The 72,089-nt window shown below is 36.6% G+C and overlaps 2 protein-coding genes and 1 non-coding gene across 3 annotated transcripts; 2 read left to right on the top strand and 1 right to left on the bottom strand.

Annotated features, from left to right (window-relative positions):
* Nucleotides 1-10,279: 10,279 nt before the first annotated feature.
* On the top strand, nt 10,280-11,703 carry LOC142173456 (uncharacterized). The gene is made up of 2 exons (XM_075239050.1): nt 10,280-11,024; nt 11,297-11,703. The coding sequence occupies exons 1-2, from the start codon at nt 10,280-10,282 to the stop codon at nt 11,701-11,703; spliced, it is 1,152 nt and encodes a 383-aa protein (XP_075095151.1).
* A 32,684-nt stretch (nt 11,704-44,387) lies between these two features.
* On the bottom strand, nt 44,388-44,601 carry LOC142174036 (small nucleolar RNA U3). The gene has a single exon (XR_012703394.1). It is a non-coding gene; the product is annotated as a small nucleolar RNA U3 (small nucleolar RNA).
* Nucleotides 44,602-45,128: 527 nt separating this feature from the next.
* On the top strand, nt 45,129-52,642 carry LOC107808929 (transcriptional corepressor LEUNIG_HOMOLOG). Its single transcript, XM_016633489.2, has 19 exons — nt 45,129-45,517; nt 45,627-45,670; nt 45,785-45,866; nt 46,486-46,583; nt 46,785-46,894; nt 46,991-47,292; nt 47,437-47,512; nt 47,622-47,730; nt 49,105-49,154; nt 49,243-49,497; nt 49,691-49,771; nt 50,055-50,249; nt 50,464-50,605; nt 50,691-50,797; nt 50,985-51,134; nt 51,306-51,461; nt 51,561-51,680; nt 51,801-51,998; nt 52,203-52,642. Exons 3-19 carry the CDS (start codon nt 45,835-45,837, stop codon nt 52,344-52,346), a joined length of 2,325 nt encoding a protein of 774 aa, XP_016488975.1. The 5' UTR covers nt 45,129-45,517; nt 45,627-45,670; nt 45,785-45,834; the 3' UTR covers nt 52,347-52,642.
* Nucleotides 52,643-72,089: the final 19,447 nt, after the last annotated feature.

The following is a 72,089-nucleotide window of genomic DNA, read 5'->3' as shown; positions in this document are numbered from 1 at the left end:
TATAATTACACTTTTTCCTTATTTTCAACTATAAATACCCCCTCATTCTTTCATTTTTCTTACAAAATCAATATCAATCTATCATAATCTCCCTGTAATTTTCTTATATACTTGCTACTATTGCTTATTTTATTGTTACAATTTGTGAAAAAATTGTGAAGGTGGTGAATTGAAGTCTTCAAGTCTTCAACGATAATCAATTTTCAACAAGTTGTTCGTCAATTCGGTAAACTCGTTCCAATTCTTAAGTTTTAATATTATAGTTTTGTTTGTTTTATTTATTTGCTATTACTTGATTAATTAAGATGGCTTCCTTAAAAAAAAACTTTTTGGTAAAAATAAGAGAAAATCAAAGAGTGGCGAATCTAGTGGTCATGATGTTCCTCCTCCCCTGCCCCCGGCTCCCCGAACCAAACCCCATATCCGTCCTACACCTGCTATTTTTGATACCGATAATAGTTTATTACAATTTACCGAGATTGAATTTTGTCATAATATTGCACCCGGTGAACATTTAGACCATGAATTAATGAATGCTCTTTATTCTAATAATTATAATACTATTGATGAAAATAATGATGAGGAAATTGATCTTGATGAAACTCAACCGGATGATGATACACCCACTAGTCTTGCTCTTGATGTTAACCTAACTAGTGATAAACCTGCTAATCCAAATGATGTCCCATATGATACTCATGTTACTGCCTCTACTTTTTCTAGACAACCTACCAAACGGACGGAAATATCTCATGTTTGGCCTTTCTTTACTCAACTAGTTCCAAAAAATAAGGCTAAGTGTAAAACTTGTGGTAATGGGTTATCTTTTAAATATTTTGGATCGGGGGAGGGGAGGAGAACTTTGGCTAGACACATAAAAAAAATACCCTCAAGATAGAATCAGATATGAACGTTTGAAAGCTTTGGCCGAGGGGGAAAATGTACCTAGTCCTATTCAGGCTGACCCTAGTACCGGTTCAAATCAATTTCAACCGGGAATTAATACTGTTACCAGTGGTATTTTATATTATGATCCAAAAAAAGATCGGAAAGAATTGTCAAAAATGGTAACTGTTATGTGCTTACCTTATAGTTTTCCTTTTGATCCTAACTTTGTGCATTATATTAGAAAAAATTTTAATCCTACTTATAAAGGTTTTTCTCGAACAACCGTAAAGAGCGATATTTATAAATATAAGCATGAATATGAACAATATTTGCGTTATTTATTTACTCATATAAATTGTCATGTTGCTATTACAACTGATATGGGTAGAAGTGGCAATGACTGTGATTACCTTACTGTTACCAGTCATTGGATTGATGAGGATTGGATAATGCAAAAACGCATAATTGCGTATAGAATAATTAATTCACGTCACACATGGTAGTTTATTGCTAGCACATTTACGGATATTTATAGATATTTTTGCATTAATGATGAAATAATGTCAGTTTCAATGGATAATGCTACTAGTAACACAAATGTTATAGCCTTGCTTACCACTACGTTAAATCCTGCATTTAGTAATATTTTTCATGTTAGATGTATTTGCCATATTTACCATTTAATTGTGGGTGATGGTATGAGAATTTTAAATATTAAAATTGAAAAGGTTAAAATGGCTCTTAACTGGCTTTTTTATTCAAATCGTAAAAGTAGACTTAGAGAATATTTTAAAAGATGCGATGAATTTGGCCTAAGAGAAAGAAAGGTTCCTAAACCTTGTCCAACTAGATGGAATTGCATGTATGAAAGTTTGGTTGTTGCATATGAATATAAAAACCCCATAAACTCAACGTTTAATGCACATGTAAGTGATGATGAGCACCTTACGAATGAGGATTGGGCTAATGTTAAAATGCTTGTTGATTTTTAAAAAAAATTCATATTGCTACAAATGAATTTTTTGGGCAATATTATCCTACAATTTCTAATTGTTTAGTTTATATTGTAGAACTTGCAAATTTGTTTGCTAATTTTTTAAAGGATGAGGAAAATTTTAATTTGCTATTGATTCTATGAGAAAAAAGTTTTAAAAATATTTGTTCCCTATTCCCCTTATTTATGGTGTTGCTGCTTTGTTAAATCCTTGTATGAAATTAGGAGGTCCTCAATTTTGGTACGAAACTGTTTATAATGGTTTAGCACTTGAAAATGATGAGTTGTCTCAACTTTCAGAAGCAATAGTCTCAATTAGAATAAATGCTCAAACTATTTATAATGCTTATCAAGTTGCATTAAATCATGCTAGACCAAATGTTCCAACTCCTTCTTCTTCTGATTCTCAATCATCTAAAAGACTACGGGAGTAAGAGCACTTAGTGCTTGGGCGGGGTTTAGGGGTTCTCAAGGTTCTAGTAGTAGTGATTTTTCACAACTAAATGAGCTTGAAGTTTATTTTTCGCGGGAAATTGAGGAAGTGAATCCCGACGGCTCCTTTAATCTTTTGCAATGGTGGAAGGACAAAGAAAAATACTTTCCAATACTTTCAAGGATGGCCCGAGACATTTTAATTATTCAAGTTTCAACAATGGCGTCGGAGAGCGCTTTTAGTCAAGCAAGACTTCAACTCGGTGATTATAGAGCATCTATGAGGGAGAGCTTGGAAAAGTCAGTACTTTTCAGAGATTGGATCCATTCGAAAAGAAGAAATTTTGGACTTGCTGAATCACAACCAGAGGAAGACGAAACTTACAAAGAACTGCTAGCTGAACTTGCGGAGGATGTTGCTTCGTCCAACAATGGAAGCGGCAATGATCAAGCTACTTTTCCGCCACCACCAACGGAAATTTCTCTGAACCTTGAAGGATTTATGAAGTTTGTAAGAGATACCATATAACTTGTATAAACAAAAATTAGTATGTATTATGTAACTTGTATTTTTTCACATCTTGAGTAGTTTCTTTTTCTTTTCAATGGTGGTATTAGCACCTTGTTCTGCTCATTCCATAGGGGGAGGAAGACTAAGGAAGATATTGTCATATTTTTTAATGCTATAATAAAATTACAAGGCATTGCTTTGAATATCTCTTTACAATATTTTTGACTTTAAATTTGAATTAAATAATTTAGGTCACAATTCTATAATAAAATTTACAAGGCATTGCCTTAGAGATTTTTTTTTAACATCTTTTTGTCTCTAATTTCTATTTAATTTTTTTTAAAAATCTGTTGGGCCCATTTAGCCCGCGAGCTGGGACCATGAGTTCGTGGGCCCAGTCCCGGACCGGTTCCTACAAAAAGACCATTTGGCCCGGGACCGTTTGGTCCGTTTAATTTGGGACCGGCCCGAGACTGTTTGGACCGACCCGCTTGGCCCGTTTAGTTAGGGACCAGACCGGGACCGTTTGGATCGACCCACTTGGCCCGTTTATGGCTCGAACAGGCCCACATGCTACCCCTACCTTAACTTATATCCCGTTTGGCCAAACTGCAAAAATCAGCTTATTATGAGAAATACTTTTTCTCAAAAGTGCTTTTTTCAAAAGTACTTTTGGCAATGAGCAGTTTGTGTTTGGCTAATTTATTCGAAAAGCACTTCTGAGAAGTAATTAGTGTTTGATCAAGCTTTTAAAAAGTGCTTTTAAGTGTATTTTTCTCAAAAGTATTTTTGGAGAGAAATTACTTTTTTCTACTTCTCCAAAACTGCTTATGTTTCTGCTTCTACTCAAAAGTACTTTTTTTCTCTCTAATAGTTTGGCCAAACACTTCAACTTTAGAACAAAAGCACTAAAAAATATTTTTGGTTTGGAAAAGTTTGGCCAAATAGGCTAATAGTCATGTTTCATTTAAACACACCTATTACATTTCAGCTGTTTCACTTAAACATAATTTTTACAATTCTAAACAAGCTTAAGTGCGTAAATGTTACTTACCACTGACGTGACAATTAACACCACTAACAAAAAGACAAGTGAGCAAAGGGAAAAAAATGGAAGAAGAATGTTTTCTTTTTTCTATTTATTCATTTTCTTTCTCGTTTTCCATTTTTTTGACTTAAGCTGTCAATCATATTATCAGAAATTTTTATGGCCTGCTACAAAATTCCATCACTAATTGCAAAACCCATTTCTCACTTCTCCCCAAGAATGCCACCACCTAAACACTTAGAGAAAACAAAACCAGATCTGAATTGAAATTTAAGAACAGAACTTCCCGTGGAATCTCCAATAACCACATCAACCATCTATAGGTCAAAATCAACCAATTCACATCTATGAAATTCAAGAATAAAATTAAATGGGAATGAAAGCAGAATAAGATAACCTCCAAATTCTAAATTCGAAATTTAAGGTTTCGAACTCAAGTGGGTGTGTTCATAGAGCTTTTAAGTTTCAGCTTTAATCTTTAACTAATATTATCAATAACAATATGCAATTTCTAGTTCGTGACGACCTTCCAATTGTTCGTGACACACCACAAATCTGAAATCCTTCAAGTTCAAGATCAAGCTCTTGAATCATCATTTGTGAGGAGAAGAATCAAAGGACTACAGCTCTTTAGATTTGAGATATTCTAGAGATTGTAACCTCATCACTTGAAATCGAATATAAAATTTGTCGTTATATTTCTTGTCTTGGTTATTATTTTTCAGAAACGAAATTTAGTTGTTACAAATTTTGGCACGCCCGGTGGGAAGATCTCTACCTCTCATCTCTTGTCAACTCTCAACATTCGGCATCATTAAGATGGTTCCAAAGAAGATCAACCCAAAAGTTGTTGACTCTAAGTTTTCTTCTAACGTTGAAAGTATCCTGAGCGCTACTATAGGGAGTCTTGGGCCAGTCACACAAAGCAAGGCAAGCATTTTGGGACAACAAGCACTCAATGTCGTCTACTCCAATGCATGTTTTGAGATCTTCATCATCCGGAGAACAAAGCTCATTTGCTAGCCAATCAGAAGGAGGAGATAATATCACAGTAGTTGTGGAGAAGGTTTTTTCTCAATTTACTTTATACAATACCAAGAGTCCACTTACCCAACCTGATGATGAAGTTTTAAGTGTTGAATCTACGCCAATATCACTACATGACATGTTCCAAATTGAGTTCAATCTATGGGAAGATCCTAATTACTCTTCATCATCTGCAATAATAATGGAGACAATGATGACTATCACTTCGACAATGGAGGAGCAACTCGCAAATCTGACAAAGGCGATTGAGGGCTTAACAAAGTATGCTCAAGATCAAGATGTATGCATCGCAAAATTGACAGGCATAGTTGAAAGCATGATGGATGGAGAATCAAGACATGCACCTAGAAAGCTCCTCGAAGTCCATGAGAAGGTTGATCCTCCAACAAATCAAGTTTCATATGCCAAAGAACTTCATGTCTCCTTCAAAGGATCAATTCCCATCGAACAATTAAAAGAATTCATCATGGGAGCTATCAAGGATAATTATGAGGTCGCCGTAAAGTCTTCTCTCACATACGCAAAGCCATATATTGCAAGAATCGATAGCTTGAAGATGTCTGACGGTTATCAACCTCCCAAGTTTCAGCAGTTCGACGGCAAGGAAAATGCAAAGCAATATATGGTGCACTTTGTTGAGACATGCAACAATGCAGGGGATTATGGAGATTACCTTGTCAAGTTGTTCATCCACTCACTAAAGAGGAATGCTTTTAATTGGTACATCGACCTCGAGGCTAGATCCATTGATAGTTGGGATCAACTGGAGCAAGAATTTCTCAACCGCTTTTATAGCACAAGGCGTACTATGACCATAGTGGAACTTACTCAACGCTCGCCAACGAAAAAAAGATGAACCAGTTATCGATTTTATCAGTCGATGGAGGAATGCAAGCCTCAACCGCAAAGATAGGCTAAGTAAAGCTTCCGGCATAGAGATGTGCATCCAAGGTGGGGACTTCGTTACATCTTGAAAGGAATTAAGCCTTGGACATTTGAAGAACTTGCCACCCGCGCTCATGATATGGAGTTGAGCATAGCCTATACGGGAAATGAAGGGTTGCCTATCTACGAACCTCGCAAAGGAAGGGACATAGAAGAAGTCAAGAAATGGAGCAAGTTTGTACCAAAAAATGAAAGCAAAGAATCCACACTACGAAGGTGAGCAAGAAGCAGAGTATGAAAACAACTTCCTCTCAAGACAATGCAAATCAAAAGTTGACTTTCAAGGAGATTTTAGAAAAGGAGTACCCATTTCTATAGACTCTGACGTGCCTGCAATATTTGAAGAACTCTTCGAGCTAAAGCTTATTGAGCTGCAAGAGACGAAGCAGTCAGATGAAGCTGAAAAAATCAATGACCTGAATTACTACAAATACCATCGGCTTGTAGGTCACCCTCTTGATAAGTGCTTTGTCTTTAAGGACAAAGTTATGGATTTAGCCCGTCAAAAGAAAATCGAGCTTGAAGATGAAAAGGCTAGCACAAACCATGTGTCTATTGCCTTTGGATCATTCGATCCAACTGAGATATGCACATGTGAAGGAATAAAGATGAAGAATTGTTAGAGGATGACAAAGTCCAAGTCGATCAACCTGATAAAGAAGGTTGGACCCTGATGACTCGTCGAAGACGTCGTAAATTGAGTCCGCAAAAAGATCCACTAAGCAACCTATAAGGAATAAGATGGTAAGAATACCGAAGAAGCAACAAATGGTTAAGCACCCAAAGAAGGTAAGGATAGAGACACACCATCACCAAAAGCCACGCCACCCGATGACTTTGGTAGAATTTTTGCCGAGTTGGTTTCGCATGAGGATTTCTGATGACAATAGCAAGGCCTTGTGTTGTAATGCTGATAAAGAAGAAGAGGAAAAGAATGAATTCATATCAACAACGTCTCCATCACCGTATAAAAGTCTTATTGCGTCCCCATTCCAAGAAACAGATGTCTATAATGCAAAAATCACATTCACTGAAGACGATCTCCTACTTGGTGAGATAAAACACAATAACCCTTTGTTTATGGTAGGTTATGTGCTCGAGCGAAGGATAAATAGAATTTTGATAGATGACGGATCTGGATTTAATATTCTTCCTATTCTCACAATGAAAGAACTTGGCATCTCAACTAAAGAAAATTTTGAAATCCGTATGATGATTCAAGGATTCAATCAAGGAGGCCAAAGGGCCATTGGTGCTATCAAATTAGAAATCACCATGGGAGATATGCATTCAAGTGCATGGATGCATGTGATTGACGCAAAGACTTCATACAATTTGTCGCTTGGTAGGCCGTGGATACAAGAGAACAATGTTGTCCCATCAACTTACTATCAGTTTTTGAAGTATAATAAAGATGGAGTCGAAAAAAATCTAGTTGCTAACGATAATCCGTTCGCTGAAGCCGTGACATATGTCGCTGATGCAAAGTTCTACTTGAAAAACTACATTGTGAAGAGAGTAAAAGTTGATGACATCACGAAGGTCAAAGGTGATAATATCACGTCCAAAAGGGTTGAAGTAGCTTCTGGTGAAGATAAAGTTATAATAGGAGCATACCAAGTTCTGAAAGCTCACAAAAAGAATGTTGCAACTTTAGGCTAGAATATAGTTCCTTTATTTCGCTACATCCCAAAAATGAAGAAAGATGAAGGAGAATCATCAAGCCTCCAAAAAGATGCGCTAAAAGAATTAACCCTTCCTATCAAGCATATTGATACCATAAAGTTGTCTTCAAAGCTACTCGAAAAGCTTGTGGCCCTAACATGCCTCAAAATAAGGCACTCCCCATAATGTGCACAAGTGAAGGTTTTGATCTGAATATTTATAAGTCATTCGCAAAGGTTGGATATGATCCCAAAGAACCATCTAAGCTAGGGAAGCTCCCACATGAAGCTACTAGGAAATAAAACATGATGAAAGATAAGGAGTACGTGGTGAATCAATCACGTGAAGGACTGGGTTACAAACAACCCCCACTAGTAAGCATCTTCATAAGAAGAGCAAGTAGTAACTATATCATGATGGAAGATGAACCTGTTGATCCTAATAAAATACCTCCTGTCTTTGATCGACTTGAAGAACCAACTACAAGAACTTCCATATTCGAGAGGTTGGGGCCGTTGAAAAGGAAGAAGAACAAGTCCCAAAGAAATTATAGAAAAATAGGAAGATATGTGTCATCTAGAGTCCAAGTATCTCAAAGAGTGTCAAAGTCTGGTCACTTCTAAAATAAGGCAACAATCAAAACTTTTAATTTCATGTGGAGAGGTACTCAAAGCGAAGACTCACACAGTGGTCCACACTAGAGAGCGTGACGATGATGAAAAAAGTGTAAGATCTCCATATCACATTACTACAAATGAGGAGCAATACTCTTCATTAAGAAGGTCGACAGAAATTTGGGAGACATCTCTTGGAGTGGCTATATATCTTTCAATTATGGTGATCCCCAAGAAGACGAAGATGCCAAGGATGGTCCTCTGGAACTAAAAAAATGAATTAAAATGACAGTTGATGCATTAAAAGAAAGCAACCTTAACATCGAGGAAGACTCCAGGCCCACCTATGTAAGTGCTCTACTAACCGCAGATGAAGAAAGCACTTATGTGAAGCTACTCAAAGAATATAGAGATGTCTTTGCTTGAAGCTACAAATAGATGCCTGTTTTAGATCCTAAAGTAGCAGTTCACCGTCTCGCGATCAAGAAAGGATCTCGTCCTATTAAGCAAGCCCAAAGACGCTTCAGGCCAGAATTGATCCCATCAATCAAAGTCGGTGTCAATAAACTCATTGTTGATGGTTTTATTCGGGAGGTTAAATATCCTACATGGATTTTAAGCATTGAAGAAGAATAAAGGCCAAATTCGAGTTTGTGTCAATTTTAAAGACCACAATAATGCATGCCCTAAGGACGAATTTCTGCTCCCCATCCTAGAGCTTATGATTGATGTAACCATCGTATACGATGTGATGTCTTTCATGGGCGAATCATCTGGCTACAATCAAATACGTATGGCACCGAAAGATGAAGAGCTTATTGCATTTCGCACTCTTAAAGGCATTTACTACTATAAAGTAATGCCTTTCGGCTTGAAGAATGCTGGTGCCACATATCAAAGGGAAATGCAGAATATCTTTGACGACATCCTCCCCAAGAATATGGAATGTTATGTGGATGATTTAGTGCTGAAATCAAGAAAAGAAGGAGACCACTTGCAAAATTTAAGAATGGTGTTCGAACGACTCCAGAGATATCAACTTAGAATGAACCCGTTGATATGTGCATTTAGAGTTACTTCTGGGAAATTCCTTGGCTTCATTGTTCGACATCGAGGGATTAAGATAGATCAAGACAAAGTTGATGCAATCTTGAAGATGCTCGAGCCCAGAAATATACATGAATTGAAAAGTCTACAAGGAAAATTGGCGTATCTTAGAAGATTCATCTCAAATCTAGTGGGGAAGTGCCAAACTTTTAGCCGTCTCATGAAGAAGGGTGTACCTTTTGAATGGGACCAAGCTTGTAACAATGCATCCCAAAGCATCAAATCCTACTTGATGAAACCTCCGGTTCTGGCAACCCCTATATCTGAAAAGCCATTGATTATATATATTGCGGTTCAAGAAAGGTCAGTTGGAGCCCTTTTGGCCCAAGAAAATGGTGAAAGTAAAGAAAATTCCCTCTACTACTTGAGTAGGATGATGACCCCCAAATGAGCTGAAGTATTCTCCGATTGAAAAGTTGTGTCTGGCATTGGTTTTCGTAATTCAAAAGTTGAAGCACTACTTTCAAGCTCATGTCATTGTCTCGTCTCAAAGGCAAACCCGATCAAGTTTGTTATGTCAAAACCCATCCTCAATGATCGATTTATCAAGGTAGTACCTCCAATTTCAACAATTTGAGATTGTGTACATCCCACAAAAAACTCTGAAGGGCCAGGCTTTGGCAGATCATCCAGTACCTGATGATTGGGAGTTGACTGATGAACTATCTGATGAGGATGTAATGGTCATCGAAGTGCAACCACCTTGGAAAATGTATTTTGATGGTGTCGCTCATCATGAAGGAGCTGGCGCAAGTGTCGTGATTGTTATTTCTCAAGGAGAGGTCTTGCCATATTCCTTCACCTTAACACAATATTGCTCCAATAATGTTGTGAAATATCAAGCACTCATACTTGGGCTTGAAATGGACGTTGATATGAGGCAACTCCAATTATATATTTTTGGAGACTCCGAGTTAGTTATCAATCAATTTCTAGGTAGCTACAAGGTTAAAAATCCAGAACTGCATCATTATCATGATTATGCGCAGAAATTGATAGGATGGCTTGGCAATGTAACTCTTTAGCATATGCCATGGAAGGAAAACAAGAAAACTGACGCCTTAGATACTCTAACTTCGACATTGACTATACCCGGCCAGACGCAATTTACTATCTGCCAAAAATGGATAATACTGCCAGATGAGAACGAGGATGAAGAAAGCAAGCTCGAGCGTTCGGTAGCCATATCTGAAGATGAGAAGGTTGATTGGAGACAAAATATGATTGACTACTTATGTTATGGGATACTTCCAGAATATCCAAGAAGAAAGACCAAAATTCGTCATCGTGTCGCTCACTTCCTTTACTACAAAGATACTTTTTATCGAAGATTATTTGAGGGAGTTCTCTTGCGTTGTTTAGGGGAAGATAAAGAAACTCAAGTTATGAAAGAGGCACACTCTAGAGTTTGTGGATCATATCAATCTGGGTCGAAGCTCCACTTTCACATTAAGAGGATGGGTTATTACTGGCCGACAATAGTGAAAGATTGCTTAGATTACACCCGAAGATGCAAGGCTTGGCAGTTTCACGCTAATTTTATACACCAACCACCTGAAATGTTACACCTTACTATTGCATCTTGGCCATTTGACGCTTTGGGATTGGATATTCTTGGACCACTTCTAAAATTTTCTAAAGGGAAACTATACATCTTGGCTACAACTGATTACTTCTCAAACTGGGTTGAGGTCGTCGCTCTCAAGGAAGTAAAGAAGGAGAATGTTGCAAACTTCATTCGAGTGAATATCATCTATCATTTCAGCATTCCTAGTTATATAATAACAGATAATAGAAAGTCGTTCAATAATAAATTGATGACCAAGATCTGTGACCTTTTTGGCTTCAAATAACGCAATTCATCAATGTATTATGCTGCTGCAAATGGACTAGCTAGAGCATTTAACAAGACACTTTGCAACTTGTTAAATAAGGTCGTCTCCAAGTCTGAAAGAGATTGGCATGACATTATGAAAGAAGCTTTGTGGGCATATCAGACGACTCATCGCATGCCGACACAAGCAACTCCTTATCTCTTATTTAAGGAGTCGAAGCAGTTCTTCCTCTTGAGCGTCAAATACCATCCTTACGACTTGCTATCAAAGAAGATCTTACTGAAGAAGAAAATACTTTGTTGCACCTTGAAGAACTGGAGGCCCTTGATGAGAAAAGACTCAAAGCTCAACAAAGTCTTGAATGTTATCAAGCTCATCTTTCTCGTACTTTCAACATAAAGGTTTTCTTGATGACCTTCCAAGTTGGTGATCAAGTTCTTGCAGTAAGAAGACCCATTATCACCTCTCGCAAATCTGGGGCCAAATTTACTTCAAAATGGGATGGTCCATATGTTGTGCAAGAAGATTATTCAAGTGGAGCTTACAAGCTAGTTGATATAGATGACATGAGAATTGGCTCCATTAATGGGAAATTTTTAAAGAGGTATTATCCTTGAAGAAGAGACGCTCCTTAATGCACGAACCTAAATTGCTTGTTGCTATGCTCCTGGCCCGCACAAACCTAAACTGTGAACAACACCCAAAAAAAAAGGAGTTTGCTAAGTTGAAAACCTCGAAAGAGGCGACCTAGGCAAAAGTTAGAACATTAAAAAAATTCGCTCGGTTAAAAACCTTGAAAGAGGCGGCCTAGGCAAAAAAGAAAGTTTTCTAGGTTGAAAACCTCGAAAAAGGCGGTCTAGGCAAAAGTTAGGACATAAAAATATTTTAAAAATCTCACATTATTTTGAACTACGTTACGACTTGATCATCTTCACTGAGGTACGTAGGCAGCTTAAATTTCATTATAAGTTCAGTCACATGAGTAAAATAATTTATTTATTTTGAACTATGTTATGACTTGATCCTCTTCACTGAGGTACATAGGCAACTTAGAGTTTCATTCTAAGTTCAGTCGCATAAGCTTAAAAAATGTGTTTCAACGTGACATGATCATCAAAATTCGAGTTGAGGCATCACGTTGATTACTCCAAATAGGTGTACATTGCAGAAAGAAAAAGGGCAATTTGTGTCGAGCCAAAATGGACATTTTATTGCTTCAATACTACAAGGATCTGATATATCATTGTCAAGAAAATAAAAGAATAAAAATATTTATACTTCTTCCTATATGAATAATCTAAGTCATAAAAGCAATTGACGCAAAAGGTTGTCGCTGACTTGTCTTGAATGCCTTACTAAGTTCGCTTCATTTTTTCGAAATATGATGCTACCACAAAAGCTTTGCGTAATTGAATCCAATGTGAATTATTCCCCCGTCATATGGCCTAGATGTGGAATTTCTAATTTGGGTTATGAAGGGTCAAGCAATACATGATCTAGAGCTTTGACTAATCCAAAAGATCTTATGCCTCAAAAACTTCTATATGAATGCGAAGTTGAAAGTTTACTGCAGTTAGGTCGAGTTTGAGAATTTTCTATTGATAGTACAAAAGGATTTCTGAAATGAAATTTATATGCATTTTAGGTCTCCGAGTACTTTCTAATGGCGCAAACTGATTGGAATTCTGACATTCCAAGCTCAAGATACAATTGTTTTCGGCAAGAAGGTAGGCGATCTGAAAGTTTACTGCAGTTAGGTGGAGTTCAAAAAAAAATCACTGTCCTAAAGGAGTTCTGCCATAAAATTTATATGATTTTAGGTCTACAAGTTTACTTTCTAACGGCGCAAACATATTGCAATTCTGACAGTCCAAGCTCAAGATACGAACTTATTCGCCGAAAGTACGCGAATCTAAAAGTTTACTGCAGTTAGGTCAAGTTTGGGAATTCTATATTGATAGTATGAAAGGAGTTCCGCTATGAATTTTATATGTGCTTTCGGTCTCCGAGTCTACTTTCTGACAGTGTAAACGGATTGTAATTCTGACACTTCTAGCTTGAGATACGATCTTTTTCGAGATCACTGCACGAATCAAAACATTCACTGCAGTTAAGTCGATTTCGCGAATTTTCTATAGTCTAAAAAGAGTTTTGCCATGAAATTTATAGGTATTGCAGTCTCTAAGTTTTATTTCTAACGGTGCAAATAGATTACAATTCCTTCACTCCTAACTCAATATATGACTTTCTTTAACAAAAGTGCACGGAGCAGCAAGGCCAACTCACAAGACACCTGCTGAAATTTAAGAGAGAAATAATTGGGAGTAACAGAGGGAATCCAAGTCTCAAAGGTAGATATCACATACTAAAAATAAAGATACTTTTATTACTCCAAGAATAAGTACTCTATTACATGATGTTAGTTTTTCAAAAAATCGTAAGTAGAGAATCCTAAGCAAAAACAAAACTCAATAATCATGGAAAAGGTGTGAAGCTAAGGATTTGTTGTCGACTTGTCTCAACTGCCTCTTTCAGGAGATAATTTCTCTGCTTCATCATCAGACAATGGATGATTCTCTATGGATGATTGGCTTCAATAGTATAAATCTCCCCTTCGGTAATGACAACATTCTCTTGATTTTTAGCCAACTTCACTTGTTATTTATCTAAGAGCGCGATGATTTTCTTCTTTTTTGGAGTCCAAGGCAGCTAGTTGTTGTTCGACACTCGCAAGTTGGCTTGAAGCTTCTTTACAGACTCGTTCACTTTTTCATATTCCCGTTTTGCATCATCGAGGCGTCATCGTGCATCAGAAAATGACTCTTGGTGAGATTCTTTAGTCATCTTGGATGATCTTAAAGTATCGTAATCCGCATACGTCTTAAAGAAAGCCTCAACAAGAGCCTCTAAAGTAGAAGTATCAATAATATTCTCTTTATTAATTTCCTCAAGAGTCAACGCGATACTTTCCTCCAACTTTGTGAAGCTATCCAGAGAATCAAGAGAGAACTCTTTGATCCATTCACACAAGGTAGGCCACATTCGTATTATAAGTTTAATGCGGGAGATAGCTTCTTGTGGTTTAAAGTTTGGAGCATCTAGATACAAAGGCCATGGAGTAGGCTCGAAGACTTTTTGACATTTTGCTTGACTTTCGGCTACCTCCATCTTACTCGTCATGGATGGCTTGGAAAGCATAACATTTTCTGAGGTGCGACTCTTTGGGCAGGCTCAAATGTGTGAGGACTTTTTGCGGCCACAGTGAGGGAATTTGGGCTTGTAACACAGTCTTCCACCATGTTGCCACCAATTACATCATCATACAACTCATCGACGCCCAACTGCAATTAAAAAAATAATAACTTTGGTGTTCAAAAAAAAGAAAAAAAAGGAAAAGGAGTAAATTTGAAGGAAATAATATTTACTCGTTTCTCCAGTTCAGACAATGGCACCGTTGAGCTAGGGTCACCCTCTACGAATAATCCAATATCGATACTAAGAGTGTCCAAGCCAATGAACTCATTATGGCTCGTGTCCTTAGCCTTTTTCTTTGAACGATTCCAATGTGTGTCGTGACAAACGTCACACTCGTTCGAACTGGAAGTTGCACTAACATTCACAACCTCATTGGGTAAAGCATAAGGTTGAGTCCTTTCCTCGCTTGTTGGCACGACGTTGGTTGTCTTCGTAACATCTTTATTTTGTGAAGTAGGAGGCACTTTTATTTTGCAAGGATTGTCCGTCACCTTGACAGTGGCAACAGTTGTTATAAAAGTCAACAAAACATGTTTATCTCCTCTGTTCACACGGGTATCCCCACCCGTTGAAGGGGTAGACTTGGATAAGACCTTGGTGCTTTGCGAAGGATCTTTCGATCTTAACTTGGACTTGGAAGAATTGGAAGACCTTTATGGGCGTTCTTTTGATGTTGATCACATTTGGACGATAAAGGAATATCATCTTTCCTTGGAACTTTCAAATGATGTGAGTACTTTGTCGGGAAGAGTGCACTTGACGAGCTGACCACCAATTTGCATGCTCACGAGTCATTAGAGGCCCCTCTTCTGATGGACGCATAGGGACGATAACCTTTGACGAGCCTCCAAGATGAACGGAGGAGTCCCAGAATTGCACTAACATTTTCAGTGAGCCGTCATAAGGTCGCTCTATGAGGTTTCCAGGAACATCCACAAGATTCCAAAATATGACAGTCATCATGCCTAAGGGTGATGAAGCTTGAGTGAAGACTTATAAAAATGTCACTCCAAGAATTCGATTGTTCGTCACGATCGGTCAAAATGCTTGGCCATCTTTTCGCGAGAAACCTTGCAACATTTGCGTATCTCGTTGTAGATGCTTAACACGATAGTAGATGTTAAAATATGCTTCTATTTATCCATATACATAATGAATAGGAAAGAGTTCTTTGCAGGCACCCAAATCTTAAGAAGTGGAGATCTCCTTCAAGCCATGGTAGATACTTGCAAGGAGTGGAACCGCTAAGGAACACTTCTCTCTATGAGCCATCAAACTCGCGATTTTGAAGACACTAGCACTAATGTAGTCAATCTTTACATTGGGGAACACCAATTTACAAAGACAACATGTAAGGAAAGCCACCAAATAAGTCTCATCTCTAAGTGACTCCTCCACACCTAGCTCAACAAAGGGGGCATTCTCCTCGTCGTCGTGGCAGGAAGCTTGTGTCGATATTCCCAGAAGGATTATGGTTCAACGTTGGCCTTGTAGTCCGATTCCTTGATGACTTTTACGGAGGCTTGGCATACCTACTCGGACCTCGAAACCAAAACTCCACCCAATCACGAATGGAGACCTCGTGGATATCATCCTTCATGAGTTTGTAGAACGCCGAGAACAGGTTTAGGCAACTTCTTGGGAGGAAAGGTTTTCCTTGATCGTCTGCTTGTGTCAACTCCTTAGTTGAGGGGATAACTTCACCATAGAAGTATCCATGCAATGGAAGGCCTCCGATTGGTTGCAAGTCCAACAAAGAGATGGAGAGTTCACCAATAGAGGTAAAAACTGTGTTGGTAGACAGATGCCAAAGCTCGCAAAAGGCACAAAGGGCATTCCCATTGTAGTCATACGTGAACAACGAAGCAAAGATGGCGTCATAGACCTTGATGCCATCTAGAGTCAACTTGTTGTGGGAAAGAATATCTTCTACCCACTCCCAATATTTGGACGTATAGCGAACTTCACGAAATCCGGAAGGAGGAACACTCCAAGTTGCAAGACGTCCATCGTGATCATGATGAAGAGGACTAGCAGACGCGACCTTCTAATGGGTGGAAGACTTCAAAAGTATGACCTTCATGTTGGTTTCTTTGACCGAAAATCTATCTAATGTATCCTTCGTCTCTCTATTCGACCATTCTGCAAGATCAAAGGAGGCGTCAAGCGGCTTTCTAGCGAGCGCGAAAGCACCTATCACCAGAGGATAAACTTTTAAAGCGAGAACTTGGGCACGTGAATTCTGCTTATTGCTAATAATCTCAAGGTGTGGATATGGTGTATCATGGTTAATAAAATGCATCCTTGTTGATGGAATTTACAGTCCGATGTGCTGCTTCGAGAGTCTGCAAAATAAAAAGACAAAATCCATGAAAATCGGCAAAACTGAAGGGGCAACACATCACAATATATTGTCTAAATTCAAGAAAATATATGGGAAGATATAGGGACATTCTGATTTTGATTTTTACCTATGTTGTAGATCCGGAAGTCTAGTTTCTGGAGCCATAAACCGCTCCTGATTTTGATATTCCTACACCTAGATATAAATTTTTCGGTGAAGAAGTGCAAAGCTGAAATGTCGAGCGCGACCGAATTTGAACCAAGTTTAAGAAGTTCACCTGGGGCGATACAATGCGAATTTAAATTCAAATTTTTGATATGTTGCAACACTCTGAGTCTAGTTTCAAAAGAATCAAGAGTCTTGTATTCTCGATACTCCTACGAGGAGATATGAAGGTTTTTCGGCAGACGAGACAGTTTCTGCAACAAAAGAGGAAATCGTCAATTATGGACATTGCTTTGAACCATGGAAACTATAAGTTTTGATAGCAAAGAATAAAAAAGAGACCATCTCAGACTTACGAAAAGAAAGAAATTGATGAACAACCTTCTCAACGAAATTATGTTTGGCTTGTCCATGACAAAGGAGAACCAAGCTTTGTTGTAGAATTCTAGAGAAACACCTCTATTTATAGTTTTTCTCCTCGTTGGTTTTTCCTTGACATACAAGAACTTTCCTTTCAAGGAAAGGGTGGTTCCTTATTTGATTAGGATTTGGGAAGCATAACATGGTAATAAAAATAAATTTTGAAGCAATTGTGATATCAGGAAAGCTAAAAGGAAAATATTACTACCAAATTTGCTAAGTCTCTATTTGGTCCTATGTAAATTGGGTTTGACTTATTTATTTTAAGTCCATACATGTTCTTTCCATAAAAGGAATGATGACCAAGTGGTATGGAACGAAAAATACTCCTCCGATCGACAGGCCAAGTTATTTTAGAAATTTGGTAATACTACTGCTTAGTTCCGCATTGATGGTTATTAATTCATATTGCGAGCTAACATTTAAGCTGCAACACGATGATCATGGTATTTGCCAAAGGCAATTGATGCAACTAAATTCTTCTCTAACATGGTAGAAAAAAAAGAAACAAGATGGTTAACTTTGGTACATCGGACCAGTGGCGAAGCTAGGAATTTTCCTAAGGGTATTCAAATTTATCAGAACTGGAAAAAAATTCCCGACAAAGGGTGTTCAATATGTATTATATACCTCTAAGACGTAATATTTTACCTATATACACAGTGCAATTTTTCGAAGAAGTGTGACCATGTGGTCTCGCCACTACATCGGACCATTTGGTTAAATGATTCATGAAGGGACGTTATCTTCATGGGTACTTCAAGTCTCTTCTTGATTTCGGCAAGCCTACATCTCGACAAGCCTTGAAGCAGGGGTCATTTGTAGACAACTAAAATTTTATTAAATTTAAATTCACAAGTAATTTAGATTTTAATCATATATTAAATAAATATTAGTCCAATAATACTATGGGCTAGTATATTCGGGTCCATTATTTAAATATAAAATAAATTAATTTAAATAAAAGGATTTTTACCTTCCTATACATTATTTGAAACTTTACTACCCTCCCTACTCAAGTTTCAATTTAATTACATAAGCATATACAATTTACCAATTATATACACTTTAGGAATTAAATGAGTATCCCTTTATATTAGGAACTGAATAAGGAATCAATTATTTTCCATCCTTATTCTCTCTCCCCCCAAATCTCTCTCTGTCTCTCAATCTCTCATTCTCTGTTCTTTCCCCAATTTTTCTTCCTATGATGTCCTGTATTTTTTATCCTTTCATGTTGTATATATTTTTAATGGAATTCATCAATGGATTTCAATCGTTTTACTATAGAGTTTTAACTTAGCAATTTCCTTTCATGTTGCACAATTGGTGTTCAAATTGAAACTTTCAATCAATATATTTTGAAGGTGTTTGACTCTCCACCATTGACAACCATTAAAAAGTTTTGAAGCTTTGAATTCGAATTTGGGTTTCAAAAACCATTATTTGTTTGGATTGGGTATTGTTGCAAACAATTGGGAATATTGTTTGGAGTTTATATCTCAAAATTTTGAGGGTGTTTGGTGAAAGATTAGACTTGATTTTGGCTGAATTTCAGATTGAAAGAAGAAGAAGAAGAAGAAGAAGAAGAAGAAGAAGAAGAAGAAGAAGAAGAAGAAGAAGAAGAAAAAGAACACATGATATACAATATACTTACAAAATTGTAGTATAATTTTATGTAAATTGTATTCTCTTGTAATTATATATTTGTTTTTATTTAAATGTTGTATGAAAGTTGAAAAATAGTTGTATAATATATGGATCATTTGTATAAAATTTGTATTTAAGTTATCAATACAATCTTTTTATATAAAGTTATTGATATGTATCAAAATTGTATTAAGAGAGAAAGTTTTGATTGGAATTTTAGAGAGGAAGAAACACACACCACATACAAATATATACAAATCAGATACAAAATATACAAAAGACATATTGTATAAAATTTGTATGAAAATTGTATTTAAGTTGTATGGATGTTGTAGATGTATTTTACCTGTGTAAAAATAATGTATGAAAGTTGTAGATAAGTTGTAAATAAGTGTATACTATATAATTAGTCGTATGAAATTTATTTTTAGTATATATGTTGTTGTAGATATATCAATTTGTATTAAATTTGTACGAAATTTCTTTTTAAATTGTTATGTTGTTGTACCATCAAATTGTATAATATTAATTATAAGTACGATGTATCTATTTTAGTGTTGGTTTAAATAGGTTTCGTTAATTTGTGATATATTAGTGTATTGGGTAAGTTAACCAATCAAGTGAAGCAGATTACTTTACTAGCCCCGCATAATAGTTATTAACCTTGTAAAATCTTTGGACAAATTTTGCTACATATCAACAACTCTATGTAAAAAGATAGTATTGATAACTTAAATACAAATTTTATACAACGATTCGTACATTATACAACTATTTTTCAAGTTTCATACAACATTCAAATAAATATATATATATAACTATAACAGAATACAATTATACTACAACTTTACTACAATTTTGTAAGTATATTATATGTCATGTGTTCTTCTTCTTCTTATTCGAGTTTCAATCTAAAATTCAGTCAAAATCAAGTCTAATCTTCAACCCTCAAAATTGAAATATAAACTCCAAACAATATTCCCAATTGTTTGCAACAATACCCAATCCAAACAAATAATGGTTTTTGAAAACCCAAATTCGAATTCAAAGCTTCAAAGCTTTTTAATGGCTGTCAATGGTGGAGAGTCAAACACCTTCAAAATTTATTGAGTCGACATCTATACAAGTCCTTGTTGTCCCACTATGACATAGTGCAAAAGGCTTCAATTTCTATATAACGTATGACAATGCAACTTATCTAGAACCTCTTATATTGAAGTTGGGGCAGTCTGGGTAAGAATTCAAAAATGGTTAAAATGACGTAATGGAGCCTTAAATATGTTTGCTCTTTTTTTGTTGGTACGCTTTAATTTTCTGAAATTCTATGAATTTCGGAACGTTAGTAATTAGCATATCCCCAGCTACGTGTAATGTGAAAATATGATAGGGAAAGAGGAGATGAGAGAAAAAAGAAAAAAAAGATGTAACTGAATCCCTCAAATTAAGGCACTAATAATGGATTTGTATATAAATTGTAAGAAAAACTTGTTTAGATCTAGTAATATACAAAACTGGGATAATTTTGATAAATAAGTTTCAAATATTGTATAGGAACGAAACCATTCCTTAAATAAAAATCCAATATATTATTGGGCTAGCCCGTCAATTGGTCTTCTATCAAATGGGTCGGCCCATAAGCCTCAACCTTTGTCACGTCCCAAAACCACGTGACCCGTACCCGACACACTACCCGACACAACCGAACCAAACCATGTGATGCACCCAAATCATATGCATTAAAACCAATTTAAATGCGGAAGCTCCTTGAAAATCATATACATTTTCAAGTTAAATGATAAAATATTTTTCAATTCAAAATATCACATGACGTCTTTCATGATAATAAAAATGAGACTAAGTAAAATAAATATAATTTCATGTATGTCGTGTATAACTCCGTTATTATAACTGTTCACAACTATCTGTGGAGCCTCTATACCAAGAATAGAACCAACGGTTGGAGTAATTCCAACAAAATAAAATAAGAAAGAACATGATAGCTACCACGAGATAAAAGTGGTGCTTTATAATACCTCAGAAAGAGAGTCATCCTAGCCTGACTGCATGCCACGTATCATATCATCCTGAAAGATGTAAAGTAAGCAGGACCCTGGAGGGGGGCCCTAAGGGCTGAGTACACCACATCGGTACTCAATAAGTGTCATAGACTCTCTCTAACTCAAGTTCTTGGGACAAACTTTATAAAAATAATGCACCAATATTTGATATAAAACGATAAATTTTTTTATCAATTCACGACCCTTGTTATTTTAAATAACAACTAAGTGAAATATAACCCACAATATAAACTTTTAAAGCATTTACATCAATCCAAGATTTTGGATAAAATCATACAAAATTATTACTTTGCTTTAAGTCATCGGAATCAATTTCGGCTCCTTAGGCCTAAACAAAAGAAACTCATCATTAACTTTCACTGGGAGTACTATACCATCACCGACATAAGAAGGTCAACTAGGTTATGTTCCTAGCGGCAAGTATCATATACCCTACTTGCTCAGGTCGTCTCATCGTAGTGCCATACGAATCGACTCAGCCATGCTAATAATAGTATAAAATAGTACCCTCTCGAGGGAGAGAACTCTGTCGTAGTCTATACCACAAAGTGGCCATCTACGCCTACACCGACACATGTAGTTTCATGACAACGAACACGATATATCCGAAGTCAATCTCGGTGAATACAAGTAACTCCCAAAATATTTGATACTTCAAAAATAGATTCATAGCATAGTAGCTTCAAATGATCTATTTTTATCAACTCGTAGCATTTATAGAAAATCTAAATCATTTGAACAAAAATTAAATAAATAATCTTTTACATGCTACAACCTTTAGCAATTTAACGTCAATCTTTAAAAGATACCACAAGTGCTATTCTGTTCGTCAATTTCCAAAAGAAGTACTTTTCCTGAAAACTTATCTTTAGCACTCAAATATGTATACTCTTGTCAATATGTAAGTTTTGATAAAAACTTATAATATTTACCTTGAGTGTCACTTTGCCAATAAGATTTAAAATAAAATTTTATAAAACGGCATGACACTACGTATGCAACATAATATTCTAGTACATGGAGACATCGTGTCACGACCCAAAATTTAACCTATCGTGATGTCGCCTATCTCAATACTAGGCAGGCCGATAAAATCAATTACCCCTGATTTCCTTTAAGATTGAAAAACAAAACATAATATTTAAATACAATACAAAATCCCACAACTACCGATACGAACACTCCCCAAAATATGGTGTCATTGAGTACATGAGCATCTACTATGAATACAAGTCTGGAAAATACGGTCTATAATAGTCTAAGACCAAATATATTAAACAAGGAGATAGGAAAAGAGAGACAAGGTCTGCGAAATACGACAGCTACCTCTGAATCTCTGGAAAATCAACCGTGCTAGAGAATCAACACCCGTTATGTCCGAAAATACCTGGATCTGCACACGAAGTGCATGGTGTAGTATGAGTACAACCAACTCAGTAAATAATAATAATAAATAAGGAACTGAAGATAGTGACGAGCTACACAATTATAGTTCATTTCCTGTAATTCCAGCAAAGAATAGACATGCTTTCAAATCCGACAGTTTAAGTCAAATTAATTTTATACAGTTCAAGTTCATGTAATCCGGATATAAAATCTTTCAGAAAATTTCACAACAATGACAGATAACAACTAAGTGCAACAACAAATAAAAAAGCAAGTACAACCTCTTAGGGCAACAATTACTCAACTCGTCACAACAACTCAACCACTCGGCTCTCAGCCATCAGCACTCACACTCAATGGGTACCCGCGCTTACAAGGGGTGTGCAGACTCCGGAGGGGCTCCTACAGACCAAGCGCTATAATCCGCACGGACAACTCATGTGCTGCACAGATAACTCACGTGCTATAGTATCAATATCTGGATCCGCACGGACAACTCACGTGCTATGGTATAATATCTGGATCCGCACGGATAACTCACGTACTGCACGGACAACTCACGTGCTATAGTATAATATGTCACAATTAGGCCCTCGGCCTTACTCAATCATAAATCTCTACAGTCTCTCGGGCTCTCAAAAATCATGAAATCAGCCCAAACAATAGAGACTGAGATAAAATAACAAGTAAACTGTGACTGAGTACAAAACAATAATTTAGCAGATAATTCATCATGTACACAATATTTATGGGTCCCTACAGTGCTAACACATAATCTAAACATGATTTCTAATATGATTTACAGCAAATTTCTACAACACATAGAGAGCATATAGCTAACAACAAGTTATTCAACTTTATAGTTTCACGGGATAGACCAAGTCACAATCCCCTCAGTGCACGCCCACACGCCCGTCACCTAGCATTTGCGCCACCTCCAAAATAATCACATGATACCAAAATTCGGGGTTCCATACCCTCAGGACCAGATTTATAACTGTTACTTACCTTAAAGCGTGAAATTCTTTACTCTGCTATGCCTTTGCCTCGCAAATCGGCCTCTGAATGTCTCGAATCTAATCATTGATAATTTTTTCCAATCAATAAAATTTATTGGAATTAATTCCATAAGAAAATATTAATTTTCCATAAAAATCCAAAATTTAGCTTAAAAATCGCCCATGGGGCCCACATCTCGGAACCCGAAAAAAGTTTCAAAGTATGAACGCACACTCAACCACGAGTCTAACCATACCAACATTACTAAATTCCGATAACAATTCGGCCCTCAGATCCTCAAATGTATCCAAGAGGGTTTTCAAACTTTTCCAACTTAATTCACAAATTAAATGATAAAAACAACTGTGGATTCGGGTAATTTAACCAATATTGAGTTAAGAACACTTACCCCGATTTTCTTCTGAAAATCTTCGAAAAATTGCCTCAATCCGAGCTCCAAATCGTTAAAAATGGAAAATTGTATGAAGTCCCATTTTCTGAACATAAACTTTTAGTCCAGACCTCTATTCTTCGCGAACGCGACAGGTCCCTCGCGTTCGCGAAGCACAACTCGACTGCCCAGAAGTTAACCCTTCGCGAATGCGACCATGGCTTCGCGAACGCGAAGCTTTACCAGCTCAGACCTTCGTGAACGCGACCACAACCTCGTGAACGCGACCACAACCTCGTGAACGCGTAGAACAAGGACCTGGGGTCTCCAATTGCCTCCCTCATCTTCGCGAACGCGACACCACTCATGCGTTCGCGATGCACACACAGACCATACCTTCACATTCGTGTCCTCCCCTTTGCGAATGCGAAGAACAAAAATCTCACCACTCCGAAAACACTCTTCGCGAACGCGAGGGCCTACTCGCGAACGCGAATGAGGAAATCAGAAAAATGCAGCGGCAGATATCAGCAATCTCACCAAAGCCAAAAATGATCTGTTACCCCCTCCCCCCCCCGAAACTCACCCGAGCCCCCTAAGGCCCCAATCAAACATACCATCAAGTCCTAAAACATCATACGAATTTAGTCGAACCCTCAAATCACCTCAAACAACGCTAAAACCACGAATCATACCCCAATTCAAGCCTAATGAACTTTGAAATTTCAAGTTTTCACAAACGACGCCAAAACCTATCAAATCAAGTCTGATTGACCTCAAATTTTGCACACAAGTCATAAATGACATAACAGAGGTATTTCAATTTTCAGAATCGGATTCCGACCCCGATATCAAATAGTCAACCCCCGGTCAAACTTTCCAAACTTTCGTCATTTCAAGCCTAATTCCACTACAGATCTCCAAATAATTTTTCGGACATGCTCCTAAGTCCAAAATCACCATATGGAGCTATTGGAATCATCAAAATTCAAATCCGAGGTCATTTACATATAAGTCCACATCTGGTCACTTTTCTAATTTAAAATTTTCAATTATGAGGCTAAGTGTCTCATTTCACTCCGAATTCTTTCTGGACCCGAACCAACTAACCTGAAGTCATAAATCAAATGTAAGGAATAAATTGAGCAGTAAATGGGAAAACGGGGCTGTGATACTCAAAACGACCGGCTGGGTCGTTACATTCTCCCCCACTTATAATACGTTCGTCCTCGAACATGCCAAGAGTTGTCCAAGCCATCAAATCACTATTCCATCTTACCACTCGCGTACCCGGGGGTGATCCCACGACACCCTATTTCACATAGGCCTGGCAACATAATACAACTGGAAATTCTTAATTTAGCCTTAGCCCAAAAACCTTGGAATTCAATTCCCAACCTTTAAAATTTCTTTTCAAGACACAAATCTTACATTTACACATTGTATGAGTCTAAACAAGATGCATCGAGCTATAACTATAATCACTGATATAATCACCCAACATATTACACAACTCGCCCGCTCGTAGCACCATTCCTGATCACAGTAACTATTCCAAACCAACCAAATACTAGTATAAAACCCCGCAGTCAACAGAACCTCATTCCATAACCTTCGTACACTGCCAATGATGAAAGAAACAATCAAAAACTCATAACCACTCATCAGATCAACTAGACATTGAGCTCTCTCGCCCCAACCAAAACCACAACCCTCTTGAATATACCATAATCAAGCCCGATAGTACCCATTATAGGTCCAATGACCTTATATTATTCAACATAACTATCCCACAGACACGCCACATCAATATAACTCCAGCCACCACTGCGCAATCCGTGTACCTAAATATGGGAGATGTATCAAGGAAGAGAACCATATTGCAAGTTCAACAAGCACCACCACAACCACAATGTTACAACCAACTCCTCAAATTTCATGAAGAAGATAACTGTAGATGCATGTACATAATTCCTCAAATACGCTGCTCATGTAATTTTTATCGTAGAGGAACGGAAAGCAATGAAATCCGATAAATTATCAAAGAGATAAAATTCTCACACACGGCACGGACAACTCACGTGCAAATAATATGAATCGCCTGGCATGGTCACAGGCCTCCAGTCCCAGCATATCATACAAGAGCAATTAAACAAGTACAATTGTATATGATAATGAAATAAGATTCTCATGCTCCTGGACTGGTATAAATAACACGCCATATTGTAAGCATGTGTAAAGTCTGCTATCACACTTCAAATCGGCAATTTTACGCAGAATTAGTAACTACCCCATTTATTTAGGGAATCATCTTCTTTATAACCTCAAGTATAGCCCAGATAGTTCTCAACGAAGGCACGAATATGGTAAACGTTATAACTTTACACTTAACAGCCAACTCTAGGCATATTATAACCTAAGCATCCTTTCGATTATGAATACTTGCTCTAATGCCCGCACAATGTCTCAAACCTCACATATATGCACACTTATAACGTGCAATTATCATAAATAATTAACGCAACTAGTGCCTCCACTGAGTTAAAAATAAAATACTCACCTCAAACAGCCCTCAACTCGAAACAAATATACTTCTGAGAACTCCCGGTTTCTAAATTCATCAAACACATGAATCATCGTAACTGATCCCAACTCCAGTACTAGAATGACTAACACATCTTCCATTCACGATCTTCCCATACGGAATACTTTCATAATTCTTCCGTGTCACATAACAATAATTTAAATATCGGCAGTTTATCAACCAGGTGAGTACCGCAATACCAATGAACATTCGTAAGTCAAAACACAATGCGTTTTTTTTAAAATGCGCACCCTTCTCAGGGATTATCGAGCAGTTATAACATTCATCTAAATATCTAAAACTGACCATTCTGTCCAAAATTCGTGATCTTTCTTTCAAGAATGAACTGCCATCTTGTACATCTATATCTTAATCTCGCACAACACACCACATCTATCATGTGAAAGGCACAAGAATCTCATTATAAACTCTAAGTCACTAGCAAATTACATACCTTATTAGTTGGAAACCTCTTTCTTGCTTCTTTCCAGGCGGAAATCACAATACACAACACGTTCCATACACCGGTAGAAAATATCTGGTTCAAACCATGGTAGAAACATCATAAACACTTTGAAATACATTTGCACATAACCAAGCTATCAGAACTAAATTCCTCTAACTCGACCAAGCTACACAGGTTGCCAAATCCGAGAGTATTGCCACAAAACACCCGTAAAGCCACACCTCATCATAAGAACTAAAAGAACCGAGCATACCATTACTATACTGATCCATCATGTTACCCATTTGTCTTATTTTCTCCAAGTTTCTTCTGAATTACCCTTAAGTTGACATTTCTCCTTGTCAGAACACTTCTATCCTTACCCAAAGCTCACCGCAAGACATCTTAACATAAAACCACATCGCCCTAAGGCCCATAAGCCACTGTATTCTTCTTAAGCACCTCCATAAATACCCCAACTGTAACACTTACTCTAAAAATACCTTATGCGAATTTAAAATTGTTCCTCTTTTCTTTCTTACACTGAAATGTATAATCCATAGTCAAACAGAATTACCGCACGTCCTGATACCATCCAATGTAAGTAACTGATTCTAGTGATATACAAATTCGAAAAAATTTCAATTTCTACATATACATTTTGAATCCATTAGAACCCTCTCGAGAGTCATCCACTCTGTTCAAATCTAATTTATTCCGCCCCAAACGGGCCGAAAGACATGTGCTCTTTTAGCACCATCAACACTCAAATAAGCAACCATGTCTTATCATGACCAATCAAATTCATACTTCGTGTGCACTACATCCTTCAAAATAACAACTTAATCATTCCATAATTTTCATGTTTTCATAAAGTGCAATGTAACCCGTATCCAGGAATTTCTTTACTCGAGTCATCCTCGATCTCAACCTCTGCAAGTCATAGCTAATCCACAAGTATGCCTCGTACCAAAAATAAAATTTAGCACATAACTATGAAATCAAATTGTCAATAGTATGTTCCCCTACTTAGCCTTAAGTTGCAATTATATAAAACTAGAACCCGCAAGGATTTATCCTTCTCAATTACCAAGATCTCGCACTGTTAACCTTCCAAATTTCTCAACCACGTAATCAGTAAATTCTCCTGAGCTCATGCTTGCCCACCATTTGTATAAGTCTGCACTTTCCCTTTTGACATCAACTGAAGGTTCGACAATACCTTCTGAACTCAAAACATATTGCGCCTGAAACGATAATCAGATCTTCACATCCCTCTTCATTTCAAACAAACTCCTTTCTGCCAAATTCAATCTTTCTTCGTACAATAACCATCACTCCAAATAAAGACTGTAGGCCAGATCACATTCTATCACGATTCCAAACCGTTCTACACTTTCTCAAGGTGCGCGACTACCCTACCACATAATCCATATGCTAATCTGCCACTCTTACTTCGGTTAAACTATCTCTTTTAAGCAACTTCTCAACCTCTACTTCTCCTACTTGACCTGCTAGTACTTGAACCACCGCGAAACACTTCCCGTTATGTCTTCCCTCATACTTTGTTGCCCGACTGTTGCATCAAATCAAAATGCATCTCTGCCACACCTGAACCAATAAAATGTTACCGACTCTAAGCCTCTTCGAAGATCATCCTTCTTGAGCCATCAATATTAGAAATGCCCATTCGCAACCACAATTACTACACAATCACTTACTATTTTTGAGTCCAAACTCATTGACAAGGCATGAGAATTTAATTTGTTCCACAATTTAACAACGTGAAAGATCCTTCAATACACTCACAACTAGAGACTATACGTCGAATTAAGACAGAAATCAAGTACCCAATAGCAAACTCTTAAGTCATAAGCAAACTTTATTCGTCACATTCCACCCATATGAACACTTCCCACAGTCACATCATACTTATCATATAGCCATTCAATCGCTCATCGAGCCACAAATTCCACTCGTAGGGACCTTACCGGACATATGAGTCCAAATATACAGGTTACAACTGAAGCTACCGAGTCTAAGCTGCAGTCTAAAACTGGCCTCAAGTCCTCCAGACTGGCCCATCATCAAAACACAGAATACACATCTTGAACCTCGTTCATAGAATCACAAGCCGGCGATGCACAGCTGATACCGAGCGCTTATATGCGCATACGAAATGCGTGGAAGGAATTCAAAGAGTTATGTTTCAAGTTGAATCAATTTTGCATGATAGAATACAAGAAAGTGAAATTTTTCTAAGGGTTCGACGGCCTCTCGAAGATAAGTACAGACGTCTCCGTACCGATCCGCAAGACTCTACTAAACCTGCTCATGACTTGTGAGACCTATGTTACCTAGAGCTCTGATACCAACTTGTCACGACCCAAAATCTGACCTGTCGTGATGGTGCCTATCTCAATACTAGGCAAGACAATAACATCAATAACCCCCGATTTTCTTTAAGTTTGAAAAAAAATATAATATTTAAATATAATACAAAATCCCATAAATACTGATACGAACACTCCCCAAAACCCTGGTGTCACTGAGTACATGAGCATTTAGTATGAATAAAAGTCTGGAAAATACGGTCTATAACAGTCTAAGACCAAATACATTAAACATGGAGATAGGGAAAGAGAGACAAGGTCTGCGAAACATGGCAACTACCTCTGAATCTCCGAAAAATCAACCATGCGAGAGAATCAACACCCGCTAAGCCCGAGAACACCTGAATCTGCATACGAAGAGTAGGGTGTAGTATGAGTACAACCAACTCAGTAAGTAACAATAATAAATAAGAATTTGAAGATAGTGACGAGCTACACAATTATAGTTCATTTCCAGTAATTCCAGCAAAGAATAGGCATGCTTTCAAATCTGACAGCTTAAGTCAAATCAATTTTATACAGTTCAAGTTCATGTAATCCGGATATAAAATCTTTCAGAGAATTTCACAACAATGACAGATAGCAACTAAGTGCAACAACAAATGAAAAGGAAAGTACAGCCTCTCAGGGCAACAATTACTCAACTCGTCACACCAGCTCAACCACTCGGCTCTCAGCCCTCAGCACTCACACTCAATGGGTACCCGCACTTACTGGGGGTGTGCAGACTCCGGAGGGGCTCCTGCAGCCCAAGAGCTATATTCCGCACGGATAACTCACGTGCTGCACGGACAACTCATGTGTTATAGTATCAATATTTGGATCCGCACGGACAACTCACGTGATGCACGGACAACTCACGTGCTATAGTATAATATCTAGATTCGCACGGACAACTCACGTGCTATAGTGTAATATCTCACAATTAGGCCCTCAACCTTACTCAGTCATAAATCTCTCCAGTCTCTCGTTCTCTCAAAAATCATGAAATCAGCCCAAACAACAATGATATGTTGCATCAATAATGAACAACAGAGATTGAGATAAAATAACAAGTAAACTGTGACTGAGTATAAAACAATAATTTAGCAGATAATTCAATATGTACACGACTTCTCTGTGGGTCCCTACATTGCCAACACATAATCTAAACATGATTTCTAATAAGATTTACAGTCAAATTTCTACAACACATAGAGAGCATATAGCTAACAACAAGTTATTCAACTTTACAGTTTCAAGGGATGGACCAAGTCACAATCCCCTCGGTGGACGCCCACACGCCCGTCACCTAGCATGTGTGTCACCTCCAAAATAATCACATGATACCAAAATCTGGGGTTTCATACCCTCAGGACCAGATTTATAACTGTTACTTATCTCAAAACGTGAAATTATTTACTTTGCTATGTCTTTGCCTCGCAAATCGGCCTCCGAATGCCTCGAATCTAGTCACAAATAATTTTTTTCAGTCAATAAAATTTATTGGAATTAATTCCATAAGAAAATACTAATTTTCCATAACAATTCGAAATTTAACTCAAAAATCGCTCGTAGGGCCCACGTCTCTAAACCCGACAAAAGTTACAAAATATGAACGCCCATTCAACCAAGTCTAACCATACCAAAATTACTAAATTCCGATAACAATTCGGCCCTCAAATCCTCAAATTTATCCCAGAGGGTTTTCAAACTTGTCCAACTTAATTCACCAATTAAATGATAAAAACAACCATGGATTCGGGTAATTTAACCAATATTGAGTTAAGAATGCTTAACCCGTTATTTCCTCTGAAAAATCTCCTAAATATCGCCTCAATTCGAGCTCCAAATCGATAAAAATGGAAAATGGGACTTAACTTAAACTTTTTGTCCAAACCTCTCTTCTTCGCGAACGCGACAAGTCCCTCGCGTTCGCAAAGCACAACTCGACTGCCCCGAATTTAACCCTTCACGAACACGAAGCTTTACCAGCTCAGACCTTCGCGAAAATGACCACAACCTCGCGAACGCGTAGAACAAGGACATGGGGTCTCCAATTTCCTCTCTCCTCTTTGCGAACGCGACACCACTCCCGCGTTCGCGATGCACACACAGACCATACCTTCACGTTCGCGTTCGCGTCCTCCCCTTCGTGAACGCGAAGAACAAATATCTCACCACTCCGAAAACACTCTTCGCGAATAAGAGGGCCCACTCGCGAACACGAAAGAGGAAATCATAAAAATGCAGCAACAGATATCAACAATCTCACCAAGGCCAAAAATGATCTGTTAACCCCCCGGAACTCACCTGAGCCCCCCGGGGCCCTAACCAAACATACCATCAAGTCATAAAACAACATACGAACTTAGTCAAACTCTCAAATCACCTCAAACAACGCTAAAACCACAAATCATACCCCAATTCAAGCCTAATGAACTTTGAAATTTCAAGTTTCCAAAAACGACGCCGGAACCTAACAAATCAAGTCTGATTGACCTCACATTTTGCACACAAGTCATAAATGACATAACGGAGTTATTTCAATTTTCAGAATCGGATTCCGACCCCGATATCAAAAAGTCAACCCCGGGTCAAACTTCCCCGAAATTTAACTTTCGCCATTTCAAGCCCAATTCCACTACAAACCTCCAAATAATTTTTCGAACATGTTCCTAAGTCCAAAATCACCATACAGGGCTATTGGAATTATCAAAATTCAAATCCGAAGTTGTTTACATATAAGTCCACATCCGGTCACTTTTCTAACTTAAAATTTTCAATTATGAGGCTAAGTGTCTCATTTCACTCCAAATTCTTTCCGAACCCGAACCAACTAACCCGATAGGTCATAAATCAACTGTAAGGCATAAATTGAGCAGTAAATGGAGGAACAGGGCTGTAATACTCAAAACGAGCGGCCGGGTCATTACACATCCGTACTTGTTTGTCCCCACAAACACGAAAGCGCATTTGCAAACAACTTAAGTATTAACTTGAAACATGCTTTTAGAGAAAGTCCCTCAAGAAGAGTAAGTTTTAATCAACTACCTCGCTTTCGCTTTATTAACATTCACAAGCTTTCAATCCTCTTCCATCATTCCAATGTTGATTAAAATGCTCAACATCACCAACAAGTTGATATCTACAATTAGATATCCTAATTACATCAGAATATGACCTAAGATATTGATCAACTTTCATATATGGCTCATAAGTTGGCTACAAGCCTCCAACAACTCAAATCGCCAAATAGTTTTACATGCTAGACCATTCAACTTCATTCTTATGTTTTAATACCCATTCGAAGTCATTAATGATACTACATCAATTGTCCATTGCCACCAAGTTACTATTTATCGTCTTCCATAATCAGCACTTGTAAAATATACAATTCGGGTGATTACTTATTTGATCACTTCCATCTTTTGCTAACAATTATTTCCATACATTCATTGTATTCATAAGTTTCATCGTCAAGATTACCATTCATCTTCTCTCTTATTTTCTCAAAAGTACTATCCATGCCATGAACTAGAGTTTTATAATCCAATCTTTCAATCATTAAAACTTGTAACAAATGCTTCAAATACTTTTAACTACTCATAATAAACGAGTTTGAAGCATTGGAATTACCTCTAGCAGATCAATCTTGAAAAATCACAACTTTGGTGATTTTTGTGTTCTTGAGGATTTGATAAAGAAATCTAGTATTTGGATGTAAGAATGATATTAGAACTCATGTATATTGAGTAACAACCAACCCAAAATATCATTAACAACTTACCTTGGTTGATTGGACTTGATTTGAGCTCAAAATCGCACCTTCACCTCAAGAACCCTAACCCCCAAATACTCAAAATACTCCCCTCCCCCGACCTTGTATTTATAGTCCCAGATTTTTGGGTTTCAAATGCGGCTATGGATGCTTCGCATCCCCACTTCACTCCTCTTTGAAGCTCGGATGCAGACCTGGACACTATGGCAGCACTTCACTGTCGGCCTCTCTTTCGGACGCGGCCTCAGATGTTTCGCATTCGCAGTCTTCTCTGCCAACCTTTGGTAATTTGTTCATAACTTCTTGTAGGAATGTCCAAATGACAAACGGTTTAAAGCGTTAGAAACTAGACTCGAAGATATTTTATTTTATAGGTTGTGCATCAAATAAATCCTTATATAAATGTAAATATGCTCGTCCAAAATTTGGTTTTGTGCGTACTTATTTGGAACTTTGGTCTATAATGTAATTTCTAACCTGACTTAGACTTAGGGCTCTCCTTATATCCCACATCACTTATAATATGCCTCTTACACTTATTATCACATCCAATTTATATCCATCATATTAATAGTCCTCGTCTGCACATAAAATAATATAATTAGCGCACGTCAACTTTTTTAATAGCGCTTAAGTACTTCAAAATTTTTCGGGGTGCTATATTCTTCCCCACTTAAGAACATTCGTCCTCGAATGTTTTACTAGTCACTTCTAAGAATAGAGTTACCCTCCTTTTACCTCCAACCATTATGCATATGCACTTATGACTACATGCGTCTTATACTTTCTTTCCAAAATCTCAACTTACTTATGACCCTCAAGAATTGGCTATCTTTACAAATTCTTAAAAATTTCGGCAGAGTTTCCCCTATAACTAGGACTATCCATTAACTTTAACCTGTCCTAAATAAGCCCCCACACGGGCACCAATAACAATATCGCTCAACAACCAACAATACACAATATAATGTACCATCTTGACCTCACTCGGCCGTACATATACCATAAGCGCATCAAATGTATATCTTTAAAATTTTTAACTTGTAACATATATGAATACCATTCAATATCAATAATTGCTACTATACATAGCTCCCATATCACTATTATACATGCCTACATTTTCTTTAGTCATACATACGTCAAGTTGTACCTGAAAAGTATCATCAAATAAATCAAAAATCTCTCTGTGATTGGACTTCCTTAATGAATAATAACTTATTTTCATGCCCCCTTAATTTCTTAGCTTGCTCAAGGCAATATCTCATAGTTTATGAGATTGAAGTTATATTGCCACTTGGTATCTGCAAAACTTGTTCATTACGACTCGTAGTCTCAAAATTTTCTTATAACGAATCCTTTCAAATAAATTTGTTGCCTTTCACGATTCTTGTTTCCATACATGATGTTTGTTTTCAACTTAGGACTCTTGATGTCCTATAATTGTTAAAATTATTCTGAAATATTCTTTTGTGCCTTCCAAAGACTAATAAGATATTTGTCTCAGATTTATCCATCATATGACAATTTCATACCCCCACTTTCGCTCATACTTTTAGAGCCCATGTTAAATCCATAACTTGATAACTATTGTTACCAATAAGGTTGCTCTAAAAATAATTCAACTCACTTCATTTGAGTTCATGACACTAATTTGCCACCTACTCGACATCCGTATTCTAGTTTTATTTCTTAACTTTTACCAATTTCTTGACATCATTGAGTATCTTGTGATATTTTTCTACCAAAAATTTTGGATTATATTTATTTTCATGCGTACCATAGACATGCTACGTAGCCTGTAAACTTTCAACAGTCAAGAGTCATTGTTACCACGATGGTACTTGCACCCTTTTAATATTCATGCTCTTCTTTGAACCCATGCTTTTTACTGACATACTTTATTTTTGTATAGAACTCTCTTCTCATTTAAGAATAAGCATTGCATTACCCCTTTCTATTTTATTCCGTTCAAGGTGAGCACATATTAAAATATCCTCTTATTCCACTTAATCCCACGTACAATTCAAAGTACTTCCTTGTTCTCCGCCAACACTTGAATTTAATTCAAATCGCACATGTCCCCAAAGTTGTAGGAATACATTCGAGTTTCCTATTAAATCCTTGACTATCAGACGTAACTTTCAACATCTTTGATGCAGAACATCATAACTATTGCTCGCAATGAGTTTGTAACTATCGTACAAGCACTTCATAAAAATTGTACCCTTCTGATCATAAAGGTTACTTATAATACCTTATTCATCTTGTTATTAGTAACTATAACCCTTCCTACTTTTTTTGTTTTTAATAAATCATCACTTTAAATGTGACATCTGCTTACTCAGATGCTCTCTCACTTAGGAGCAAATAAAATTTGAAACTCTTACCTACCACTCAAAGAGTTAACTAAAATTTCGGATAAATTTTTTCAAACCATTTACATGCTCCCCTGCTTAAGAGTAAACCCAATTCAAACTCTTATTTGCCACTCGAAGTCATTATTAAACTTCTACCTCACATAAAACTTTTCATTGACAATCAATTTGTTCACCCAATTAAAAATCTATGTTTTACCGCTTCAATCTTTCATCGTACATTGACTTTTATTTCATCATTATGTCGAAATGCTCATTATCCTGATAATAGGATAGATTGGTTATACTCATAGGAACTTTCTTTGTTCATTTTCATATCCAAGTATCATGTCGCTACTAGTTGCAACATATATTGCTAAGGGCCATTATTTTCCGCTCTTACGACATCTTTATAGTTAGCACTTCACTCTACCGTTGAAATCTCTTCTAATATTTCACCCTTCAATCCATGCTCTAATACAGTTCTAGCAAGTACGGCTACCTTGCGCTTCTCATCTCATGTTTAAATATGTTGAACAAGTGTGACTCCCTTAGGCTAAATCCACATATCATTATATAACTTTTTACAACATATACCATCTTCATAATGCTACATATTAGAATTACACATCCTATCTTTATGCCACCATCATGTTCTCATATATATATATATATATATATATATATATATATATATCTGAAATTATATTTCTTGCTCTTAAGTCCTTTCATGAAACTTTATTTTGATGGTATCCCACCAAGTAGGCTAATACTTATGATAAAGATGGACATGCATGTAGGGTCTTATTATCTCATGTCTTCATCACAATGTGAACTCTTTTGGTCGTAGCTAATAACACGTATTTATATCAACATGTTTCATATGATAAATATATACTTGCTTATTTTCCCATTCTTTATGGTATTGTTGACCCCGTCCATACACATTCATGTAGGGATTTATGAAACATTATCATGCAGTCTTAGAATTCTTGTAACTTCTCAATCTCCAAATCCGTACCATAACCGTTTTCAATCATTATTTTGAGACTTACGTCGTACACCTTATACGTATAACTTTCCAACAACTTTAACTTAGCCCATGAGCCATTTCTATATTTATTCTTCTTGAATCATAAGGATTCGTTCACTCACAAGTTAACTGCTCTTTCAATATCGGGCACATATAGAGTTGCTTTGGGATAATTCTTGGAAATTCTCAAAGTTTCATCATTTCAACAGAATAAAATAAGATATACATCGACTAGAAAAACTCAAGATTATTATTCCACATCATTTTTTTCTCCTTCTCTAACAACTTATATTGCTTCTTATAACCTCTAAGATTATGCCTTTTGTGCATCTCGTGCCTTAATATTTTCATGCTTACCCATTTAAGTTCACATACTTTATCCCTGCATACCTTGGTATGCATAATTAGAGATTGACTTTTATTTGTATCACATTCATCATCTGGAGGAACTCAAGGTTGTCATGCCCATCTTTTACATATGGCATGCTTCATCTATCCTCAACTCGTACTTACATGTGGCACTTTATTTCTTATGTGTCACTTATATTACATATGACACAATCATGGCGATAGCATATCATGCTCAGAGGAAACCTGGTGTCTAGTATAATTAAGGTTCATGGCCCTCATCCTGTAACATTCCCTTTTCGAATGATCAAGAAAGTCTTTTTCTTTTTCTTTTGGGAATGTGTCTTTGGTCATTATTGACATTCTCTTAACTATGACAAGCTTCTTATGAGTCATACTATGTTTACCACAAACTTGAATAATTCACATTCACTTATCAAGTAGATCCATATCACCTCTCTATATCTAGTCATGATGATTTAAGATGCAACATCTTCACTTATAATATTTTTTTTGTACCTTTGCTAAACTCGTTAATGGTGATTACCATAGTAAACAGTCCCTCCAGCATCTTGACCAACGACCTTGAATTGAAATCTAGGGCCTAACATATGTGCCCTTTAGTAAAATTCTTTATAAGTCAGGACACCATCCTGACAATGCTAGCTGATATCATCACCTTAGTTTCTTCCATGATTTCTCAGTATTCGACTGATAATTCTTATTCACCAAAGTCATACGTGCTGACTGTATCAATCCCAATCTATTCTCAACTTATCTTTCCATTTTGAATAAATCTGAAACTTTCTTGCTATTAGCCCAAACATCTCGTATTATAACTTGAAAATTGCGCTTTATTCTCGTAACTTCAATATCTTCCTCAACAGGAAATCAATACGATCGAGAATCCGTACTCTCATTTCAGGAACAAACGCACGATATAGAGTATGAAAAAAAATAAAACTCCCTAGATGTCATTGTAGCCTCCCCGATATAAGTGTAGCCGACAACACACCGATAAGAGGGACTCAACTTGACACGGCTCCATAGACTTCCTATGACTCGACTTAGAACCTAGTGCTCTGATACCAAGTTTGTCACGACCCAAAACCACGTGACCGGCACACTACCCGACCCGAGCGAACCAAATCACGTGATGCACCCAAATCATAAGCATTAAAACCAATTTAACTGCGGAAGCTCCTTGAAAATCATATACATTTTCAACTTAAATGATAAAATATTTTCCAATTCAAAATCATACCTGACGTCTTTCATGATAATAAAAATGAGACCAAGTAAAATAAATATACTTTCATATATGTCGTGTACAATCCCGTTATAACAATCTTTCACAACTATCTATGGAGCCTCTATACCAAGAATAGAACCAACAGTTGGAGTAATTTCAAAAAAATAAAATAAGAAAGAACATGATAGCTACCTCGAGATAAAAGTGGTGCTTCATAATACCTCAGAAAGAGAGTCATCCTAGCTTGACCGCATGCCACATATCATATCATCCTGAAACATGTAAAGTAAGCAGGGCCCTGGAGGGGCCCCCTAAGGGCTGAGTACACCACATCGGTACTCAATAAGTATCATAGACTCTCTCTAATTCAAGTTCTTGGGACAAACTTTATAAAACTAATACACAAATATTTGATATAAAACGATAAGAAATTTTATCAGTTCACGACCCTTGTTATTTTAAATAACAACTAAGTGAAATATAACCCATAATATAAAATTTTAAAGCATTTACATCAATCCAAAATTTTGGATAAAATCATACAAAATCATTACATTTGCTTTAAGTCGTCGGAATCACTTTCGGCTCCTTAGGCCTAAATATTAGAAAAGCATCCTTACCTTTCACCGGGAGTACTATACCATCACCGACATAAGAAGGCCAACTAGGTTATGTACCTAGCGGCAAGTAACATATACCCTACTTGCTCAGATCATCTCATCGTAGTGTCGTACGAATCGACTCAGTCATGCTAATAATAGCACAAAATAATACTCTCTCAAGGGAGAGAAATCTGCTGTAGTCTATACTACAAAGTGGCCATCTACGCCTACACCGACACGTATAGTTTTATGACAACGAACACGATATATCCGAAGTCAATCTCGGTGAACACAAGTAACTTCCAAAATATTTGATACTTCCAAAATAGATTCATAGCATAGTAGCTTTAAATGATCTATTTTTATCAACTCATAGCATTTATAGATAATCTAAATCATTTGAACAAAAAATAAATAAATAACTTTTTACATGCTACAACCTTTAGCAATTTAACGTAAATCTTTAAAAGATACCATAAGTGCTATTTTGTTCGTCAATTTCCAAAAGAAGTACTTTCCATGAAAACTTATCTTTAGCACTCAAATATGTATACTCTTGTCAATATGTAAGTTTTGATAAAAACTTATAATATTTACCTTGAGTGTCACTTTGCCAACAAGATTTAAAATAAAATTTTATAAAACGGTATGACACTGCGTATGCAACATAATATTCTAGTACATGGATATATCCGTACTTGTTTGTCCTCACAAGTACGAAAGCACATTTGCAAACAACTTAAGTATTAACTTGAAACATACTTTTAGAGAAAGTCCCTCAAGAAGAGTAAGTTTTAATCAACTTACCTCGCTTTCGCTTTATTAACATTCACAAGCTTTCAATCCTCCTCCATCATTCCAATGTTGATTAAAATGCTCAACATCACCAACAAGTCGATATCTACAATTAGATATCCTAATTATATCAGAATATGACCTACGATATTGATCAACTTCCATATATGGCTCATAAGTTGGCTACAAGCCTCCAACAACTCAAATCGCCAAATAGTTTTATATGCTAGACCATTTAACTTCATTCTTATATTTTAATACCCATTCGAAGTCATTAATGATACTACATCAATTGTCCATTTCCACCAAGTTACTATTTATCGTCTTCCATAATCAACACTTGCAAAATATACAATTCGGGTGATTACTTAGTTGATCACTTCCATCTTTTGCTAACAATTATTTCCATACATTCATTGTATTCATAAGTTTTACCGTCAAGATTACCATTCATCTTCTCTCTTATTTTCTCAAAAGTACTATCCATGCCATGATCTAGAGTTTTATAATCCAATCTTTCAATCATTAAAACTTGTAACAAATGCTTCAAATACTTTTAACTACTCATAATAAACGAGTTTGAAGCATTGAAATTACCTCTAGCAGATCAATCTTGAAAAATCACAACTTTGGTGATTTTTGTGTTCTTGAGGATTTGATGAAGAAATCTAGTATTTGGATGTAAGAATGATATTAGAACTCATGTATATTGAGTAATAATCAACCCAAAACATCATTAACAACTTACCTTGGTAGATTGGACTTGATTTGAGCTCAAAATCGCACCTTCACCTCAAGAACCCTAACCCCGAAATACTCAAAATACTCACCTCCCCCGACCTTGTATTTATAGTCTCAGATTTCTGGGTTTCGTATGCGGCTATGGATGCTTCGCATCCCCACTTCACTCCTCTTTGAAGCTCGGATGCAGACCTGGACGCTATGGCAGTACTTCACTGCCAGCCTCTTTTTCGGACGCGGCCTCAGATGTTTCGCATTCGTAGTCTCCTCCGCCAACCTTTGGTAATTTGTTCATAACTTCTTGTAGAAATGTCCAAATGACAAACGGTTAGAAGTGTTAGAAACTAGACTCGAAGATATTTCATTTGATAGGTTGTCCGTCATATAACTCCTTATATAAATGTAAATATGCTCGTTCAAAATTTTATCTTGTGCATACTCATTTGGAACTTTGGTCCATAATGTAATTTCCAACTTGACTTAGACTTAGGGCTCTCCTTATACCACACATCACTTATAATATGCCTCGTACACTTATTATCACATCCAATTGATATTCATCATATTAATAGTCCTCGTTTGCACATAAAATAATATAATTAGTGCACATTAACTTTCTTAATAACGCTTAAGTACTTCAAAATTCTTCGGGGTGCTACAAGCCTAATGACCCACTAAGGTTTTCTTGGAGACTACTCCACCCCACACCTATATAAAGGGGTCAAAAGAGAATGTTAGAGAGGAATCAAGTAAGCAGGAGGAAAGACTAAAGAAGCTCTGAAGAATAGCATCAAGGTCTCCCTCCACACCTGCAATCTTCGTCTGTGGTCAAATCCCAAAAACGAACTCAAATCATAGGCGGACGGCTTCAAATCTTCCGTTCGTGATAACCCAACAACAATCCTGGTTCACAACGACCTTCCAATTGTTTGTGATGTGACGCACCACAAATCTGAAATCCTTCAAGTTCAAGATCAAGCTCTCAAGCTCTTGAACCATCGTTTGTGAGGAGAAGAATGAGATGACTACATCTCTTTAGATTTGAGATAGTCTAGAGATTGTAACTCCATCACTTGAAATCAAATATAATATTTGTCGTTATATTTCTTGTCTTGATTATTATTTTTCATGAACGAAATTTAGTTGTTACAAAACCATCTCATTAAAAATAAAATGAGAATTTTAAAGGTATATTATTTAAAATATGATAAGTAAACCAAAAAACAAGTGTCACATAAAACAACACAAAGGAAATATATCTTCAATTAGATAAATGTTAAATTTTGAAAAAAAAAGATATTTGTCATGCATGGGTCAATTATCCATATGATTCAAGAACATATGAGTTTGGAAAATTGCGTATGTCCCTTCTTAGTAAAAAGAATAGTAAAAGTTTGCGTTTTTAGATTAAAGACTTTATCTTTCACGTTCTTAAAAATGATTATCTCTATGTTCATTGGTGGGTGATATTATGATAACACATTTTTCACAGAAGAAATAATTTAATATAACCTTTTACAATTTAAACGGAAAAATTATCCAAAGTTCTTAAGTATAAAATTAACGATGATATTTTAAAATTTTAAACATAAAACTAAAAACAGTTGTAATGACCACAAATTTATTGACTGCTAAAGTAAAGCGGATTGAAGTACATCACCTGTTTAAAAAGAGGGGAAGTGAATAGAATTCAAGAGTTAAATTATGTAATTCAATTTCAATTTAGAATTTGTGAAACTTTTTGATTAGTTATTATTGAAGTGAATTTGAAAAAAAAATACTGCATTAATTGGGAGCTTGATTAAAATTCATTTTGGTAGTAACAAGTTGGCCCAAACAATTTGAAATTCGGAAAAGGATCATATTTGTCTCTTGACTATAAAAAAAATAAGTTATATTTATCCTCTATTTTACCTTTTTAATAAAGATATTCTACCATCATACTTTAGAGTCTATTTTACCTCCTCCCCCACCCCCACCCTCACCAAAACTTTCTTCCTAACTTAAAAAATTTATGTGTCAAGCCTAGGGGTGTGCATCGGTCGGATCAGATCGGATTTAACATATTTTGGCTTGTAAATTCGAATTTCTGATTTTCGGACCGAATTGTATGCCTTAAGGCTACTAACAATCATATTGGCTATTGTACTTTTTAAGGCTATTGCTATTTACCCTTCTATTAAATTGAAAGGCAGCAAATGTCTTTCATAGCAATAGACAAAATAAATGTTTCATCGCAAAATAAAATAAATTGAAATTTCAAATAAATGTCTAATAAGGGAGAGGCGTCGTTATCCGTCGATAGGAAGGAGAGGCCGAGAATGAGAGACACAAAGTTAAGACTTAAGAGAAGCGGACATACTAAACTGAAGAGAGATTAGAGAGAGACTTTGATATAAGCTAAGAAAAAAAGAGTCTAAAGAGAGGTGAATGAAATGAGAAGACTTAACCCTAAAATATAAGTCTAATATTTATACATGTATAGGGGTGTTCATGGTTTGGTTTGGATTGACTTTTCCCTAAAAAGAAACCAAACCAAGTAAGTCGCTTCTTCAAATATTGCAATCAAACCAAACCAATTAAGTCGGTTTTTTATTGATTCGGTTTTTTGTCGGTTTTTTCAGTTTTTTTATCGGTTTTTTTCTTCTTAAATATGAGACATACATATCATTTTCAACTTAACACTATCAAACCAATTGCATTTTGAGAAATTTATCATTTACCAAGATATATTGATCAAGATTGAATCAAATAGTAATGAATAATTTAAGTACTCAATTAAAAATTAATTATTTTTAATATGAAATAAATTCTTGTACTTAGCAAAAGAAAACTACCAATCAAACTAGAATGTAAAGGCATAGAATTAGACGATTAAAATAGCAAAGAACTAGATTAAAAATACAAATGACTAATATGTACCATAAAAAACAAAATGAAGGATAAATATAACTTATCTTTTTAATAGAGGTGCAAATATCATCCTTTTTCGTTTGAAATTTGGAATTAAGGACCGCAAGAATGTACAATCATTATTGCACAGACAGAGTTGTATGTGTGCTGTTGTTAATTTGGTTGGAACTTGGAAGTACTGTCAAGTCGGTAAGACCTTTCACTTTTGGCTTCACTGAGCCGGTAAAAAGTCGAATGTCTTGCCTCACAACTACACTTTGAGAAACATTTGGTTCACACATTTGTTAATATAAATATTTAAATAAGGAATTATTATGTGACAAATTATAATAGAAATTGATATACGACGTCATAGTAAAAATATATTGTTGTATGTGTAAATAGTACAAAATGAATAGTAATAATATAAAGATTATTCTACAGTAGTTACAATATTACAGTCAAGAGTTAATTTTCCTTATTAGAATTTTTGTACAAGATGTAGTTTTCCTTTCTTTTTTTTTTTTATAGAGAAAATCACATGATTTTAAATTTATTTATTTATTTAATAAAACAAAATATTTTAATTTAAAAATACTTGGTCAACTTTAGGTGATATTACCGAGGTATTTGACACGTGAACTTTTCCATCTATTAGATCTCGTATAAATAACAATTAAAACATTGATTTTCAGCAAAAACATATGTACATAGTGGTTAAATACATTTGTATACAAAAAATCAAATATATTACTTGTAATAGATAATTCAAATTATATTAGCACTGTGTCTAATACTGGAAAAAATATAATTATATCTCAATCGCAAAACAATTACGATCAATTATATGAACTTTTGCTGTTTAATCACTCATTTAAGCTTATCTTAATTTGTTTAAGTTCTATTTTTATTTTATATCAAAAGAAATTAAGTATGAAATATGAATACATGCGTTTATGTCAAAATTATTTTCCCAATAAGGAAACAGACAAATCCGTAAACTACTGGGCTTGCGTAAACTTACTTGTCTTTACCCATTCGTTAAAACGGAATCACCGAACCGCGTCTTCAAGCCTCTTAAAGACCCAACATTTCTTACCGAACCTAAGGCTAGACCTATTTTACGTAATTAAAGGACGACATAAAGCTGAGAATGACAAAAATAGTCCTTTACGTTTATGGGTAGGTTTAAAATTACCCCCAAATATATTCATATGCAATTTTGATCCTTTAAATTTACCAAAAATAAATACTTTTGATTTCCGTCAAATACTTAACAAACTTTAGTTGTTGATTGAACGAAAACTGTGGGAAAAAAATGATTTAATGAAAAGTAATATTTGAAGGTGCAATTTTAGTAGTTTTCGCTATTTTCAATCTATATATATTATTTTTTTTAAAAGACTTGAAGAGTCTGTCAAACAACCATTAGATCATCCCAACGACCATGATTGGAGTTGAGAAGGATCATCTACGGCACCATGACCCGATGGTCGTGGGAGCAGTTAGTCACGCTTTAGCCCAATAGTCATGCCTCATCAACCAGACTTGGTTTCATATCTCCTTAGAACTCAAGGATACATTGGTACGAGCCTATAGAACAGATCATGCTCAAGTAAGGTCGTATCTATATCTAGCATCAAATATAATTTTTTGAGGTACAATATTTTTTTTTATTTAGTTCTGGTGTCTAGTGTACTTTTAGTGTTGTAATTTTTTGGAATCTGACGTGATTTTTCTAGTATTTCTGATTAGTTTTTTTTTTTTTTTTTGATATTTGCTAGTAATTTTAGACAAGAGGGGTTACTCTAATGGTAAGCAACCTCCACTTCTAACCAAGAGGTTGTGAGTTCGAGTCACCCAAAGAGTAAAGTGGGGAGTTCTTGGAGGGAAGGATGCCGAGGGTCTATTGGAAACAGTCTCTCTACCTCATGGTATGGGTAAGGTCTGCGTACATACTATTCTACCCAGATCCCACTAGTGGGATTATATTGGGTTGTTGTTGTTGTTGTTGTATTTGCTAGTAATTTGATGGAGATAAAATTGCTTACTTTTGACATATCTAAAAGACCAAATTAAACCTACCGGCAAACAATGGGGACCATTTTAGTCATTGTCTCACTTAAAGCTGCTCCGAAGCTAAGGCTCGGGTACTTACGGGACAACCTGCCCTGATATTTTCTCCTAATTCTCTCTCCTCTCCAAAAGTGGATGCTCAACTCAGAGTATTTTCTGAGCTCTTTAGTTTTTTCAATAGGAAATTCTAGAATTTTCTTGCAAAAGAGAGACTCAAAGATTTAAGCTCTTCTCAATAACGCACTCTGTGTTCGTTTTTGTGTCAGAATTTAATGTGTGTTTAATAAGGCGTAATTAATTTACTGTTGTGATCAGATTACGGACTTTAATACTTAGGATTTAATTTTGATTGATTCATATAATCTACAAGGAGATTGAGATAATCTTTGACCTGAGCCAGATTGTGTACAAATTCGAGTTTGTTAAGCTGATTCAGTGAATTCGAACCCCTGCAAGTGTTTCACTGTAAGATCCTGAACCCAAAAAAGGCGGAGATCTTGATTTTCATTGCTTGAATTTTGTTAATTCTCTTGATTTGGGAGCTGATTTTGTTTCAATTTTGGTTCTTCTTTAGGAAATCTTTCTTTTGATCAGTAATGCTGGAGTATTTATAATTTGGTATGATTTCGCGATCTTCTTTATGATAATCACTTTCGTTTCCTTAATCATGTTTTAATTAATAATTATAGTAAACTTTTTTTTAACTGTGTTTTTGCGGTTTTGATCCTATAGCTCAGTGACACACGCGGGTGGTTTGTGCTGTGTTTGAATTTCCTGCAGTAATGGCGCAGAGTAATTGGGAAGCAGATAAGATGTATGCAACTTCCTGTGGCTAGCTTCATTGTTTTTTTTTTTTTTTTGGTTTAGATGAAGTAATAGTTTATTGATTTCTCCTTTTTTTTTTTTTGGGTTTCATAATCGTTAGTTCTTAATTGGCCCTGCTGGTTTAGCAGAATCATTTTTTTATCAATGATGATAAAAAGATTGTAAATTTTAGGGTTCAATTGCTCAACAAGAGCCAAGAGAACAAACAATAATTTCTAGTCGCAAGTGAATATCAGGCTTGTTGGGGGGGGGGGGGGGGAGGGGAAACAAATTCTTTTCGGGACAAGTACTCTTTTCGTCCCAAAAACAAATGGTGGTTTTGGGAGGAGTATGAGGATCGAATTATCTAATCGTCACTTTGGATTCCCACATGGTTTCTTACTTTTAACAAAATCACATTTTTAGAAACTACATAAAAGAACTATAAAAGATACAACTTTTTTCTATGTAGAAAATTTTAAATAGTTTTTTGAGAAGTTAGAGGATTGTTTGACATATCAAATAGTAATAGTACCAGACAAAATGACACGGAGGGGATATTATATCTTTTAACTTGTAATGTTATGGATTTTCACCCTTAATTTTTGGCCTCTTGTTTTTTTTGCTAGGCTGGATGTTTACATTCATGACTATCTGCTGAAACGAAAGCTGCATAATTCTGCAAAAGCTTTCATGACGGAAGGAAATGTTGCTACTGATCCTGTAGGTAATGATGTTAGACGATGCTCTACATTTAAATTTCCTTTTGGTTTAAAGGTTTTGCACGTTTGGCTTGTCCATCTGCAGAGTGGTTCATGTTCTACCACCAATAGATTGCCTTGTGCATTAATTGCATAACTTCGACATGTTTTGAGTCACTTCCTTGATGAGAATCTACGTTTTAATCTTCTGATTCCTACTTTTATAGCTATTGATGCACCTGGAGGATTTCTTTTTGAATGGTGGTCTGTGTTTTGGGACATTTTCATTGCACGGACAAATGAAAAACATTCAGAGGCAGCAGCAGCATACATAGAGGTTTGTTGAACTTAAGGAATCACCGTCGACACAAATTACTTAAAAGAAGCTTTATGGCATTTTATATCAAGTTTGAAAAACTTCCTTCTATTGTAGACTCAACAAATGAAAGCAAGGGAGCAGCAGCATCAACAGCAGTTACAAATGCAGCAATTACAACTCATGCAACAAAGAAATGCACAGTTACAGCGAAGGGATCCAAATCATTCCCCCATTGGTGGTCCTATAAATGCTATCAACTCCGAAGGTATGATGGGGCAGCCATCTGCCAGTGTATTGGCAATGAAAATGTACGAGGAACGAATGAAGCACCCTCAGTCCATGGACTCGGAGACATCTTCAGCTCTTATGGACCCCAATAGGATGGCACTTCTCAAGTCAGCATCTAATCATCAAGGGTATGATTGGTGCAACCATTCCATATGATATTGCATTAGTTTACATAACATCTATCTATTTTTGAAAGGGAACATAACATCTATCTATTTGTTGCATGGTTTGATTGAATTATTTGTATCTCTATTTCTTCTCTGTTGATTCAGCCAGTTGCTACAAGGAAATTCAGGGAACATGTCTGCAGCATTGCAGCAGCTACAAGGACGGTCTCAGCTGGCAACTGTAACTACATGAGCTCTTATTTCTTGACAGGATATCTCTTCTTTGTTGAATACTCGGTGTTTCATCTTCTCTTACCTAGCTAAGATCCATACCTATTTCAACTATGTAGGATGTTAAAGGGGAAATGAACTTGGGTGGCACTCAGAAGTCTTTGCCCATGGATCCTTCATCAATTTACGGGCAAGCAATTCTTCAGTCAAAGGCTGGACTTGGTGCAGGTATTTCCACCAAAGAATAATTTTCAGTATACAAAAAAAAGAGATACAACTTCTGATTGGGATCTTCCTTGGCTCATTTCTTAATTTTGACACCCCTTTGGCCATCTATTTGAACTGATTATTTCAAATTGAAAATATACCCATCTTAAATGCACATTTAGCAGTGAGTTCACAAATTATCTTGTTTATCTTTGTGATGAAACTCCACATGGGAGATGGATGGTTTCTATGGATTCTTTACATGTCTTGGGCAATCCTCACCCTTTGAGCTAGCTTTTGGGGTTGAGTTAGGCCCAAGATCCATTGTTATCATGGCATCAAAGCCAGGCCCATCTCATTATTTACCCGATGTTGGGGCCCCCATCTCATATTGTCCAAACTCCAGTTGGGCCTAACTCAATCCCAAAAGCTAGTTCATGAGGTAAGGATTACCCAAGACCATATAAGGAGTCCAAGTTATTCATCTTGAGCCGATGTGGGACTCAATACCCCCTGCATGCCCAATACTGGACGACTGGAGCGTGAACAATAAGATGGCGGCCTAACATCGAGTAAATAATGAAATGGGCCTGGCTCTGAGACCATGATAAATGGACCTTGGGCCTAACTTAACCCTAAAAGCTAGCTTATGAGGTGAGAATTGCCCCAGATCATATAAGGAGTCCAAGTTACACATCTTGAGCTGATGTGGTACTCAGCACTTTGACATGATGCATGGGTTTTCCTAAAACCTGCTCATCTCCGAGTAAGACACTTAATACTTTAATAGTGTGAAGTTCTGTGGAATTGCCGTTATCCTCCAAATCTGAATTGTTTGAATTTTTGATTGCTATCATGGATAATTTCAATTTGTGCTCTTTGCCGTGCACATTAAACTATTAAGATTGCTAGACTATATATTGAAAGCTTCTCGATTCTTATTAATTAAGTCTGATTTAAGGCTTCTACTTCTCCTTGAGACACTGTCAAGTGCACTTGGAACATAAATATCTAGGAGGAATTCCTTTTTTTTAAAATATTTTTTTTGACTTTTCGCTTTTGGTAATTGTCTGCTATCACATCTCAAGCGTCATTCATCTGCCTTCAGCAGCAGTGTATTACAGTTAATGGGCGGAATATATTGGAACTGGTCATCTTTATGTGAGCACAATGAATTGTTTCTCTGCCTTTTTTCTGTTTATTGACTTGGTTTATGATTTCTGTGTTTCCAACTCAACTTTCTTGAAAATTCCTTTTTATGTATTGTACATTTTCTCTTTCTGATGAGCCTTTTTAGGTTTTATCTTGTCTTATGGGAGTACTTGTATGTCAATTATATCATTAGATGATCTTACTTGGGCAATTCAGTCCTTATATTTTCTCCTTGTTCTTTAGGGTTGAACCAAGGTGTCACTGGTCTACCATTGAAGGGTTGGCCTTTAACAGTAAGTTAAATTGCTTTTAATTATCATCATTCAAGATATACAGAGATTTTGACGTGCATATCGGCTGCTTTGTTCATAATATATACAGGGAATCGACCAGGTAAGGCCCAGCTTGGGTTTGCAAGTACAAAAGCCCAACTTACAGACCCAAAATCAGTTTCTTTTGGCATCACAACAACAACAGGTCCTAGCTCAAGCTCAAGCCCAAGCCCAAGGTAACCTTGGAAATTCACCTAATTATGGGTTCGGTGGATTACCTAGAGGAAACTTTAATGCTAAAGATGGTCAACCTCCAAGGAATGATGGATCCATTTGCTCTCCAGTACAGTCAAATTCACCAAAGGTTAACTTTATTCTCCTAGAGTCGAGAATATGTTTTGCTTCCGGGCGTTAGCTATGTGGTGTTTTGTCCATTACACTGCATAACTATTCTTTTGATGAGGATGACGTTTCTGTAGCTTATCTCAATTATTCTCTTCCAATCCATAGAACATTTGAAGTTTAAAGTGCTTATACCATATACCTCTCTTAAACAGATGAAAATGTCCCAAATGCAGCAATCTTCCTCTCAACAACAGGACCAGTTGCAGCAGCAGCAACAGCAGCAACTGCAACAGGTTAGTGTAAGGAAAGCGTAAAAAGCTGTATTTATATCGGATTTTTGATATCCATCAAACTCAAGCAACATCAAGTATTGTTAATATTTAACATCTCTTCTTGCCTTACCCGTTTGTCCCTCTTTTTCTATAGTTGGGAATTTCTGTCTTTTCCTGTTCCTCTTTTTTTTGGGGGGATGGGAGGTGGGGCGGGGGGTTGTTCCTGGAAAATAACTTATCTAACCAGTTCCAACTGTCCAAGCAATTAAAGAGTAGTTCATCCATCTTCTTACTCTTTTCCCAGAACAACAGAAAAAGGAAGCAACATTCGTCTTCTGGACCTGCTAATAGTACTGGCACGGGTAACACAGTTGGGCCTTCACCAAGCTCACCAGCATCAACACATACCCCAGGTGATGGGATGACTAGCGTGTCAAAAGGCTTGATGATGTATGGAGGAGAGGGAACTGGTGGTATTGCATCTTCTACAAATCAGCTGGTAATTCTTTCACTTTTTTCATGCAAATGTTTGTTTGCATTATCTATTTCTAAACATACGATTTTTATATTTGTTAATGAAGTATTTGGTTGTTATGTAGCTTCATGGATCTTTTATGGTTGAGAAGGTTTAATTTTCTAACTATATCATGAATTTAAAGTATCATTCGCTATTTTAAATCTGTATGCTCTTCTTGCTTTCTTCTGTTGTACAGGATGACTTAGGGGAGACTTTTGGAGACATTGGTTCTTTCGAAGATAATGTGGAATCATTCCTGTCAAATGACGGGGGAGATGGAAACATCTACGGCACATTGAAGCAAACTCTTACTGAGCACAAGCCTGATTCTTCAAAAGGTAATAATCTCACAATTGTACTTATAAATTCTCTATTGTTTTTCTTCTTTGGTTACAGTATGTTAACTTAAAGGATACATCTCAGGTTTCTCCTTCGGTGAAGTTGGTTGTATACGCACGAGAAATAAAGTGACTTGCTGTCATTTCTCATCGGATGGGAAGTTGCTTGCTAGTGCTGGACACGACAAGAAGGTAGGTTGCTTCAGAGTATCTGATGTCTTTAGCATAAGATAACCGGATGACTGTTTTATTTCATTCTGTGGTATGTGAATGTAGGCTCTGTCCTCTGTTTACTTCATTACTCATATCCATTTTCTTCTACGCTTTGGTTTCATCCAAGAAATTGTAAATTATGAACCATTTTCCATGTATACATCAGGCAGTTCTTTGGAACATGGATACTCTGCAAACACAGAACACCCCTGAGGAACATCAATACTTGATTACAGATGTCCGCTTCCGGCCTAATTCTTCTCAACTTGCAACTGCTTCATTTGACAAGTCTGTGAGATTATGGGATGCTTCCAATGTTAGTATTCTTACATTCTCTAGGCATTTTTCTTATAACCACGAGATGTAATTGCAGGCCTTAGCTGTAGTGCATAGCACTTCATACATTCATACAATTTGCCAGTTTTCAGTTAATTTGCTGTTAAATAAATTTATGCTCAACAATCTTCTGCTGAACTTATATTTGCAGCCTAGCTATTGTTTGCAAGCTTATACGGGGCATACTTCTCATGTTATGTCGCTGGATTTTCACCCGAAGAAGAACGATCTCTTCTGTTTTTGCGATAGCAACAATGAAATTCGCTACTGGAGTGTTAGTCCATTTTCTTGTACTCGGGTGTCCAAGGTGTGCTTTCTATTGTTAATTACTGTTATTTTCTCAATCAACTTTGCAGAAATAAATTCCTGTTGAGCTATGTTCAACTTCATATCCCTCTGTTTGTAGCAAGGAGGCAGTGCACAAGTGAGGTTTCAGCCAATGACCGGCCATCTGTTGGCTGCCGCTTCAGATAAGGTGGTTTCCATCTTTGATGTCGAAAATGACAGGCAAATTCATTCCTTCCAGGTTTGTTTTCGTGCTAGATGACTTTTGAGTTCTTCCAATTAGCATTATCTGTCGTTTCTATTTTCTGGGTGTCCTAGGCTTCATTTTACTTTTCAGATAAATATGGGTGTTTGGTTACAGGGACATCCTGGAGTGGTGAACTACCTGTGTTGGGATCTAAATGGTGAGTTACTGGCATCAGTTAGTGAGGAATCTGTCAAAGTTTGGTCATTGACCACCGGTGACTGCATTCATGAGCTAAGTGCTACCGGGAATCAGTTCCACTCTTGCGTGTTTCATCCTAGTTATTCAGCTTTGTTGGTGATTGGAGGAATGAGGGTAATTAGTGTTCTCCTTTTTTAAGCACTCTTGTTCTTAAGTCTGTTTAATTCACGTCGGTAAGATGTCACTTAAGGCTTTTGGGATTACTTCATGTTCATACACTTTTGACTATTTAGTGACAATGCACAACACTTCACTGCCGGCCATTACAGCAGTCTCTGGGTTCCCGGCTGACTGATACTTTGTGAATTTATGTTGCAGTCTTTGGAGCTGTGGGATATGGTTGAGAATAAAAGCATGACAGTTCCAGCACATGATAACATTATCGCTGCTCTAGCACAGTCACCAGCGACTGGAATGGTTGGTTCTGCAAGTCATGACAGTTCGGTCAAGTTATGGAAATGAAGGAGATAGGATTCCATATCAAAGATTTCATCATAAGAACAGTTGGCATTTGCTTGTATTTTAAGCATGTAACAAAAAATATTTCTAGGCATCTTTATAGCTTGTTGTTTTTGATAAAGAATAACCATGTTTGTGCTTGTTATAGTAAAATTAGAGAGAGGTTTGCGGTTGAGAAGCAAGTTGCACTGAGCCGTAATTCTGTAGTGTTAAGATAATTTCTTCACCCTTAGGGTGAGTATTTCCTCTTAAGATACAACAAGCGTTGTGGTTAATTGAATGCGTAAAGTTCTTTCGTTTCTTCAGATGCAGTAGTGTATCGACCAATTAGAAGTTAGAACCATCCCTTTCGTTTCTTCAGATGTTGTGGATCTTTCTAAAAACACGTTGACCTACTTCCCCTGAAAAATTCTTTTTGTGTTAATCATAGAATACTAACTTATTTAGAGATTTGAGATCTTGATCTGGATATTATTGCCATTGATTATTCAATATAAGGAAATCACAGCCAATAAAGAATATATAATAACTTGATGGCTCAAAGGTCATTCACATCACACTATTAAAATCTCTAGTTCATTGCATTTCCATTATAGCCACTAGCCCACTACTTATACTTAAGAAACGGATGCCTGTATATAGGATAGGACCTCAAGCTCTAGTTTTGTCGTTCTTCCTCTATACCACTAGAATTTGCGTCATCAAAGTTCTCCATCAGTTACCAGTTTGCTGGAATTGAAATTTGAGTTATGTTATATCTAGACATGTGTTCAACATCTTAATACCTAAACAATATTCCATCGAATTATAAAAGGAAGTTGTCTTGACTTCTTTATATGATGGATTACAAAATCAGACAAGCATACGAAAAGGGTTCATACCATATGATCACCTGCCTAATGTTAAGGATTATAAAGCACAGGGGTTTCTTGGATGATTGAATCTTGTCTTTTAATTTTTGAGATTCTCCTGTTGTAGCTTCTCTGTCCATACTTATATTTCCCTGGTGATAGATGTGGGCTATTATTAAGAATACAAATGATAATTTTAAGTTATGTTGACAGACAATGTGAAAGATTTTTATATTCTTAGGTTAAGTTGATCTATAATAACAAGTAACTCTCTATTCAGCAGCCGTGAGTCTGCTTAAATATAGCTTAAGCTTACCAAGCCTAATATACTAATATAGGATTGCAACAAGCTTTGCCCAATTGTCATGGGTCGTGCCCCAACCGCAAGCACTAAATGAATGAAATGAGTGGAGATCCCTCCTTCCCTCTTGCTAATAACCAAGAACTTTGTCGTGTTAGAGCTTTGCGTTCTTCCTGTTTTGTCGCCTTCCAGTCCGACATAGGTGGCTAATACTAAAATAATAAGTGAAATAGTTATCGTCTCTCGAACACCAGACCACCTATGCCCACCCATTTTGTCTTGCCCTAAGCTCCAGCCTACCCTCAACTAATTAGGTATATTTATACCTTCTACAACACCGAGATAATGACCACGTTTACTTCATGTTCAAAGAGCAATCTGTTAGGATTAAAAGATTGGTGAATGGGAAATAGGAGGGAAAATAAGCTCCCTTTTGCTTTGGAAAGAGCAAGTTTCTCTCATTGATGGTGGAAAGAAAAGTGAATGTGCTTATATTGAGAAAACACTTCTCTTGGTGTTAAATGGGTTGGAAAGAAAGTAAGCCTCGCGCCGTCGCTCGCTCGGTTTCGGCTTCTGTCAAAAATTGATTGATTAATCTTTTTGGACAAAATTTCTTTCAATTAATTAATTTAATAAATTAACGAAAATTCAACCCGGAATAACCCAGGACTCGCGACGCGACCCGGTCCGTTTCTTTCCCGGATTATTTTAAATCCTTTTCCCCGAAATATTTCAAACGGAAAATGTTCCCACCTATTCCAACAGTCATGGCTGTTTCTGAAATATTGCAAAACTTTTCAGAAACAGTGCTAGAAAATGACTATAAATATGCCTTGATCCCAGAATCTTTCCTTACGAAATTTTCTGAGCTTTTTCTCCTTCTTCTGTACAATTAAAATTCTAGTGTGTTTTACAACCATTGAGTGGTTCGAAGTTCATCAGATCTTTTGGTACCGATACACTAGTGAGTTAAATCGTTCTATCCTGGGAGGATAATATTCCAGCACCTCAGGTACTTGAGGGAAATAATTTCCTTAAGGACACATTGTGCATTCAGTGGGCTTGATTTATTCCGAAATTATTTTCAGATATTATTTCGACATTCTGTTGCTGCTAACTTTCTGTTTATGTTTTATGTTTCAGAAAGTTTACTGTTTCATTATTCATTATAGTAATACAAATTGGCTAACAATCTTAAGAAAATTATTTTTTAGTTTATAATCTGTATTTTATTTTTGGAGATTAAAACCTATGTGGTTTTCTACTCCTTCTGAATTTTTCTATTCTGATTTGAAGATATGAAAACTTCATCGGAGTATTAAAATTCAGAAACAATTTGAAGAACATAAAAATTTTATCATTTTCTGTGAAACAGTATATAAAAACTTCAATTTTTTTTATTAAACGTACTGTTAATCATTAATTACAGTACTATTTAATGTACTATTTTTTGCCATTAATTGAACTCTTCTATTGTTGACAGTGAGAAATGGCAATTGATAATTGAAATCCTTCTACGACTATTGCGGCAACGACAATAGCCTCGTCAATCTGAACTGTTGTGCCACCGGCCGAGAAATCGGGGAAATTTTCTGGAGCCAACTTCAAAGGATGGCAGCAAAGGGTACTTTTCTGGCTTACCACGCTTGGTATGCAGAAGTTCACCAGTGAAGACCCTCCAGAGCCTACCGCCTACATGCCGGACAATGAGAAGTTTATGATTGTTAAGGCGTGGAAACATGCAGACTTTCTTTGCAAAGGCTACATCCTAAGTGCTTTGGAGGATGACTTGTACAATGTCTACAGTGCTATGAAAACTTCGAAAGAATTATGGGACGCACTTGAGAAGAAGTACAAGACTGAAGATGCATGTTTGAAAAAGTTTATGGTTGCCAAGTTTCTAGACTAAAAAATGATAGATAACAAAACTGTTGGAACCCAACTTCAAGAGTTTCAACTTATTTTTCACGACCTTATTGATGAATGTATGGTAGTGAATGAAGTATTTCAAGTGACTGCAATGATTGAAGCATTTCCTCCTTCGTGGAGAGATTTCAAAAACTATCTTAAGCACAAGCGCAAAGAAATAAAGTTAAAGATCTTGTGATTCGTCTCAAGATTGAGGAAGACAATAAAACAACTGAGAAGAAGTCTCGTGAAAATTCAACGATTATGGGAGCTAATATCGTTGAAGAGACTGCTCCAAAAAGTAAGAAGAGGAAGAAGTCTTCTGGATAGACTAAGGAGCAGAACAAGAAGAAATTCAAGAGCAACGACTACAATTGTGAAAAAGCTAGTTACAAAGCCCTTGATTGTCGTCTCCCGAAAAAAGATAAGAAAAAGGGACAGGCCAACATAGTGGAGAAGAATGATGACATCGATGATTTATGTGCAATGCTTTCGGAATGCAACCTAGTTGGAAATCCGAAGGAGTGGTGGATTGACTCTCGAGCCACTCGACATGTTTGTGTTGTCAAAGAAGCATTTGCAACTTACTCTACCGTTGGTCTCGAAAAAGAGCTTTCCATGGGAAATACTGCAACAGCTAAGATTGAAGGTTATGGGAAGATATTTCTGAAGATGACTTCCGACAAGGTGTTAACGCTCAACAACGTTCTTCATGTTCCTACTATTAGGAAGAATTTAGTTTCAACTTCTTTACTTGTTAAGAATGGATTCAAATGTGTATTTTTATCTGACCAAGTTGTTGTAAGCAAGAATCAAATGTATGTTGGAAAGGGCTACCTCACAGAGGGCCTTTTCAAACTCAATATAATGGTTGTTGACATTATCAATAAAATTTCAGCTTTTTCTTATTTATTGGAGCCAAATGATTTATGGCATATTTGTTTAGGATATGTCAATTACAAAACCTTGTAGAAGTTAATTAATTTAGAAGTATTGCCTAAATTCGAGTGTAATAAATCAAAATATCAAATATGTGTTGAATCTGAGTTTGTAAAACATCCTTATAAGTCCGTTGAAAGGAATTCAAATCCTTTAGACTTAATTAATACTGACATTTGTGATATGAAATCGATACCATCTCGAGGTGGGAAAAAGTATTTTATAACTTTTATTGACGATTGTACTCGATATTGTTATGTTTATTTGCTTAATAGTAAGGATGAAGCAATTGAAGTATTTAAGCAATACAAGAATGAAGTGGAGAATCAATTAAATAAAAAGATCAAAATAATTAGAAGTGATAGGGGTGAAGAATATGAATCTCCGTTTGCAGAAATATATTCGAAATATGAAATTATCCATCAAACTACTACCCCCTACACACCTCAATCCAATGAAATTGCGGAAAGGAAAAAAAATTGGACATTAAAGGAAATGATGAATTCTTTATTAATAAGTTCCGGATTACCGCAGAGTTTGTGGGGGAAGCTATCATTACAGCTAACCGAATACTCAACAGAGCACCCCACAACAAAACTCAATCTGTTCCATATGATAAATGGAAAGGACGAAAACCCAACTTTAAATATTTTAAAATGTGGGGGTGTCTAGCAAAGGTACAAGTACCTTTACCCAAAAGGGTAAAAATCGAACCAAAAACTGTGGATTGTGTTTTCATTAGATATGCTACAAATAGTAAAACATGTCGGTTTTTGGTTCATAAATATGATAATCCCGAAATTTATGTTAATACGGTAATTGAATTAGATAATGTTGAATTCTTTGAAAGCATCTATCTATATAAAATTGAATGTGAGTCGTTAAGTGAAAGACCTAAACGACCACGGGAAGGACCAAAGGAAAATACTCCAAGTGAAAAAGATCCAAGACGTAACAAATGCCAAAGAACATCTACTTCCTTTGGACTAGATTTTGTGACATTCTTGCTTGAAAATGAGTCTCAAACTTTCAAAGCAGCTATGTCATATTCCGATTCATCATTTTGGAAAGAGGCAGATAATAGTGAGATTCAATCAATTTTGGATAACCATACATGTGAATTGGTTGATCTTCCTCCAAGAAATAAGCCTTTAGATTCGAAATGGATCTTTAAACGGAAAATGAAAGCTGATAGCACTATTGACAAATATAAGGCAAGACTTGTTGTCAAAGGTTATAGACAAAAGGAATGCCTTGATTACTTTGAAACTTACTTGCTAGTAACGAGGATAACATCTATTAGGGTGTTAGTGGCACTGGCGGCCGTGTATGGTTTTGAAATCCATCAAATGGATGTTAAAACAACTTTCTTAAATGAAGAATTGGAGGAAGAGATTTACATGGAACAACCTGAGGGTTTTGTAGTTACGGGTAAAGAAAAAAAGTGTGCAAACTAGTTAAGTCGCTTTATGGACTTAAATAAGTACCCAAACAATGGCATGCCAAATTTGACCAAACAATATTGGCAAGTGGGTTTAAAATCAATGAGTGTGACAAATGTATTTACATTAAAACACTTCAGGTCATGAAGTCATTATTTGTTTATATGTTTATGACATGTTGATAATGAGCAAAAATATGGCAGATATAAATGCTACTAACCGCATGTTGGCTAGCAAATTCGACATGAAAGACTTAGGAGTTGCTGATGTGATCTTAGGAATTAGAATTCACAAGACTCCACCAAGTCTAGCATTATCACAGTCTCACTACATTGAAAAAGTATTTGACAAGTTCAAGTATTTCGATTTCAAGATTGCCAAGACTACTATTGACGTGAGTTATGCACTTCAAATGAATGAAGGTGAAAGTGACTCACAACTGGACTATGCAAGAGTATTAGAAAGTTTGATATATATCATGAATTGTACGCGACTAGATATAGCATGTGCTATTAGCAAACTGAGTCGGTTTACAAGTAATCCCAATCAAATACATTGGATGGCAATGGAACGAGTTTTGGGGTATATGAAACATACCCAAAATTATGCTTTGCATTATAACAAATATCCCTCCGTGATCGAGGGATATAATGATGCAAATTGGATCACCGGATCATCTGAAGTTAAATCCACGAGTGGATATGTTTTCAAAATTGGGGGTGGAGCGGTGTCTTGGAAATCATTCAAGCAAACGTGCATCGCCCGTTCTACAATGGAATCTGAATTCATAGCTTTAGACAAGGCCGGTGAAGAGGCTGAATGGCTCCGTAATTTCTTAAAAAATATTCCATTTTGGCCCAAACCTTTGGCACCTATATGTATATATTGTGATAGTCAAGCGGAAATAGGCAGAGCAGGGAGCGTTATGTATAACGAAAAATCTCGTCATATACGACGGAGACACAATACCGTTAGACAACTACTCTCTAGTGGTGTTATCATGATTGACTACGTAAATTCAAGAGATAACGTGTCGGATCCACTTACAAAAGGCCTATCTAGAGAGGCAGTTAAAAGGTCATCGAAGAGAATGAGATTAAGGCCTAGGACAAGTCATCATGGTGGTAACTCTACCTAGCAGACTGGAGATTACAAGAGCTAGGTTCAAAGAGATCAAACAAAGTTATGAATGACGGTTCAATATTTTCAAATAACTCAACCCATTCTCGTGATGAAAATAATGTTCAGAAATTAGGTTAAAGCATTAAGTCTTTTTGATAAGTCAATAAAGCTTAAAGTTTTTTAATGATTTGCTAAGTCTAAGCAGGAAATGACCAGATAGTGTGTATATAGGATTACATGTTTAGAAATCACCTATGTGAGTGTGAAGTGTAAGTCTCTTCAAGGGGAGTGAAAGTAAAATCCCATTCTCTAAACACTCATGAAATCGGGCGGTGTTCATGGATAAAACGAATACAACCGTGAGAACCATAGATGGTTAAGGGTTGATTGTGTGACTTATGTTGTCTATGTATACACCAAAACTCGACGGTTCAAAGATATCAAATCTACCGATTGATCGAGTATATCCGATATAAGTTCACTACGGAAAATTCAAAGGGAAACCTACTTATCCTGATGCAATTAATCCTTGCACGTAAATCATATACTCGTCTGTGCATTCATTTGTCTTATAGCCTTTTCCCATTCATGTGGGGGATTGTTGGGATTAAAAGATTGGTGAATGGGAAATGGAGGGAAGAAAGTGGAGAGAAAATGAGCTCTCTTTTGCTTTGGAAAGAGCAAGTGTCCCTCATTGGTGGTGGAAAGAAAAGTGAATGTGTTTATATTGATAAAGCACTTCTCTTGGTATTAAATGGGTTGAAAAGAAAGTAAGTCTCGTGTCGTCGTCGTCGCTCGCTTGGCTTCGGCTTCGGCTTCGGATTTGGTCAAAGATCGATTGATTGATTAATCTTTTTGGACAAAATTTCTTTCAATTATTTAATTAATTAATTAAATTAATTTATCAGAAACAATGCTAGAAAATGGCTATAAATATGCCTTGATCCCGGAATCTTTCCTTACGAAATTTTCTGAGCTTCTTCTCCTTCTTCTGTACAATTAAAATTCTAGTGTGTTTTACAAGTATCGAGTGGTTCGAAGTTCATCAGAGTTTTTGGTACCAATACACTGGTGAGTTAAATCGTTCTATCCTGAGAGGATAATATTCCAGCACCTCGGGTACTTGAAGGGAATAATTTTCTTAAGAACACACTGTGCATTCAGTGGGTTCGATTTATTCCGATATTATTTTCAGATATTATTTTGATATTCTGTTGCTGCTAACTTTCAGTTTCTATTTTCTGTTTCAGAAAGTTTACTGTTTCATTATTCATTATAGTAATACAGATTGGTTAACATAAGCCTCCTGGCCGCATGCCAAGGCCTCAGGCAACCTAATTCCAACATATGTAACTAAAATTCATCAAAATATATCTATGTTGCCACCAACTTCTTTTCCCAAGGTTATCCGCTCCTAGGATAGTTGCTAACTTTAGCATAGACCTAAAACAAGTATTTCAAATATTAGTGGTTTGGCCTACAACTCTACTCTCCTTCACTTTGGGCACGGAAGTTACTGAATCTTAGCTCCTTGACTTGACATATTTGCATGTGATTTTACTCTTTGTATGCATGATTTCACATTCTGCCTTTATACTACTGCAATCTTGCTGATTCTTTAGGCAATGAAATCTATCAAGAATAAGGTCGCATAGTGTCTTTTGTTGAAAAAAATTCAGTGCACCCATCCATCTAAAAATAAATTTATACTTCTTCAAAATTTAAACACACTTAGCGAAGTTCCTTGTTTCGCCACTACATAAATGAATCCGTGTAAATGGTAGAGGTGTTAATGGTTCGGTTCGGCCGGTTATTTTAAAATTTTTGTACCATATCGATTTTTCGGTTATTCTATTATATATAATCAAAATTAGACTTTTCAAAACCGTCTCAATCATGTCGGTTTATCTTCGGTATCGGTACGATTCGATTAATTTTTGTTTTTTTAATATCATGTAAAAGTCACTAGTAGAAGTAGAATGTAATAAATACATACTTTTATAGGACTTCGCAAAACTCTCTAGATATTTTTTACTGTTTAAAGGGTGATGAATTAAGAAAACATGAAAGATGGCCAGAGTACAGACTCATCAATTATTTTATCACAGTGTAAAAGAAACTAAGCAAAGACAAAAAAAAAAATATAAATCGCACAAGTGGAAAGATATTAACTAAGTTGGGACTCAAGAATAAAGTCTATAGAAGATCAAATATTCAAAAAGATAAATCTAAATCATACTAAAGGAAACATATTCAATACATTGTAGTTTGCTACTCATGATCGCTAGAATACCTTGTGTCTTGCTAGTGAATATACTGAAAGTAATTTAATTTCAATAGAAGTAGCATAATAGGTTTGGAAATTAGGATTTTGAGTTAATTACTTGTTGGCTTATAACCGTTTTCATAATTTCAAGACCCAAAGAAAAAAATTAATGCTTTATTATTTTAAAACATAATATATAAATATATTTTCCACATTAAATTTATTCGGTACGGTTTGGTATTTTTTCAGTTTATTTTTATAAAATAAAAACTTACCCTAATTATTGGTACGGTTATAAATTTATATAAAAAACTACGATTTTTATTTAAAAAAATTTAAAAATCGGTTCGGTACGATATTATTTGATTGGTTTAATCGGTTTTTAAATATTCATTGACACCGCTGCCAGATGGAAACACCGCACATGAAGTTTCATATTTTCCATTTGGAAATTAATAAGTTTCATATCGTGCAAACATGACAGGTAAATGTTGGGTGTTAACCACTCATGTTAATACATGTTCTTTTTGTGCTTGCATTTGGGTAGGAAAAGGTTGTCGTTTCCAGAAATATGTAATGTGTCCCCCTCGAATAATGCCAGCGGATAGAGAGTAACGGGTTCCATTTCAACTGGCCTAATTGGCCCACATTTTCAACCTGAGGCCATTTGGTACATAAAATGGGCCAATATTCCCTTTTGAACGCGTATACTCTTGATTTATCTCCACTTCAATTCTTGTTTTGTGTTTTTAATTATGTTTATAATTTTACCTAATGATTAAAAAATAAATATTGGTCTAACTCAATCTCAAAAGTTAGCTCATAGCTCAATACTCCCATCTCCAACTGATTAGGATATTCAACCCCCGCATGATAACTGAAGTGTGGACAATATAAGATGAGAGCTACCATCAATAAAACTAGAGAACAAAATACAAAACTTTGCTTTAAGTTAGTGGAGGAATATTCCATTTCACTTTTTTCAACTTGAAAAATTGTGGTGGAAGTACTTGTTGAAGAAACAATTAAATGAATAAAAGTATGTGTAGGCATTTGTAGGTATATAAATTTTATTGGAATTAAATTCGTAAAATAATTTAGAATATATTTTAAATTCAAGATATATTAGTTCAAATAAATTTATTGGGCTAATATAATTAGATTAGTTATATAAGTCTAATATATATAGATTAAATAAATAAGACTTAATCCATTGGGCTAGCCCATTTAATTTGGCTAAAGTGATGAGTCCACTTCATTAAGCCCAAGATGTCATCTTCCTAGAGGCCCAGGTTGGTGCCACGTGTCAAATGACGTTGCGCGTCAAGTCAAACGGAAGAGCCAATAGGATTGTGCCCCACGTGTCAAAATGACAAGGCATGCCAAGTCAAATTAAAGGGTCAATGAAACCGCACTGCGTGTGCAAGTGACATGTCCTGGCCAATCAAATGCGGCATTGTCACACTTCAATTTGATTGGCCGGAAAGAGTTTGTTCTTATCATAATTCTTACCTCCCATAACTATAAATAGGGGTCTTCATAACCCAGAAAAAGGACGAGAAGTTATAACAAGAAGCAAGAGAGAGCTCGTGGATCAAACACTGCAGATTTCTCTAAAAGCTACAAGCATTCAAGTGCTCTAAGGATTAAAAGATCGAGACGAGGATTCAAGAATAAGCTGCAAGCTCTTGGATTAAAAATACGTCAAAATCAAGCTTCAAGCACTCGGATTAAAGTAAAATAAAATTCAAGATTAAGCTCGAAGGCTCTTTTATTTACTATTGTTGCAACAATAGTTTCTATGAATCAGAGGATTCATAGAGATTGTAACACTCATCTCGTTTCAAATAAAATACTACGATTGTTGCAATATTTTTCGGTCGATTTTTTTTTTTCTCGACGCAATTTATTGTCTACAAATTATTGGAAATTATGGTTCCTTTTAAGGACAAACTCGTGAAGAGGCCAAATTAAGGTGCAAAAGGACTTAAATGTCCACCTTAAGATTAGAAAATTATAGTTTTTTTTAAGGAGGCCAACTCAAGGTGCAAAAGGACTTTAACGTCCACCTTAAGATTGGAAAATTATAGTTCCTTTTAAGGACAAACCTGTGAAGAGGCCAACTTAAGATGCAAATGGACTTAAATGTCCACCTTAAGATTGGAAAGTTATAGTTCCTTTTAAGGACAAACCCGTGAAGAGGCCAACTTAAGGTGCAAAGTGACTAACATGTACACCTTAAGATTGAAAAATTAGAAAGCTTCAACCCGAAGACTTGGTGGACTTGACGACATCGACTTGAACACTTGGCGAACTTTGAAGACTTGGCGGACTTTGCAGACTTCAACTTGAAGACCGACAAGCTTGAAGATTTGATGGACTTGAAGATTCGGCGGATTTTGACACTTCAACCTGAAGAGCGATGGACTTTTAAACTTCAACTTGTAAAAATTAGCATACTTGAAGGGCTTAAAATAATTCTACTTGAACACCGGCGAATTTGAGGACTTCAACCTAAAGGCCAATGGACTTGAAGACTTCAACTTAAAGGGCGGTGAACTTGAAAACTTAAACTTGAAGAACTAGCGGACTTGAAGATTTTAACTAGAAAATCGACTGACCTGAAGACTTGGAGGACTCGCAGACTTCAACTTGGAGGCTTGATGGATTCGAAGACTTCAACTTGAAGAGTTGGAGGAATTAAACACTTCAACTTAAAGACCAAAAACTTGAAGGTTTTCGAACCCGAAGGCATAGCGATCTCCGAATTTTAATGCAAATACTTAGTAGCCTCCTAAAGACTATAATCATCTCATTGAAGACACCAATTTACCATGGAAGTTTGCCCCTTTAGGGATTCAAAGTTCAACAGAAGAATAGTGTTTCTGGTTGATTTTCAAGTATTGATTGAATGGATTAAATTCCATCATACTTCATTCGGGCAACGATTGGACTTTTAAACTTCAACTTGAAAAAATATAGCAGATTTGAAAACATCAATTTGAAGAATTTAAGGGCTTGAATACTTCAACGTGAAGATTTGTCCTTCTACTAAAAGACTACATCCATCCATCAGAGATGCCAATCTGCTATGGAGGCTTACCCCAAGTAAACCATCAATCTTTGATAAGGCATAAAGTCCAACAAAAGAATACATGTAAGAGTAATTTTTTTAAGTTCCAATCAAGTGAATTATACTCTATCACGCTTTATTCGAACAATGGTTGGGGCAATATGTATCTTTTGAACCCATGCTACTGAACTTAGAATGAAACTCTAAGCAACCTAAGTACCCGGTGAAGAGGATCTAGTCATACCGTAGTTCAAAATGGGTGGGTCTTTTTTTTTTATATAAATTTTATGTCCTAACTTTTTCCTAGGCAGCCTCTTTCAAGGTTTTAAACCTAGCGGACTTTTTTTTTTGGGTTGTACATAGTTTATACTCTTGTGGGCTAGGAGTAATATCCAGTTTATGCTCTTGCACGTAGCAACTTTCAGTTTAAGCTCGTATTTTGAGGAGCTTTGCAACTTGAAGATTTGCTCAAATTTGAAGAGCTCCATGACATATTGTTTAGGCTCGTACGTCCAGGAGTAGAGTAATTTGAAGATTTAATTTATGTTTTGAAATGCTTCGCAACTTGAAGGCTTACTCAAATTTGAAGAGCTTTGCAACTTGAAGTTCGGCTTCAATTTGAAGAGTTTTGTGACTTGAATATTTAGCTCAAAGTTGAAGAGATCTGCAACTTGAAGTTTAGCTTGAATTTGAAGAGCTTTTGACTTGATTCTTTGCTCAAATTTGAAGAGCTTTGCAACTTGAACCCTTTGCTCAAATTTGACTTGAGTCCTTGCTCGAATTTGAAGAGCTTTGCAACTTGAAGTCTTTGATCAAATTTGAAGATCTTTACAACTTGAAGACTTTGCTCGAATTTGAAGAGATTTACGTCTTAAAGATTAGTTCAAATTTTATACCTGTTAATCGGGCCGGGCTGACCCGTTTACAGCTCGGTTCAGCCCGATACTGTAGCGTGGGGGCGGGCTGGGACGGGTTGGGCAGGGAGCGGGTTTCAATCGAACAGTTTTTTGATACCGGTGCACCGAAACCCGCTAAGCCTGTTAACGGGTTACAATCCGATTCAGCCCGTTAACCCGTTAACGGGTTGTTAACGGGCTACAGCCCGGTTCAGCTCGTTTATTAACGTTTTTTTTGAAAAAAAAAATTAATGGACCAACTGAAACTCCTGATATTGACACTTGTATTTATTATCTACACAAATATTTAGAAACATTATATAATTATTATGCTAACATTGTTGATGCTTCTTCTACTGTAGATGCAAATATTCCTTCAAGTTCAGTTTCAACATCTGGGACCAGTGCTTTGGATGATAATGATGGTGTTGAAGATTATTTGATTTGGTCTACAATAGGGGAGTATCAACAAACCAGTAGCAGGAATATCAATGAACTTCAATTTTACTTGCAAAAGTCAGCAGAGGCCCCGCACAAAGAAATTTCTACCATTGGGTTGGTGGAGGAGCAACTCAAATCAATTTCCTGTTCTTTCGGCCATGGCTAGAGACGTGCTAAATGTGCCAATTTCAACAGTCGCATCAGAGAGCGCATTTAGCCAAGCAAGGTAGTAACTAGGAGATACCCGTCATTCATTGGGTAGCAACGCTTTGGAAATTCTAGTGTGCTTCAGAGATTGGATAAGATCAGAATAACGAAATCAAGGGCGTGACGAGGTAGATGAAGCGGAGGACCAAGAAATTGAAGATATAATGGTTTATGGTTCTGATTCAACCAATGCGGGAAACAAAGAACCTCATGTTGACATGGATGAACTTACAAAAATGATGCAAAGCATGTGATGTACTAATTATTTTTTTATAATTGTTGTAAACTTTTAATTTGCAAGTTCAAAAATAACAAAATCAAAAAAGAACTTGCAACTTAATTTGAAGTATTATATATTATTCAATAAAAATATCAAATGAAAGTCGTCGGAGCTTGATCCTTACATATAGGTCTTATTAAATAATTTTTTGTAGCCACTTACTTTCAAATTTTAATTTTAACATTATAAAATTCAAATTTAAAATTTAAAACTTCAAAGTTTAATTCTAAGCCTTAAAAGTTTACAAACATCTAAGTATCAATAACATTGAATAAGAAAAATAAAATTTACTTAAAAAAAAATAAATTCACGGCCCGCTAACAACCCGCTAACTCGAACCCGGACGGACAAAAAAAAATCCAAAAAAGTACAGCCCGCTAACTCAGCCCGCTAACAGCCCGCAACGTTAAACGGACGGGCTGATTTTATTTTTGTCCAGCCCGTCCCAACCCGCCCATTAAACACCCTTATCAAATTTGGAGAGTTTCGTGACATACAGTAAATGCTCATGTGCCTTTTAAGCATTATCACTTGCAGTTTAGGCTCGTGCGTTGAGGAGCATTATAACTTGCAATTTAGGCTCATACGTTAAGGAGCATAGTGACATGCATATACTCTTCGGTTTTATTTCGAATTAAAACTTGCCCCCATCCTCGCCTTCTTGTTCTTCGTCCTCATCGCAAGGCTCAAATACAGGTAGCCCTTGGTCGGCACTTATGGCCATATTTAGTTCCATATCATGAGCACGAGTTCCTAGTTCTTTAAATATTTTTGGATTTATGCCTTGTAAGATATAGCGAAGACCCCAATGCATGTCTTGAATGCACATTTCGATGCCAGAAGTTTTACTAAGGTGATCTTTGTTTGAGGCATAAGCTCCTCTAGCGGTTGATGAAGTCAATAACTAGCTCATCCTTTCGTTGATGAGCGTTTGTACGTTCAATCATGCTTACGATGCGTCTTGTGCTATAGAAACGATTAAGAAACTCCTACTCTAACGGTTCCCAACTATCAATGGATCCAGGTTCGAGATCTGTGTACCAATCGAATGCATTACTTTTGAGAGATCGAACAAACTGTTTGACAAGATAATTACCGTACGTTCCATCATTGTTGCAAGTTTCAACAAAGTGCGCTACATGTTGTTTCAGATTTCCCTTGCCGTCGAATTATTGCAACTTAGGAGATTGATAACCAACATGCATCTTCAAGTTATCAATTCCTTGCGTATATGGCTTTTCATATGTGAGAGATACTTTGGACGACGACTCGGTCTTATCTTTGATAGCCTCCATGATGAAGTCCTTCAATTTCTCAACGGGAATTAGACCTTCAGCGGAGACTTGGATCTCTTTAGTTGTCGTTGCTTGCTTTTTCGGAAGAGTCACCTTTCTCTTGTAACCTTTGAAGATTTAAAGGTATTTGTATGGATTCTTCTTCTACTATGCTATCCAACTTATTTGTTAACTTTGAAAGTTTAGCATCTTGATCTTGCATGCGCTTTGACAAGCCTTCAACTGCTTTCGTCAAATGTGTGAGTTGTTCTTCTACGGTAGAAACTTCAATAACCATTGCTTGCATCATGTCCGTAGAGGATGAAGAATGAAATAGATCATTATTGGGATAGAGTTTGGAGGTCGCATTAATGGAGACTAAAGTAGATCCTGCGCTCAAGTCATCACCATAAGCTTGCATGAAAGGTTTCTCAGACTTAGATAAACTAAGTTGGGCAAGAACCTCTTTGAATTTTTGGCGACATCATTCCCTTTATGGGTCGTTCTTGTAGAGGATCTTGCTCCTTTTGAAGATGAAGATCCGAAAATAAGGGTTGACGTGGACAACACTTGGAGTGCTTGTTGTCCTAAAGAGCTTGCTTTGCTCCTTTTAACTAACCTAAAAATTCCAAAGGTAACATCGGGGATGCTTTCCACATCATCATAGAACTTGGAATTAGCAGCCTCACTGGAAGTTGATCTGGAGTTAATTTTCTATAAAGCCATTTCGATGTTCTTGAACTTTGGTCATTACAAAGTTGAGATGAGAGGTAGAGATTGTCCTACTGGGTGTGCCAGAATTTGTAGACAATAAATTTGCATCGAGAAAATAAAATCAAGACCGAAAAATATTGCAATAATCGTAGTATTTGATTTCAAATATTTGAGTATCACAATCTCTATGAATCCTCTGATTCTACTTTTTCAATATAAATTCAAGGGCCTTTGAGGTTGATTTTGAATTTGAATTTGATTATCCGTCGCGAACGCTTTGATTGTTGCCGCGAATTTTATCACGAACAAGTAGCCTTGATCTTGAACGCCTTGTATTTGGTTTGGCATCGTTCTTGATCTTGATTACTTGAAATTTGTGTTGAAGTGCTCGAATGCTTGAACACTTGCAGTTTGCAGAGAATTGTGGCCTTTGATCCACGAGATCCCTTGTGTCTTCTTTTTATAACTTATGGTCCATTTTTGGAGTTATGAAAAACCCTATTTATAGTTGTGGGAGGGAAGAATTGTGATAAGAATAAACTCTTTTCGACCAATCAAAATGAAGTATGATAAGGCCGTATTTGATTGGCGAGAACATGTCACTTGCACACGTGGACGGTTTTATTGGCCTTTTAATATGACTTGACATGCCTCGTCATTTTGACACGTGGCATGATCCTATTGGCTTTTCTGTGTGACTTGGCATGTCACGTCATTTGATACGTGGCACCAAACTAGGTCTCTAAGAAGATGACATATTGGGCTTAATGAAGTGGGCTCATCATTTTAGTCTAATTAAATGGGCTAGCCCAATAGATTAAGACTTATTTATTTAATCCATATATATATTAATTAAATTATATTAGCCCATAATATTTATTTGGACTAGTATATTTAAAATATAATCCAAGTTATTTATTGAATTTGAATCCAATAAATTTTACATGCCTACAATATATACTCTCTAACAGTTAAAGCTTTTAGACGATATGGTTACACACTTCAATAGTTCTTAACAAAAAGACCATTGGATGTTAAAAAAACACATTGGAGATAAAATAAAAAAGGGGTAAAAAATGTCATCCAGACACTACTACAAAGAAATTCTTCCAAGAAGTCGTCCAAATGCCACCTAATTGATAGAGTTGTTTACCCAAAAAACGGATATAGTTGAATTTATACGTAGTTCTAAGGATACGTGGTATAACTTGGCACTAATCAGAAAGTAATTAGAAATATATTTACTGTATAAAGAATGAAATACAAACCAAACTGAGTGAAAACGGTTTATGAACAAGCAATACGAATCAATATACAAAACCCAAAAAGGATAATCTCTATCTGAATATCAGTATGTTTTTCTCTGTGAATATCAATAATATGAGAGTGTATGAATGCCTTAATGTTGGATCTACCTACACAAATAGTAGCCATCCCTCTTATAATGGAGGGATCCTACTTTAAATATAATTAAAAATATATAGTGGGGATCCCATGATAGATTAGCTTTTCCCTAATTCACGCCGAGATTCTCTCCCTCAGTGCGGTTGTTACTGCTCTTGTCTCTTGGCTCGATCTTGATCGGATTTGGTATTGGTCGATTTCCAAATTTAGAGCTCGATATTAACTCGAGGCTCGGTATCGACTTGGGCTCGATATTGATCATTCTCTGGCTCTTAAGCTCTATGACACCGCTTCACATCATAGTTCATTTTGGACTATAGCTCGGTAATGACTTCGAGCTCGGTATTCGATCGGTCCCAGAAATTTGAGCTCAGTACCCTTACTTCAGATCGTATCTCGATATTATGAAGATGACTTTCGATCCATTATATTCCAATCTTGACTAATCATACGAAGTTTGAAACCGGTTTTGACTGTATACAGATAGTCCCCTCATTTCTCGGGAAGAATGTGGCGAGAAACGATATGATTTTCCAACGGTATGACTAGATATACACTGACGTTTGCATCGAGCCCGACCATAACGTACGTGATAGATGTCCCGTCGGTTCACTTACCAAGGCATTAAATGCGTGTCAGACGATGGTCGGCCACTTGCTGATTTTGAACCGTCATTGCCAACCCTATAAATAGCTCATCTTTTTACCATTTTTTACTTTTACATCTTTAATTTCCAAATATTCTAAGTTATTTTTCGCATCTTCTGAGTTCTTCATCTTTAATCTGCGATTTTCAATGCAAAATCCCTATCCAGAATACCAAATCTTTTCATATTCCTCTATCTTCAAAATCCAAATGGCGAAAACGTCAAAAATCGCTCCTCAAGAAGAAAAAGCTTCTTCTTCGCTGCCCGCCGGCGATAAAACACCGGTGGAGCCACGACTTGAGGAGTGTGTTCCCGGGGGAGGGGGGTGTTCTTACTTCTGATTTTAGGATCGACAATGCTTTACCGGTTCCTGGTCAATGCGAGCCAGTATCGAGGTACATGTGCTCGATAACCGAGGGATATCTTGAACAGTTAAGAAAAGATTGCAACTGGGAGAACAAAGAAGTGATAATCCCGGCTCCCGAAGAAGATATTACTACTCATGTGAAAGGGTTTTTAAGTGCTTAATTTTACCTTTACATGTTGGCCCCCCTCGACCCAGTTGTCGTCGATTTTTACCGCCAATACCAAATAACCCCGGGCCAAATCCATCCTTCTTTTTTTGCGAATCGTTATTCTAATCCGTTTCTTTGTGAACAAAGTCGAGGGGATGCCTTTCACCCTCGACCACCTCATCAAATTGTACAGCCCCCGTCTCTATCGAGGTGGGTTAATAATACTCCAGCGCTGGGTTAACAAAGTGTTGTTCTCAAGCATAGACGAGGACAAGGACCGAGGATAGATAGGCAGGTTCGTTCGAGTGAAGACCTCCGAGGAATGGAACATGAAGCATAAGTATAATTTTACTGTTAGCTCCTATCGTTTCTTTCTCACCGATATCCTTTTCCGTGATGTAGCGGTTGCTTGGATGGCCGGTGATGTTCCTAACCTTAAGAGCTGGGTACGGGACCTGGCTTCGACCTCCACATATGCTGACTTATCAAAGGGCCGTTGGGTGGATAAAACTCATAGTAAGCCTCTTCCCCATGTATTCGATGATTCGAACAAAATGTCTTTTTTATACTTAACCAATTTTCTTGTGCGTTGGCTTGGGCAAAGATGAGGTAATGAGGCGAGGAAGAGACTTCGACCCCGGTTCCAAAAACGGCGAAGGATAACAAGAGAAAAAGGGCTTCTACTTCCGAAGATCCAAAACTTAAGACAAGGACGACTCATAAGCCGAGAAATAATACCATCCATTTGAACGAAGAATCAGTTCGGCATCTAAGGGATGAAGATGAAGAAGAATAAGAAAATGATGGGTCCATACTGGTGGTCCGAGTGAAGAAAACCATCGATGCTCCAAAGGTAACTAGGTCGATGGCGGTTGATGAGGCTCCGTCTCGAACTAAGGGGATATCGGAGAAGGAATCGGGCAAAGTCCGCGAGTCATTGGAGATCGAGGATGCCTCCCACCGAAGTCAACAAACGGTGGGTATATCTGAAGAGGCCAGCCCTGAAGCTCTTCAAACTGAGGAGAATGCCCCAAGCGACTCACTTGGGGCAATAGTAATCGGAGACTCATCTGCTCTCCCTGCTTTTTCCATAGGGGAAATTTCGGAAGCCCGAGCTTTGGGGACCCTCGAGATAGATGGGTCCATGAGGGAGAGAACCCCTTTCGTGATTTGTTTACCAGTATCGAGGATGTTACCAGCCCGAGTAACGCCTCGAGTCTTTTCTTCAAGGTTCAACGAGCCCTGAATCGGGTAAGTCTCGATTCCCTTTGTTGATGTCATATTTTTCCATTTTCTGCCTAACTTTTTCTCTTTTTCATATAGGCTTTAGGTCTACATTATGAGGAGTTTTACAAGTCTCGGGCAGAGTTGAGCCGACGTGAGGCCGACTTCCGAGGGCTTTCGGAGGAGAGAAATGCCCTCAAACTTCTTAGTGGGTTGTAAGAGGAAGAGATCAAAGATCTTCGA

This window comes from Nicotiana tabacum, chromosome 19 (assembly GCF_000715075.1).
Source record: "Nicotiana tabacum cultivar K326 chromosome 19, ASM71507v2, whole genome shotgun sequence".
In the NCBI taxonomy this organism is placed as follows: Eukaryota; Viridiplantae; Streptophyta; class Magnoliopsida; order Solanales; family Solanaceae; genus Nicotiana; species Nicotiana tabacum.
Note: the sequence above shows the minus strand (reverse complement) of the source record. Positions and strands in the feature narration are given on the sequence as shown.

Coding starts and splice junctions, on each gene's coding strand:
- LOC142173456 (XM_075239050.1), top strand. CDS start 10,280: ATGCCATGGAAGGAAAACAAGAAAACTGACGCCTTAGATACTCTAACT. Junction 11,025..11,296: donor CTATCATTTCAGCATTCCTA/GTTATATAATAA, acceptor CTCTTATTTAAG/GAGTCGAAGCAGTTCTTCCT.
- LOC107808929 (XM_016633489.2), top strand. CDS start 45,835: ATGGCGCAGAGTAATTGGGAAGCAGATAAGAT. Junction 45,867..46,485: donor AATTGGGAAGCAGATAAGAT/GTATGCAACTTC, acceptor TTTTTTTGCTAG/GCTGGATGTTTACATTCATG. Junction 46,584..46,784: donor TGTTGCTACTGATCCTGTAG/GTAATGATGTTA, acceptor CTACTTTTATAG/CTATTGATGCACCTGGAGGA.